Source organism: Ictalurus punctatus, chromosome 24 (assembly GCF_001660625.3).
Source record: "Ictalurus punctatus breed USDA103 chromosome 24, Coco_2.0, whole genome shotgun sequence".
In the NCBI taxonomy this organism is placed as follows: domain Eukaryota; kingdom Metazoa; phylum Chordata; class Actinopteri; order Siluriformes; family Ictaluridae; genus Ictalurus; species Ictalurus punctatus.
The window spans coordinates 17,409,844-17,477,136 of NC_030439.2; the positions used below are offsets into that span (position 1 = coordinate 17,409,844).

General features: G+C 37.4%; 6 protein-coding genes across 6 annotated transcripts; all 6 read right to left on the minus strand.

The window, feature by feature from the left end:
- Nucleotides 1-2,248: 2,248 nt before the first annotated feature.
- On the minus strand, nucleotides 2,249-3,540 carry LOC128629087 (P2Y purinoceptor 11-like). The gene has a single exon (XM_053675404.1). The coding sequence runs from the start codon at nucleotides 3,476-3,478 to the stop codon at nucleotides 2,684-2,686; it is 795 nt and encodes a 264-aa protein (XP_053531379.1). The 5' UTR covers nucleotides 3,479-3,540; the 3' UTR covers nucleotides 2,249-2,683.
- A 5,607-nt stretch (nucleotides 3,541-9,147) lies between these two features.
- LOC108257208 (P2Y purinoceptor 11-like) lies at nucleotides 9,148-12,698 on the minus strand. The gene is made up of 2 exons (XM_017454769.3): nucleotides 12,568-12,698; nucleotides 9,148-10,959 (listed from the first exon to the last, which is right to left on the minus strand). Exon 2 carries the CDS (start codon nucleotides 10,944-10,946, stop codon nucleotides 10,056-10,058), a length of 891 nt encoding a protein of 296 aa, XP_017310258.1. The 5' UTR covers nucleotides 10,947-10,959; nucleotides 12,568-12,698; the 3' UTR covers nucleotides 9,148-10,055.
- A 4,508-nt stretch (nucleotides 12,699-17,206) lies between these two features.
- Nucleotides 17,207-18,773, minus strand: LOC108257206 (P2Y purinoceptor 11). The gene has a single exon (XM_047150592.2). It carries the CDS (start codon nucleotides 18,771-18,773, stop codon nucleotides 17,817-17,819), a length of 957 nt encoding a protein of 318 aa, XP_047006548.2. The 3' UTR covers nucleotides 17,207-17,816.
- An 11,493-nt stretch (nucleotides 18,774-30,266) lies between these two features.
- Nucleotides 30,267-31,924, minus strand: LOC108257209 (P2Y purinoceptor 11-like). Its single transcript, XM_017454771.3, has one exon. The coding sequence runs from the start codon at nucleotides 31,629-31,631 to the stop codon at nucleotides 30,657-30,659; it is 975 nt and encodes a 324-aa protein (XP_017310260.3). The 5' UTR covers nucleotides 31,632-31,924; the 3' UTR covers nucleotides 30,267-30,656.
- Nucleotides 31,925-46,228: 14,304 nt separating this feature from the next.
- LOC108261620 (P2Y purinoceptor 11-like) lies at nucleotides 46,229-56,297 on the minus strand. Its single transcript, XM_053675407.1, has 2 exons — nucleotides 56,142-56,297; nucleotides 46,229-47,694 (listed from the first exon to the last, which is right to left on the minus strand). Exons 1-2 carry the CDS (start codon nucleotides 56,270-56,272, stop codon nucleotides 46,725-46,727), a joined length of 1,101 nt encoding a protein of 366 aa, XP_053531382.1. The 5' UTR covers nucleotides 56,273-56,297; the 3' UTR covers nucleotides 46,229-46,724.
- A 1,777-nt stretch (nucleotides 56,298-58,074) lies between these two features.
- LOC128629088 (P2Y purinoceptor 11-like) lies at nucleotides 58,075-59,468 on the minus strand. Its single transcript, XM_053675408.1, has one exon. The coding sequence runs from the start codon at nucleotides 59,377-59,379 to the stop codon at nucleotides 58,423-58,425; it is 957 nt and encodes a 318-aa protein (XP_053531383.1). The 5' UTR covers nucleotides 59,380-59,468; the 3' UTR covers nucleotides 58,075-58,422.
- Nucleotides 59,469-67,293: the final 7,825 nt, after the last annotated feature.

Genomic DNA, 67,293 nt, shown 5'->3' on the forward strand with positions numbered 1-67,293 from the left:
GCAGAATATCCAAGAAATATTTAAATGAACATGATTACAATGCACAAGTATATCTTTAGGCAGAATGCAGTCAGTAATGGAAGAATATTTCACTTATTCATCAAATTACACTGTTTGGTAACAATATAACCACGTGTGTGTGTGTTTAGTTAGTGCTGCTTCATATTTTATCTCAACAGTGATTGCACCTACAGCTTCTCTTCTTTATGTTGTAATTAGGTTAAGTCAGTGAAAATTCTATTAATGCAACATAATGCAGGCGAAGATAATAAATGGAAAAAAGAAACAAAAAGAAAGAAAAAAAGCATGCATGTTATAGTCAATGAATTTTATTCTATTATGTTCTTACATCCAATCGATCTTAGCAGATACATACTGTATGCCATAGCTGCAACACTTTTATGGATTTTATTTACAGTGCCCTCCACTAATATTGGCACCCTTGGTAAGTATGAGCAAAGAAGGCTGTGAAGATTTGTCTTTATTGTTTATCCGTTTGATCTTTTCTTAAAAACAATTCACAAAAATATTCTGCTCTCATGGATATCAGTCTATTGAAAACAAAACACAGGTCTATATAAACAATAATTGCAACAATATTTGGCACCCTTTTAGTCAATACTTTGTGCTATACCTCTCTTTGCCAAGATAACAGCTTTGAGTCTTCTCCTATAATGCCTGATGAGGTTGGAGAACACATGGCAAGGGATCAGAGACCATTCGTCCATACAGAATCTTTCCAGATCCATCACATTTCGAGGTCCACGCTGGTGGACTCTCTTCAGTTCACCCCACAGGTTTTCATTATGTTCCTATGGATCCCTGTCATTAATGTATTCAGTGTCATATTACCATTTCAAGGCTTACACTAAAGGTTTAAGTGTTTAGAATAATTTTACATTCTATATTCAGACGTTCTGGTGCGTTGGAATATTTTGATGCCCAAATATAATATATGGTCATGAGCGTCTCTAACATTTGAGACAATGAGACAAAATTTGAGACATTTAGTCTCTAGACATAGTCTTGGCCTGACCTAAATTGTAAAACTATTGTGTATTTTGAAACTCATAGCACACACCATCTAGTCTGTTATACATTTAATTTTGGTGTAATAGTGCTGCTACTGTCAAAGAATGCATGTGGAAGAAGGCTTAGAGTTGCACAACGGAAGTGAAGTCAAGAACAAATAACTACATGTTTGTATTATTATCACCAAGCCTTCCTGGAAATAAAGTTTAACTGTATATTGTCACATAAGTGAGCAGGGAAGTGTGTGTCTGTGTGTGTGTGTTCTGGGTAGTGAAGTCCACGGTAGCCATATTTGTAAGCTGCAGTGTTTGCTGCAAACTTGAACCCGTGGATGGTTACAACTACTGATACTGTACTGTACCAAGCTACTGATACTGTAGCTTTTCAAGCTATAAGATACGCATAGCTTGAAGTAGTTAAGCAACAGTCAAGCTACCCTTTTATAAAAGTAGTTAGCGACACTACAAGTTCCTAACAAAAAGTAGATAACTACAGTGAAGCTACTTAAATGGGCATCACTGTTAGTATGTCATGATTGTGAATCAGTTTAGGAATAACTGTGTATCATTTTGCATAAAGAAATTAAACACAACCTAAAAATAATTCAGAACAATTATGAATATATAATGTACACGTTAGGCTGCTTATCAATTTAACATGACAATCGTGTTCATCTCTATATAAGTCCTTAAATTTGTGCTTCAACTCTTGGGTATAACGTCCCCTTATAATCGAAGTACTGGATGAATTATTTTAATCTTTGGTTTGCAAAGATTACATACAAAAGGTGTTAGATTTATTATTTGATTCCTTAAGACACATGAACTTTTACAAATAAGGCCACGAATAATGGGGTTTCTCATTATCAAGACTCAGTCACCATCTCCCGCTTCATAATGGATAATAAGGATGAGTTTGTCATACTTGAATAATTGATACTTCCGATAGGTAAATAATAATACATAGAACTATTATTATTATTATTATTATTATTATTGTTGTTGTTGTTGTTGTTGTTGTTATTATTATTATTATTATTATTTTACCACTGATTATTGAATTAATAATTGAAATAATAATAAATAATAAATAAGTTAAAAGGAACTTTTTCTCTTGCTGCTCCCTTAAACTAGATGTTGAGAAATACAATCAGACTGTTGTATTTAGAACATAAAATAAATCCCTCAGAATGCACTAATAAACCTATTGAATTATTTTATTTTATGTCTAAGTAAAAAAAAAAAAAGGACTGGAATCAGTTTAGATTAGACCAAAATAAAGGCTTGGTGACAATAGCAACTGCTTACAAGCACAATCCCCCAAACCCACTGTAAAATAAAATAAGGAGTCGCATCATTAATCTTTTGGGGCTGTTTAACAACATGTGAGTGTTGAGTGTATTATCAGTTTTATTAACTACAGAAACATTATCAGCCCAAAACATGGTTGCCTCTTCCAGAAGGGTAAAATTTGGCCATAGATGAATTTTTCAATATGATAATGACCCCAAACGTACATCCAAATCAACACAAATGTTTGAAGGAAAAGAAAATAGTTTGCAATCTCAGTTTCTGGATTTCAATTCAAGGTTCTTTGACGAGTTTTCTCCAACTGTGATTTGTAAGTTTGATACATTTGAGCTCCTTCTACATCACACTGCCCTGATACTGTCAGACACAGCCATATACAGGATAGGATTGAGGCACATGTTCAGACAAGCTAATGCCTTTGACACTTGGTATCCATTACGCACATAACAATTAGTCTTGCCTTCTTCTCTCAGTTTAAAATTCACTATCTGTAGAATGTGATAGGGGACAAAAGACAGAGTGTACAAGACACAGACTAATCCAATAATCAGAGCCACTTTTTTCTTCTGGACTGAGGTGATATTTGCATTTTTAAAAACAGCCATTATTACACCAAAATATGATGCAAAAGTAACTACAAATGGGACAAAGCAGCCTATAACAACCATAAACACCCTGTAGGTAGACTTTAGGTTTGATTTATTATTTATATTTGCAAATAAGGAACATCTCTCCTTATTGAGACCTGAAAAGTAGAGAAGTGGAGATGAAATGCTTGCCACAAAGATCCAGACGAACACACTGATGATCTTGGCGTGTTTTGGGCGAATGTGTTTGCGCATGAAGATTGGTTGAACGATGGCCAGGTATCGATGAACACTGATGCACATGATGAAGTAAATGCTGACGTAGAGGTTACAGGAGAAGAGAAAGCGCTCTATTTTGCAGACAGCATCACCAAATATCCACTGCCGTTCTCTTGAATAATAGTCGATAAGAAGGGGCAGAGTGAGGGCGTAAAAGATGTCACTGATGACCAGGTTGCAGGAGAACACCACTCCCATGTGCCAGTTCTTCTTCTCCTTAGTCACAAGCAGCCACAGCACCAGTATGTTCCCCACCAGCGCCACACACATCTCCACACAGTAGATGGGAGGTAACAGGTCTTTTTGAAACGTACTGTTACAACTCCAGTTCCAGTTTCCTTTCATTTTACCGAGCCTCCTAAAAAAAGCAATACAAAGCATCTGTATTAGAATAAATCAGGAATAGTACAGGACAGTCATTTTCAGCTAGTCTTGCCTCCAGACCCATATGTGTTGTTTATCAAGTCACAACCCAAAACTAATTTCAAAATAAATGAAATGAATCAACTTTGGGGTGGTAAAGGTAACTTGTCCCAAACCGGTAGATTAGTCTTATATTACTATATATCACAAGAATAAGGACTTTTTGAAACATATCGTTACAGCTCCCGTTTCCTACCATTTTATCGAGCCTCCTAAAAACAGCAATGCAAAGCACCAGTATTAGAATAAATTAGGGGTAGTATAGAACAGTCATTTGCAGCTAGTCTTGCCTCCAGACCTATATTTGCGTTCAAACGTTAGATTAAATCTTGATACACAATTACAACTCAGTTTCACATGCTTAAGAAGTCATAATGAACTATTTTTAATGTGTTCTTTACACATTAATTGCTAAATGACATTGTAATATCCAGTCCTGGCCTGTCATCAATGTAGTCAGTTTCATATTTTCATTTCAAGGTTTACTCTAAACACTTAATTTAAAAAAAAAAACAAAACTTTACATTCTTTATTCAGATATGTTAGGGTAATTTGTAATATTTTGATGACCAAATTGAAATGTCGGTTAAGGAAAATGATGTTTTGAGAATCCAGCTCCATGATACTAATGGGTGGCCTTGAGCCTCTCTACTGTAAAAACTAAAATGTGAGGCACGGATGCTATTTAAAAAAAAATATTTATTTATTTATTTATTTTTTTATACGAAACTATTGTTTTAAGCATTGTCATGACCTAAGCTATTTATACAAAACTACTTTTGTGTTGTTTAACTACCTGAATTTGCCATCTGGTCTCTTATGTATTAACTGTAATTTTGCTGTAATAGTGCTTCTACTGTCAAAGAATGAATGCAGAAAGAGGCTTTGAACTTAGATAGGGAACTGGTATCTAATGAAAAGGAACTGGCAAAAAACAGATAACCACATGGTTAGATTATTTGAACCTAGAAATAAATGTCTTGGAAATAAAGTTTAACTGCATACCATATAAGGTAGTAATAGCTGTATTACAAGCATACTGAGTAGGAAGTAGGCTAATTTCAGCTGATGAGCATTCAACATGCTAAACCACATAAGGAGGCCCAACTGCAAAGGTTCAGGGCTGATCCTGGTCTGCTTGGATGAAGAGACTTGAGAGAGAGGTCATTTTCATATTGTACCTTTTTGCTTGTCAAAAAACGTTTGTTTTGAACGAACATGTTATCGGCTATAAGAAGCCTAATCTAATAACATTCAGAGTTGTTAGCTGTCACTCATCCACTCTGCCACCCCAACACACACACACACACACACACACACACACACACACACACACACACACACACACACACACACACACACACACACACACACACACACACACACACACACACACACACACACACACACAGAGCGCATCCTGTCAATTTACCAAGGAAATGAAGAGTGCTTACAACAGAGACTTCTTCCATAAATGTTTAATAAACATCTTAGAACAAAACCTCACCACACCAACAATTATAAGAATAACTTTGTTGAACCACAACCGCTTTTTAAACATTTTAGAATCCATTTATTATTAGTCTTAGATTATATGGCGTGTCCGTCACAAAAATCCCTGAGTATCAGCTGTTACTATAGATACAATAACATATTCGAATGGGTTTTTTAATATTAACTTTTATGTTACAGCCGGAACTACCTGTGCTGTTCTACGAAAATAGTGCACACCTTCTGACCAATCAGATTTGAGCATTCAACTATGCTACGGTATTTTATATATATATATATATATATATATATATATATATATATATATATATATCACATGAATTACACTAAAGATTTAAAGCAAAACAGTATTCTTTTTTCTTTTTTTTAAAAAAAAATTGTATCCTATTAATCAAAATCAGAATAATGTCTATTTATTTATTGAGGTATTGTTATTGAATGTAGAAGAAAGCTGAATTTGTGCAAAGGAAGTGAACTGGAAAAAAAACGAATACTCAGTAATACCACCTAGACATCCTATCAGCTTAATAGCTGACCATACTGTGAGGAAAAAGCTATAATATCATAGTATAAAGTAATACCTTACATACCTTGATTCTGTCTTGGTAAAATATTTTGTACTTGGAACTGAGTTTGTAGTCTGTTCACAGATTATGCTGAAAACCGTCTGTCACGGTGTCGTCTATGTGTAGGTGTTCATCAAGTCAGCACATCTACTCTTATCAATAGTGGCATTTCGTTTCCTGTTTTTTACTGTTGCAGCCACTACTATCTTATACTATATGTCTCTGTATGGTTAAGGTTTACGGAAATATTAATAAAGAAAACATGGGGCCATCAACAGCCTCCAGAACAGGTTCAATGTGCCTTCGCATGGCTTCCAAAAGTTTCTGGAAGTGTACTGGAGGGATGAAACACCATTCTTCCCTAAGATATTTCCTAAGTCAATTGATTTATTCATTCATTCATCTTCAGTAATTGCTTTATGCTGGTGAGGGTGCAGTGGACCCCGAGTCTATCCTGGGAACACTGTGTGTGGGAGTACATCCTGGATTGCAGACTGGAATCAATGAACACACCAACCAGAGTTACTACTATATATTTGCAAAGTGTATATGCTGTTTCTAAGGCTGTTTTTCAGGGTTTGGGCTAGGCCTCTTAGTTCCATCCATCCATTTTCTATACCACTTATCCTACAGGGTTGCCGATAACCTGGAGCCTATCCCAGGGCGCATGGGGCACAAGGCGGGTTACACCCTGGAAGATGTGCCAATCCATTACACGGCATAATCGCAGGGCACAGTGCACAACCCCCCCCCCCCCCCCCCCTTTAGGCAGTTCTATGTTTCTAATATTTTTGCAGAAACAATTTGAGGATGGCCCTTTCTCCTTCCAGCATGACAATGCCCCCTGTGCACAAAGCAAGGTTCAGTAGCCTGCACAGAGTCCTGACCTCAACCCCATTAAACACCTTTAAGATGAATTATAACGCTGATTGTAAGTCAGGCCTTCTTGTCAAATATCAGTGCCTGACCACACAAATGCTCTTTTGACTCATTGGGCACAAATTTCCACAGACATTCTCCAAAATCTTGTAGAAAATTTTCCTAGAAAAGTGGAGCTGCAAAGGAGATCAGCTGCCCACATACTTTTGGGCATGCAGTGTACTTGCATCGGCTTCACAACCATGAAATATTTCAGTCAAGATTTAGATAAGATAAGATAACATTTATTGATCCCACACTGGGGAAATTTCCTCGTTACAGCTGCTCAATTACACAAAAATAACAGATAGGAAAGAATACACATTAAATAGGAATAGAATTGAAATAAAGTATCATATATATATATATATATATATATATATATATATATATATATATATATATATATATATATATATATATATATATATAAACACAATAGGAATAGAAAAATAAGAATTAGAGTAATTAAAAATAATAATAATGGTAATATGTACACTATGGACACCTCAGTGTATGTACAGGTTAATACAAATTTGAATATATACAACAAATAATAATAATGTGTAGGTTGATGATGCAAAAAACAACAACCAGCTAGCAGTGCTACATTATGCTGTTGTTGCGTTAAAGAGTCTGACTGCTGTAGGGATGAAGGATCTGAGGTAGCGCTCTTTCAGCAGTCTGCTGCTGAAGGAGCTGCTCAGGGACCCCAGTATCTCATACAGGGGGTGAGAGGAATTGCTCATGATAGACACCATCTTAGCTAACATCCTCCTCTCCCCCACCACCTCTATGCTGTCCAGAGGGTAGACCAGGACAGAGCTAGCCCTCTTAACCAGTTTGTTGAGACATTTCCTGTCTCCTCTCTGTGCTCCCAACTCCCCAGGAAACTATTACATATAAGATAGCAGATGCTACCACAGTGTCATAGAAAGTTTTAAGCAGGGTCCTGCCCACACCAAAAAACCTCAGTCTCCTCAGCAGGTGGAGATGACTTTGGCCCTTTTTGTACAGGACATCTGTGTTTGTGGACCAGTCCAGTTTATTGTTGAGGAGAACACCCAGGAATTTATATGTCTCTACCCTGTCGATGTCAATACCCTAGATGCTCACCAGCGTAGACTGGGTTGGCCTACTATGGAGGTCGACTAGCATCTCCTTTGTACTGCTAGAATTGAGGCAGAGGTGGTTTAATTCACACCAGTTGACAAAGTCAGCGATGACCTCCTGGGAATTCCTGATCATTCTCCTCTGATACTCGTCCAACAATGATCATATCATCACAGAACTTCTGCATGTGGCAGCTGTTAGTGTTATGCCTGAAGTCCGCTTTGTACAGGGTGAAGAGAAATGGAGCAAACACTGTACCCTGCGGTGCTCCCGTGTTGCTGACCACCACTCCAGACATACAGTCCTGGAGCCTCAAATACTGTGGTCTGTCAGTGAGATAGTTGGTGGTCCATGCAGCCATGTGGCGGTCAACTCCAGCTCCCAAAAGCTTCGCCCTAATTAGTGATGGCTGAATTGTGTTGAAAGCACTGGAAAAATCAAAAAACATGATCCTCACAATGCTCCCAGTATTCTCCAGGTGTAGAAGTGATCTGTGCATCAGATAAATAATGGTGTCCTCAACCCACATGCCTGGTCGGTAAGCAAACTGTACGGGGTCTAGCTCTGAGTTCACTAGGGTCCACAGCTGTCACAGTACAATCCTCTCCATGGACTTAATCAGGTGTGAAGTTAAGGCTACAGGTCTGAAGTGGTTTGGCTCACTTGGATGCGCAATTTTGGGTACTGGAACCACACAGGAAGTCTTCCACAGTACTGGAACTCATGCTAGTCTAAGGCTCAGATTAAAGATGCGCAGGATGACCTCACTGAGCTAATCTGCACAATCTTTAAGCAGTCTGGAGCTGATTCCATCCGGACCTGGGGCCTTTCTTGCCTTGATCTTCTTTAGCTCCTTCTTCACCTGACTGAGTGTCAGAGAGAGGAAAAAAGCCAACTATTTCCATAGGGTGAACTTATGATTTCACATGACTGTATGTAAGGACTAAAATACAGCAGAATATCCAAGAAATATTTAAATGAACATGATTACATGGCACAAGTATATCTTTAGGCAGAATGCAGTCAGTAATGGAAGAATATTTCACTTATTCATCAAATTGCACGGTTTAGTAACATTGGCACCACATGTGTGTGTTTAGTTCATGTTTTATCTCAACAATGATTGCACCTACAGCTTCTTTTCTTTATGATGTAATTAGGTTAAGTCGGTGAAAATTCTATTAATGAAACATAATGCGGGCGAACATAATAAATGGAAAAAAGAAAGAAAAAGAAAGAAAAAAAGCATGCATGTTATAGTCAATGCATTTTATTCTAATGCAGGCGAACATAATAAATGAATGATGTGAATTTGTAAAAAAAAAAAAAAAAAAAAAGAACAAAAGAAAGAAAGAAAGAAAACACATGCATGTTATAGTCAATGCATTTTATTCTATTATGTTCTTACATCCAATCGATCTTAGCAGATACATACTGTATGCCATAGCTGCAACACTTATATGGATTTTATTTACAGTGCCCTCCACTAATATTGGCACCCTTGGTAAATATGAGCAAAGAAAGCTGTGAAGATTTGTCTTCATTGTTTAACCATTTGATCTTTTGTTAAAAAAAAAAAAAATCACAAAAATACTCTGCTCTCACAGATATCAATCTGTTGCAAACAAAACACAGGTTTCTCAAAAATATATCTTTGTTAAATATAGATGTGCAACAATTATTGGCACCCTTTTAGTCAATACTTTGTGTTACCTCGCTTTGCCAAGATAACAGCTCTGAGTCTTCACATATAATGCCTGATGAGGTTGGAGAATACATGGCAAGGAACTTTTTCTCTTGCTGCTCCCTTAAACTAGATGTTGAGAAATACAATCAGACTGTTGTATTCAGAACATAAAATAAATTCCTCAGCATGCACTAATAAACTTACTGAATTATTTTATTTTATTTCTATGTAAATCTAAAAATGTATAGAACTGAAATCAGTTTAGATTAGACCAAAATAAAGGTTTAGTGACAATATCAATTGCATACAAGCACAATCCCCCAAACCCACTGTAAAATAAAATATAGAGTCGCAACATCAATCTTTTGGGGCTGTTTAACAACTTGTCAATGTTGAGTGTATTATCAGTTTTACTTACTACAGTAACATTATTAGCCAAAAACATGGCTGCCCCTTTCAGAAGGGTAAAATTTGGCCATAGATGAATCTTTCAACATGACAATGACCCCAAACATACATCCAAATCAACACAAATGTTTGAAGGAAAAGAAAATGGTTTGCAATCTCAGTTTTTGGATTTCAATTCACGGTTCTTTGACGAGTGTTCTCCAACTGTGATTTGGAAGTTTTATTCATTTGAGCTTCTTCTACAGCACACTGCCCTGATACTGTCAGACACAGCCATATACAGGATGGGATGGAGGCACATGTTCAGACAAGCTGATGCCTTTGACACTTGGTATTCATTACACACATAACAATAAGTATTTTTGTCTTCATTCAGTTTAAAGTTCACTATCTGTAGAATGTGATAGGGGAGAAAAGACACAGTATACAGGATGCAGACTAATCCAATAATCAGACCCACTTTTTTCTTCTGGAGTGAGGTGATATTTGCATTTTTAAAAACAGCCATTATTACACCAAAATATGATGCAAAAGTAAGTACAAATGGGACAAAGCAGCCTATAACAATCATAAACACCCTGTAGGTAGACTTTAGGCTTGATTTTACATCTAGATTTGCATATAAGAAACATTTGTCACTATCGACACCTGAAAAGTAGAGAAGTGGAGATGAAATGCTTGCCACAAAAATCCAGACGAACACACTGATGATCTTGGCGTGTTTTGGGCGAATGTGTTTGCGCATGAAGATTGGTTGAACAATGGCCAGGTATCGATGAACACTGATGCACATGATGAAGTAAATGCTGACGTAGAGGTTACAGGTGAAGACAAAGAGCTCTATTTTTTCGACAGCATGAACAAATGTCCGCTGTCGACCTCTTGAATAGTTGTCGATAAGAATGGGCAGAGTGAGGGCGTAAAAGATGTCACTGATGACCAGGTTGCAGGAGAACACCACTCCCATGTGCCAGTTCTTCTTCTCCTTCGTCACAAGCAGCAACAGGGCCAGTATGTTCCCCACCAGCGCCACACACATCTCTATACCGTAGATGGGAGCTAACAGGTATTCAAATGTACTGCTACAGTTCCAGCTCCTGTTTCCTACCATTTTATCGAGACTCCTAAAAACAGCAATGCAAAGAACCAATATTAGAATAAATTAGGAATAGTATAGGACAATCATTTGCAGCTAGTCTTGCCTCCAAACCCATATTTGCATTCAAACGTTAGATTAAATATTGATACACAATTAAAACTCAGTTTTACATGCTTAAGAAGTCATAATGAACTATTTTAATGTGTTCTTTACATTTAACTTTAAGAAGCTTCATATACTGTTTTTAATGGCTAAAAGACATTGTAATATCCAGTCCTGGCCTGTCATCAATGTAGTCAGTTTCATATTTTCATTTCAAGGTTTACTCTAAACACTTAATTTTTTAAAAATAACTTTACATTCTTTATTCAGATATGTTAGGGTAATTTGTAATATTTTGATGACCAAATAGAAATGCTATGTCGGGTACTAACGGGTGGTCTTGAGCCTCTCTACTGTAAAAACTAAAATGTGAGGCACGCATGCTTTAAAAAAAAAAAATAAATAAATATTTTTTTATACGAAACTATTGTTTTAAGCATAGTCTTGACCTAAGCTATGTATACAAAACTACTTGTGTGTTGTTTAACGACCTGCATTTGCCATCTGGTCTGTTATGTATGTACAGTCATTTTGCTGTAATAGTGCTTCTACTGTCAAAGAATGAATGCAGAAAGAGGCTTTGAACATTGCAAAGGAACTGGCAAAAAACAAATAACCACATGGTTAGATTATTTGAACCTATTTGATCCTGGTCTGCTTGGATGAAGAGACTTGAGAGAAAGGTCATTTTCATATTGTACCTTTTTGCATGTCAGAAAACATTTGTTTTGAACGAACATGTTATCGGCTATAAGAAGCCTAATCTAATAACATTCAGAGTTGTTAGCTGTCACTCATGCACTCTGCCACCCCAACACACACACACACGCACACACACACACACACACACGCAGCGCATCCTGTCAATTTACCAAGGAAATGAAGAGTGCTTACAACAGAGACTTCTTCCATAAATGTTTAATAAACATTTAATAAATCTTAGAACAAAACCTCACCACACCAAGAATTATAAGAATGACTTTTCTGAACAACAACCCGTTTTTGAACATTTTAAAATCCATTTATTATTAGTCTTAGATCAGCTGTTATTATAGATACAATAACATATTCGAACGGGTTTTTTAATATTAACTTTTATGTTACAACCGGAACTACCTGTGCTGTTATACGAAAATAATGCACACCTTCTGACCAATCAGATTTGAGCATTCAACTATGCTGCGGTATTATAATATATATATATATATATATATATATATATATATATATATATATATATATATATATATATATATTATCACATGAATTACACTAAAGATTTAAAGCAAAACAGTATTCTTTTTTTTTTTTTTTAAATTTGTGTCCTATTAATCAAAATCAGAATAATGTCTATTTATTTATTGAGGTACTGTTATTGAATGTAGAAGAAAGCTGAATTTGTGCAAAGGATCTGAACTGGAAAAAAAACAAATACTCAATATTCCCACCTAGACGTCCTATAAGCTTAATAGCTGACCATACTGTGAGGAAAAAGCTATAATATCATAGTATAAAGTAATACCTTACGTACCTTGATTCTGTCTTGGTAAAATGTTTTATACTTGGTACTGAGTTTGTAGTCTGTTCACAGATTCTGCTGAGGACCGTCTGTCACGGTGTCGTCTATGTGTAGGTGTTCATCAAGTCAGCACATCTACTCTTGTCAGTCGTGTCTACTCTTGTCATTTCGTTTCCTGTTTATACTGTTGCAGCCACTACTATCTTATACTATATGTCTCTGTATGGTTAAGACTTATGTAAATATTAATAAAGAAAACATGGGGCCATCAACAGCCTCCAGAACAGGTTCAATGTGCCTTCGCATGGCTTCCAAAAGTCTCTGGAAGTGTACTGGAGGGATGAAACACCATTCTTCCCTAAGATATTCCCTAAGTCAATTGATTTATTCATTCATTCATCTTCAGTAATTGCTTTATGCTGGTGAGGTTGCAGTGGACCCCGAGTCTATCCTGGGAACACTGTGTGTGGGAGTACATCCTGGATTGCAGACTGGAATCAATGAACATACCAACATACCAGAGTTATTACTATTTATCTACAAAGTGTATATGTTGTTTCTAAGGCTGTTTTTCAGGGTTTGGGCTAGGCCTCTTAGTTCCACCCATCCATTTTCTATACCACTTATCCTACAGGGTTGCAGAGAACCTGGAGCCTATCCCAGGGCGCATGGGGCACAAGAAAAAGAAGAAGAGAAGTCTGTTTTACCAGAAACCTCTTTAACAGGAGTGTACAAATCAATGTGAGCTAGCCAGTTATAGCTGAAGTGCTATAAAGTGAGCGTAGCTTCTTCGGGACCTATTTCCACTTACAGAGCCAAAATGTACGAAACATTTGGTCATATTGTGTCTAAAAAAGCAGTATTTCACTTGCAATTTGTGATCAGCTACACTTCTCAGCCTGTGGCTTTGTGACTGCAGCTGAAATAGCTGATGTCGATATTCAGTTTAACCACAGTCAAGCTTGTGTCACATATGTGTTAGATTTTAAATTTTGTAACGTCCAAGAGTTACTTAGTTCCCAAGCATGGGCAGTAACGTGTTACATTTACTTCGTTATGTTTACTTGAGTAACCTTTTGAAATAAAATGTACTTTTAAGAGTAGGTTTAACTGGCCATGCTTATACTCTTAGTCAAGATCATTTTTAATTACAGAAATGTACTTTTACTTCGCGACATTCAGATGAGTTCCTCCAATACTGTTAAATGTTAATGAGTATGTGTAGTTTTTATAATTTGTTTATATCATGCATAATGAGGTCTCAAGTCTCGCGATATGCTCCAGTGGTCTGATTGTTGATGAAAAAACACACACACACACACAAACACACACGTGTGTATCTCATGAAGTTAGTTAGTTAGTTAATTGTACTTTAATATTCAAAAATTTTCAAATTGGCTGAAAAATTGGTCTTTGACTTCGGCATACTATCGCAATACAATTAACAATACACAACATCCACTTTAACATCAAAAGCAGGAATAACCTCTGATTTGCTTTCTTTCAAATATGATCCACATTATGAGAGAAATTAAATTTACAGTCAGTCATCACTAACGATAGCGAATAACACTGAAGATTTAAAGCAAAACAATATTCTTCTTTTGGTAGTTTGTGTGCTATTAATCAAAATCAGAATCAGGTCTGTTATTTATTTATTGAGGTACTGATATTGAAGCTAGAAGAAGGTTGAATTTGTGCAAAGGAAGTGAACAGGAACAAAACCAAATACTAAGTAATACAATCTATACACCCTATAATCTTAATAGCAGACCATACAGTGAGGAAAAAGCTACCGCATAGTGCATGATATTTTAGTATAAAGTGATACCTTACATACCATGAATCTGCCCTGGTAAGATGTTTTGTATTTGGTACTGAGTTTGTAGTCTGTTCACGGATTCTGCCCAGATAGCCCGTGACGTTTATATGTATGTGTTCAAGTCACCAAATCTACTCTGATCAATAGTGGCATTTCATTTCCTGTTTTTACTGTTGCAGCCACTATTGTCTTATACTGCATGTCTCTGTATGGTTAAGGTTTACTTAAAAATTATTAAAGAAAACATGGGGCCATCAACAGCCTCCAGAACAGGTTCAATGTGCCTTCACATGGGTTCCAAAAGTCTCTGGAAGTGTACTGGAGGGATGAAACAGCATTCTTCCAAAAGATATTCCCTTACTCTGGGAACAATGTGTGTGGGAACACATCATGGACTGGACACTGGAATCAATGATCACACCATCCAGAGTTACTACTATATATTTACAAAGCGTATATGCTGTTCCTGAGGCTGTTTTTCCAGGGCTTGGGCTAGGACTCTTAGTTCAAGTGAAGACTAATGTTACTGATACAACATACAAAGACATTTTAGACAATTGTATGTTTCTAACTTTGTCGCAACAATTTGGGGGATGGTGCGTTCCTGTTTCAGCATGACAATGACAAGGATTGGGTGCCAGTGATTAGAACTTGCTTAGGGAGTGCAGGTGGAATCTGTCTTATTTATAACCCTCTCATATCTAGTGTCATGGTAAATTGTAAATAGTCTGCACTTATATAGCGCTTTTATCCAAAGCACTTTACACTGTGTCTTATTCACCCATTCACACATACACTCACACACCAATGGTAATGCAATGCAAGGTGCTAACTTACCATCGGGAGCAACTTGGGGTTCAGTGTCTTGCCCAAGGACACTTTGGTATGTGGAGTCATGTGGGCTGGGAATCGAACCGCCAACCCTACGATTATTGGACAACCCGCTCTACCACCTAATCCACAGCCTCCCATTGCTATTGAGGTCTGTGGTGTCATTATGCCAAGAGCTAAAGAGTCCAGTAAGGCCTTCAGGAAAAAAAGGTTGTGGATGCCTATAATTCTGGCAAGTGATTGAAAAAGATCTCCAAATTATTTGAAATACATCATAGAATAATCTACAAGTGACACAGATTTGAAATGACTGCCAATTTGTCCAGAACTGGCCAACCCAACTAATTCAGCCCAAGAGCAGTCCATCTGATGCAAAAAGAAGTCTCCCAGATCCCCAAAATTTCATCACAGGATCTGCCAGTAAGCCTTGCAGCTGTTGGAGTCAAAATGCATGCTTCTACAATCAGAAAGAAATTACACAAATTTGACTTACATGGGAGATGTGCCAGGAAAAAGCCTTTTTCTTTCTAAAAAGAACATTATAGCAAGAGTATAATTTGCCAGTGAGCATATAAGCAAAGACCAGGCCTTTTGGAATAATCATAATAATAAAATTTTGGATCTTTTGTTAAAAACAATTCACAAAAATACTCTGCTCTCATGGATATCAGTCTATTGCAAACAAAACACAGGTCTATCTAAACAATAATTGCAACAATTATTGGCAAACTTTTAGTCGATACTTTGTGCTATACCTCCCTTTGCCAAGATAACAGCTTTGAGTCTTCTCCTATAATGCCTGATGAGGTTGAAGAACACATGGAAAGGGGTCAGAGACCATTCGTCCATACAGAATCTTTCCAGATCCATCACATTTCGAGGTCCACGCTGGTGGACTCTCTGCAATTCACCCCACAGGTTTTCATTATGTTCCTATGGATCCCTGTCATTAATGTATTCATTGTCACATTACCATTTCAAGGCTTACACTAAAGGTTTAAGTGTTTAGAATAATTTTACATTCTATATTCAGACGTTCTGTTGCGTTGGAATATTTTGATGCCCAAATATAATATATGGTCATGAGCGTTTCTAACATTTGAGGCAAAGAGACAAAATTTGAGACATTTTAAAAAATATATTCCATAAATAGGTCAGGCCAAGACTATGCCTAGGCCTGACCTATTTATGGAATATATTTTTTGTAAATGTCTTTTTGTCTCTTTTTTTTTAAATTGTAAAATTATTATGTATAGTTATATAGTATAGTATAACCAGGCAGACAATCTAAAGGGCAGTTAAAAATCACAAACAATAAACAGGAAAATGGTCAGGCGTTGAACAAACAGACTTAACTAGGCAACACAAGAAACTGTGCAGAAATGAGGTCAAAACAGAAAAAGCAAACATGATATTTTGAAGGATTGGTAATGACAGAACACAAGGTAACTGAGTGTATACATCCAAAGAGTACAGTGAGGGAAAGCCCTAATCCAGTGTGCTTGTGAAGTGTGAGACTGATTGAACCTAGGTGTGATGTGTTGGAATCTGGGTGATTGCGAGCAGGGAAGTGTGTGTCTGTGTGTGTGTGTTCTGAGTAGTGAAGTCTACGGTGGCCATATTTGTAAGCTGCAGTGTTTGCTGCAAACTTGAACTCGTGGATGGTTACAACTACTGATACTGTACTGTACCAAGCTACTGATACTGTAGCTTTTCAAGCTATAAGATACTCATAGCTTGAAGTAGTTAAGCAGCAGTCAAGCTACCCTTTTATAAAAGTAGTTAGCGACACTACAAGTTACTAACAAAAAGTAGATAACTACAGTGAAGCTGTAACTACACTTAACGTAACTAACTACACTTAAATGGGCATCACTGTTAGTATGTCATGATTGTGAATCAGTTTAGGAATAACTGTGTATCATTTTGCATAAAGAAATTAAACTCAACTTAAAAATAATTCAGAACAATTATGAATATATAATGTGCACGTTAGGCTGCTTATCAATTTAACATGACAATCGTGTTCATCTCTATATAAGTCCTTAAATTTGTGCTTCAACTCTTGGGTATAATGTGCCACTTATTTTTTACCACTGATAATTGAATTAATAATTGAAATAATAATAAATAATAAATAAGTTAGAAGAAACTTTTTCTCTTGCTGCTCCCTTAAACTAGATGTTGAGAAATACAATTAAACTGTTGTATTCAGAACATAAAATAAATCCCTCAGCATGCACTAATAAACCTTTTAAAAATTTTTATTTCTAAGTAAAAAATATATATAGGACAGGAATCAGTTTAGATTTGACCAAAATGAAGGTTTGGTGACAATAGCAACTGCATACAAGCACAATCCCCCAAACCCACTGTAAAATAAAATATGGAGTCACAACATTAATCTTTTGGGGCTGTTCAACAACATGTCAATGTTGAGTGTATTATCAGTTTTACTAACTACAGTAACATTATTAGCCCAAAACATGGTTGCCTCTTCCAGAAGGGTAAAATTTGGCCATAGATGAATTTTTCAATATGATAATGACCCCAAACATACATCCAAATCAACACAAATGTTTGAAGGAAAAGAAAATAGTTTGCAATCTCAGTTTCTGGATTTCAATTCAAGGTTCTTTGACGAGTGTTCTCCAACTGTGATTTGTAAGTTTGATACATTTGAGCTCCTTCTACAGCACACTGCCCTGATACTGTCAGACACAGCCATATACAGGATGGGATTGAGGCACATGTTCAGACAAGCTAATGCCTTTGACACTTGGTATCCATTACGCACATAACAATTAGGCTTGCCTTCTTCTCTCAGTTTAAAATTCACTATCTGTAAAATGTGATAGGGGACAAAAGACAGAGTGTACAAGACACAGACTAATCCAATAATCAGAGCCACTTTTTTCTTCTGGACTGAGGTGATATTTGCATTTTTAAAAACAGCCATTATTACACCAAAATATGATGCAAAAGTAAGTACAAATGGGACAAAGCAGCCTATAACAACCATAAACACCCTGTAGGTAGACTTTAGGTTTGATTTATTATTTATATTTGCAAATAAGGAACATCTCTCCTTATTGAGACCTGAAAAGTAGAGAAGTGGAGATGAAATGCTTGCCACAAAGATCCAGACAAACACACTGATGATCTTGGCGTGTTTTGGGCGAATGTGTTTGCGCATGAAGATTGGTTGAACGATGGCCAGGTATCGATGAACACTGATGCACATGATGAAGTAAATGCTGACGTAGAGGTTACAGGTGAAGACAAAGCGCTCTATTTTGCAGACAGTATGACCAAATATCCACTGCCGTTCTCTTGAATAATAGTCGATAAGAAGGGGCAGAGTGAGGGCGTAAAAGATGTCACTGATGACCAGGTTGCAAGAGAACACCACTCCCATGTGCCAGTTCTTCTTCTCCTTAGTCACAAGGAGCCACAGCGCCAGTATGTTCCCCACCAGCGCCACACACATCTCCACACCGTAGATGGGAGGTAACACTTCTTTTTGAAACGTACTGTTACAGCTCCTGTTCCAGTTTTCTTCCATTTTACCGAGCCTCCTAAAAAAAGCAATACAAAGCATCTGTATTAGAATAAATCAGGAATAGTATAGGACAGTCATTTTCAGCTAGTCTTGCCTCCAGACCCATATGTGTTGTTTATCAAGTCACAACCCAAAACTAATTTCAAAATAAATGAAATGAATCAACTTTGGGGTGGTAAAGGTAACTTGTCCCAAACCGGTAGATTAGTCTTATATTATTATATATCACAAGAATAAGGACTTTTTGAAACATATCGTTACAGCTCCCGTTTCCTACCATTTTATCGAGCCTCCTAAAAACAGCAATGCAAAGCACCAGTATTAGAATAAATTAGGGGTAGTATAGAACAGTCATTTGCAGCTAGTCTTGCCTCCAGACCTATATTTGCGTTCAAACGTTAGATTAATTCTTGATACACAATTACAACTTAGTTTCACATGCTTCAGAAGTCATAATGAACTATTTTTAATGTGTTCTTTACACATTAATTGCTAAATGACATTGTAATATCCAGTCCTGGCCTGTCATCATTGTAGTCAGTTTCATATTTTCATTTCAAGGTTGACTCTAAACACTTAAGCTTTTAAAATAAGTTTACATTCTTTATTCAGATATGTTAGGGTAATTTGTAATATTATGATGGACAAACAGAAATGCTATGTGAGTTAAGAAAATTTATGTTTTGTTCATCCAGTTCCATGATGCTAACATGTTGTCAGCAAAATGGCCTCAGACTGAGGTTCGCATTGCACCGCCCCCACGTGACTTCATGTCTGCACGCGGTTTGGACGCAGTAGAGAACAGTACATGCAGACAGACAGGTAGAGACGGAAGCCGTACATTAGATACTTTATTCTGCAAGTATTTAGTATTATTTGCGAATTTTATTTGCATGTTCAAAAAGTTAGCTAAACAAATTATAGCTAGCTATATGAGGTAACAGAACTTATGTTAGTTGCGTTTTTATGTCTTTATAAACATAAACACCTATTGTTATTTCTTTCAATAAATAAAGTTATATTTGTGAGAGAGTTTTCATTTTGAATGTTGTAGATTTCTGGAAGAAATGTGTGCTCACTCACATAACTGTCATTTTCCAGGCTAAATATTTGACTGTTCTCAAAATACGTCCAAGCCTACCGACCCGGTCGCCCCAGTACAGCCCACGCCCAAGTCTACCGACCCGGTCACCCGAGTTCAGCCCACGCCCAAGTCTACCGACCCGGTCGCCCAAGTTCAGCCCACACCTGAGTCTACCGACCCGGTCGCCCAAGTTCTGCTCACGCCCGAGTCTGCTGACACGCACAGCCAAGTTCTGCTCACGCCCGAGTCTGCTGACACGCACAGCCAAGTTCTGCTCACGCCCGAGTCTACCAACACAGCCGTCCAAGTTCTGCCCATGCCCAGGGTTCACCTGGTGACCTCAGAGCCCCAGTCTGAGATCTAAGAGGAGATCTCAACTCCAGAGCTGCAGCCTCCCTGCTCAGCGGTGGACGTCGCTCAGCCTCCCTGTTCAGCTGTGGATGTCGCTCAGTCTCCCTGCTCAGCTGAGGTCGTCACTCAGTCTTCCTGCTGCATGGCAAACATCGTTCCCCCCTCCTGCTTCACGGAGACCCACGCTCCTCTCCCTGGTCTCACGGAGACCCACGCTCCTCTCCCTGGCCTTACAGGGGACTGCACTCCTGAGTACAGCGCTCTGCTTCCCTGCTCTGCCGAGGACGTCGCTCTGCTTCCCTGCTCCGCCGAGGATGTTGCTCTGCTTTTCTGCTCTGCCGTGTACATCGCTCTGCTTTTTTGTTTCGCCAAGAACGCCATGCGGTCTCCAGGCTCTGCTTGGGACATTCTGCCCAGGGGGCCGGGGCCGCCAATGGAGATGGATGTTTCATGGCACTCCGGGAGGAGTGCCCTTGGGGGGGTTCTGCCACGAGTTCGCTTTTAAGCAGCGCGCTGTGTAGCATGTGAGCGCGCGTGCACGAGCAGGTGCACGAGCACCTGCTTTTCCCTTGTGGACAATCGTGACATTTCGACACGTGCATTTGTTTATGTTTCTGTTATGTATCCTCCCCGTTCTGTCATTGGCTATTGTTTCACGTGTGTCTGAATTGCCCTCAGCCGTCAGCTATTACAACGCTGAGTATGTTTGTATAAATACCGCACGCCTCCCAGCACACAGCGCGGAATATTGAATGAGTTATAGTCACTTAGTTTAGAGTCCTTACGATAGAGAACTATAGTCATAGTTCATGTCATGGTTCATGGTTCATGTTTAGGTTTGTTAGTTTTATTCACGCTGGTTTCTCCGCTACCAGTCCCGCGCTATAGTTCATGTTTCTTGTTTTGTTTCTCGACCCTGTATTTCCGTGACCGTGACCTTGATTCCTGCCTCGCCCCTTTATGCCTGTTTGCCGATCGCCTGAACTTTGCATGTTACTGGATTACGTTTGTGGATCACGTTTTGCATTTGTCAGCCTGTCTCTCCTTAAATAAACCTGTTCATACTGCGATTGCATCCTACCTTATCTCCGTTACATCACGAATGGTGACACTAGTGTTTTGCTGTTAATTTACATGTCAATCTTTTGCAGCATGATTGTGGTTTACTAGTTTACATTTTCTTAGACATAATAAATTAGGCTTCAGTCCACTTTTTTTCTTTTTTTCCATATTTTCTTTATTGGCTGAAAGTAAATAGTCCCCCTAAGTGGCAAGTGCTGAAGTTAAGATTTAAAAACAAAAACATACCCCCAAGCTAATATTGTTGAAGGAATTAACGTTGATGGTTACATTATAACACAATTTTTAAAAATGTTTTCACACTACAGATATTCTGCGATGACTGCGGAAGGTGGTCAGATGTGTGTTGGAAGGCCAAAGATACAGGACGGTGTGTGAACTATAGGCTACCATGGCTTTCGGTGGAGCTCACTTTCTTCATTGTTTGTGCTCAAAAATTACACACATCAATTATAAAGCACTTGACTTAGCTTTTATTTGGCCTATCATTATTCCTATTAATAAGAATATGAATAATAGGAATAAGAAAACAGTTCAAAAGTAGTTGCTGCTGCCTGCTGTCCATCTTTCAGCACCGTGGAGGCGTGGAGAGTGGCGTGGAGAGAGTAATATCAGTAGTAGTTTATTTTTTACTTTATTGCTGAGAGAGAGGGCGAGAGAACATTTTACTAATCTACTCTCCTCTTGTCCTGCAAGGCAAATGGCTCCTCCTGTGTGGAATCCATAAACCTACACCTTCCTGAGTAATCTGTATGAATATGCTAAGTCATCAGACGATAGCTCATGGGTTCCCACATTGCTTCCTGAGTGCTTTGGTTCATACATTAGTTAACTTTTATTTTCGGTTTTACAATGCCGAGAAAGAAAACCAAGTTGCTTACGCCTGCCTGACTGAATGTGATGCTTGGAGCAAAGAAACATATAGCTGCAAGCATGTAGGCTTATGTCACATCAAACCTCCAAACAGATATCAAAACCAGACATCACAGTATGAAATAGCATATTGTCAATATTTTAGAGAGCCACCAGAATTTCACAAATCGGGTTTTAAGAGGAGCTCATAGTTTATTAAGAGGAGCCAAGTTCCCCCTCACTCCCCTGTGATTCTCACCTTGACCATCTATAAATTGTGTGAAAAACATGTAGACAGCAAGGCAAGTTGCTACCATGTTGATTTCAACTGAAGAGAACTGTATTGTATAATCTAAAAGGTGAGTATAATTGATTTATTATTTATTATTATGTTATTAAAGTCTTCCATGGAATAATTTTGTTGTACTTTTGCTTAGTTTCTTATTGAACACAGGGGGGACAGTATCTAACAGTAACGTTCCCACCTGTCAGGATGTGTTCCCCCTGCTATGATGGACAAATATAGGACTAGCAGGCTGAAAATCACAAGACTTACCTGGTGTGGGTAAACAGGTCAGCAGTATGAATTTGGCACATGTATTAGCTTTCTTTCTTATTGAACAGTAACTGATAATACAAATATAATTTGCTAGGATGGAGGTGGTGTTAAGACAAAAAGATAAAAGCTAAAACTTGTAGGGGAAGATCTTTTTTTGTAAGATCTTGAATTTCTTTTGACCTTTTCTCAGTAAATTGCAGTGAAAGTGTACTTGTTGGCACAGAAAACCATCGTATTTAGTTCACTCTAAACAGCTGAACTTAAGTGGACACTAGCGCTCTCTTGTGGTCAAATTGCATTTCTTTAAAAAAAAAAAAAACTGTACTAAGCAGGAAAAAAGAGAAATATGATCAATATGTCCAGGTATTGTGCCTTTTGAGAACAGTCAAATATTTAGCCTGGAAAATCACAGTTATGTGAGTGAGCACACATTTCTTCCAGAAGTCTACAACATTCAAAATGAAAACTCTCTCACAAATATTACTTTATTTATTGAAAGAAATTACAGTAGGTGTTTGTGTTAATAAAGACATAAAAAATGCAACAAACATAAGTTCTGTTACATTAGACAGTCATCGTATATGCCTTTCACTTCTGGAATACAACATTCTACAGATAAAAGTCGTTAAAAACGTTAGTTTTGAGCCTTAGGGCTTTCCATGGTACCTCAGTGGCACGAGCACAGCATGTCGGGGGAGAGTTTTTCGTGCACGCGCGCTTTGGGGGACGCGCGATGGGGGAACTGAATCAGACACAAAACACTTGCAGGTAAATGATTCTCACCTGCGTGTGTGTGTGTGTGCGCGCGCGCTTATAAAATAAAACCACTGTATCCACCGTTCTGTATCGCATGCAGAGTTGACATCACGTGCGGGCTTCCGGTTGAGTCCGTTTTGATCGATGCCCAACTATACCTACACTAACGAGACCTGACACTCGATAGTTTTTCCTGAGGCCTGACGCATTAGGGCGCTTTCACACTTGGACGTTATTTTATTTATTTATTTATTTATATATTTTTATTCATTTATTTTTTTTGGTGTTCACATCCAGACATTAAATGCGGGCGATACGCTGAATAAAAGTGCAAATTCACTCCCTGACAGTAGATGGCGGGTTTTGAAAAGCGGAAATACTCCGGTACACAAGGTGGCGCTGCACAACTTTCCGTTTCTGACACCCACTTATCACTAGGAAGAAGAAGAGAGACGGTATTTAAGCCGTTCATACACTTTTTGCAAATTGATTTAAGAATATACGCACTTTTCTGAAATGTAATTAATTTGGTGATTTGGCCACTGCAGCAAATAGCCCCCTTCTTTAAATTTAAATCCTTAAAGTTCTACTTTTAAACAGTATACTCTTTGTAAATAAGTACTGATTTGAATTATATCAAAGTCACAGCAATAGCATTCACATACTTATGGGAAGACCCATTATTATGAGTATGTGTAGGGAAGAGACAAATAAAAAACAATGCTATTTAGTGTAGAAAACAACACTGAAAGTATTAAATCGATCACTTAGAATATATGCTTGCATTTCAGTGTCATCAAAAAATAGCCACAACATAAATACACTCATATATATATATATATATATATATATATATATATATATATATATATATATATATATATATATATAATGTATGTATGTATGTATTAGTATTTAGTGGGTAATTTTGAATCTTGTGCTGTAGGCAGAAGGATTTATTAGCAGTTAGCATTTTATTTCGGGTATGTCACTTATGCACACTCACTAAAATCTTCTTCGTCTTCTTTTTCGTCTTCTTCGTCTGTAAGACAGTTTTGTACTTGAGTGCCATCAAGTCATACTTTTATGTAACTTCAGCGGCTACAGGCACCTGAACAAAAGTGCGAATCTCATTGGTCGTGCAAGTTTTGACGCGGCGTGTCAAAAAATCCCCAAAAAAGAACAAACCCCTCGATGTTAAAAAAAAATTACGCTTTGACGCCACACGTTTTACACCTGGGTGTGAACACTCTCGACAGCCATTGGGGCATTAAATGGACCGTTTATCGCACTGCAAAATCGTCCTGGTGTGAACATGGCTTTAGGCATGATGCCGTTTTGGCTAGGAGCGGATGTTGAGGTCTGAGGATGTCCAATACGTACACCGTACAGCTGATGAGCAGTCACCATGCTAAACCACATAAGCAGGCCCAATTGCAAAGGTTCAGGGCACATACACATACAGACTTTCACAGACATGCACATTTTAATTTATTATTATACAACAGTTAGTTCCAGTCCACTAATAGAACCGCACTGGGACACTTCACTATGTGTATCACTCCACTCGTCTGTGTTCACCACTTATAAGTTTACTGTGAGCACGCCCCCTCTCTTTTTCCTGGCTCCTGTGTTGACATCTTTTCTCTTTGTTTCTCTGTTGACTCGGATGCGGATGGATGAAGCTCGTCACCATTTATGCAGTTCTTTGTCTCCTCACCATCTGCGCATTTACACACCTTCCACCTAGCCAATCAATAGTTAACCCATTGTCTCTGTTGTGTATCAAGCATGATATATACTTTGTTTTTCTTGGAATAAATGAGAGATCTTGCAATTTGAATTGTGTGTGTCTGTGTGTCATTTGGCAAACTCTTCCAAGGCCTTCGTTTTCTCTCTTCTTAAGAATTGTAACCCGGAGTTTCTCTAGTTTCAAATCCTAACAACCACAGAAAATTCCACTTCCTATTTTGAAACAGTTACTACTGTAGAGTTAGCAATATCATCAGCAGACATGGCAAACCATACATTTGTCATGAATATAATTTTTTATTTAAAATATGAAAGGTCATCAGATGAAGATGAAAAAGAAGAAGAGAAGTCTGTTTTACCAGAAACCTCTTTAACAGGAGTGTACAAATCAATGTGAGCTAGCCAGTTATAACTGAAGTGCTATAAAGTGAGCGTAGCTTCTTCCGGATCTATTTCCACTCGCGGAGCAAACATGTACGAAACATTTGGTCATATTGTGTCTAAAAAAGCAGTATTTCACTTGCAATTTGTGATCAGCTACACTTCTCAGCCTGTGGCTTTGTGGCTGTGGCTGAAATAGCTGATGTCGATATTCAGTTTAACCACAGTCTAGCTTGTGCCACATATGTGTTAGATTTTAAATTGTGGAACGTCCAAGAGTTACTTAGTTCCCAAGCATGGGCAGTAACATGTTACATTTACTTCGTTATGTTTACTTTAGTAACCTTTTGAAAAAAAATGTACTTTTAAGAGTAGGTTTAACTGGCCATGCTTATACTCTTAGTCAAGTTCATTTTTAATTACAGAAATGTACTTTTACTTCGCGACATTCGGCAGAGTTCCTCCGTTACTGTTAAATGTTAATGAGTATATGTAGTTTCAATAATTTGTTTATATAATGCATAATGAGGTCTTGAGTCTCGCGATACGCTTCAGTGGTCTGAATGTTGATGAGACAACACACACACACACACACACACACACACACACACACACACACACACATATATATATATATATATATATATATATATATATATATATATATATATATATATATATATATAATGTGTGTATCTCATGAAGTTAGTTAGTTAGTTAATTGTACTTTAATATTCAGCCTTGGCTGAAAAATTGGTCTTTGGCCTTGCTATACTATCACAATACATATAACAATACACAACATCCACTTTAACATCAAAAGCAGGAATAACCTGTAATTTGCTTTCTTACAAATATGATCCACATTATGAGAGAAATTAAATTTACAGTCAATCATCACTAACGATAACGAATAACACTGAAGATTTACATTGAAGATCAAAAGCTAAAAATATTCACATTTCTACCCCTTATTCAGAAGACCTATTGCATTTGATAAAAAGTTTGCTCATATATTGCTTTTGGTGTTCTATAACGATGAAGAGATGGTAATAATTGAAAAACGTGTTTCAAAGGGTGTGTTGTGTCTCTCATTATAGCTAAAGCTTTCCTCTGCACAGCAATTTCATATAATTAATCGACTGACTTTTGCTTGGATCCTATGATTTTACCTGCCACTCTTGTCACTCTGTTTAATTTTACTTTATTCACAAATGTAATTCTTCCAAACCACACAGTTATTTTATACCCTAAAACACTCTCAATTAAACTAGTATAGATGCTTTGTAAAACAACCTGACTTACAGTAAATTCTCTCAGTTTCCTTAGCAGGAATAACCTCTGATTTGCTTTCTTTCAAATATGATCCACATTATGAGAGAAATTAAATTTGCAGTCAATCATCACTAACGATAACGGATAACACTGAAGATTTAAAGCAAAACAATATTCTTCTTTTGGTAGTTTGTGTGCTATTAATCAAAATCAGAATCAGGTCTGTTATTTATTTATTGAGGTACTGATATTGAATCTAGAAGAAGGTTGAAATTTGTGCAAAGGAAGTGAACAGGAACAAAACCAAATACTAAGTAATACAATCTATACGTCCTATAATCTTAATAGCAGACCATACAGTGAGGAAAAAGCTACCACATAGTGCATAATATTTTAGTATAAAGTGATACCTTACTTACCTTGAATCTGCCCTGGTAAGATGTTTTGTACTTGGTACTGACTTTGTAGTCTGTTCACGGATTCTGCCCAGATAGCCCGTGTCGTCTATATGTATGTGTTCAAGCACATCTACTCTGATCAATAGTGGCATTTCATTTCCTGTTTTTACTGTTGCAGCCACTACTGTCTTATACTGTATGTCTCTGTATGTTAAGGTTAAGGTTTACTTAAAAATTATTAAAGAAAACATGGGGCCATCAACAGCCTCCAGAACAGGTTCAATGTGCCTTCACATGGCTTCCAAAAGTCTCTGGAAGTGTACTGGAGGGATGAAACACCATTCTTTCAAAAGATATTCCCTTACTCTGGGAACAATTTGTGTGGGAACACATCATGGACTGGACACTGGAATCAATGATCACACCATCCAGAGTTACTACTATATATTTACAAAGCGTATATGCTGTTCCTGAGGCTGTTTTTCCAGGGCTTGGGCTAGGACTCTTAGTTCCAGTGAAGAGTAATGTTAATGATACAACATACAAAGACATTTAAGACAATTGTATGTTTCTAACATTGTCACAACAATTTGGGGGATGGTGCTTTCCTGTTTCAGCATGACAATGACAAGGATTGGGTGCCAGTGATTAGAACTTGCTTAGGGAGTGCAGGTGGAATCTGTCTTATTTATAACCCTCTCATATCTAGTGTCTGGTGTTATGGTAAACGGTAAATAGTCTGCACTTATATAATTGAATATTTGAAAGAATATTGCATGGAAGAGTGGTCAGAAATTCCAGCAAGCCTGGTGTACAATTATGCAAAACAGCTTCATTAATACACACTGTTTCAAAGATGATCAAATGTTTGCTTGTCCAAATATGTCAAAACAGCCAGCAATTTCCATAGGGTGGAAGAATATTGAATATGGAAGAATATTTCACTTATTCATCAAATTGCACTGTTTAGTAACATTGGCATTTAGTCAATACTTTGTGCTATACCTCCCTTTGTCAAGATAACAGCTTTGAGTCTTCTCCTATAATGCCTGATGAGGTTGGAGAACACATGGAAAGGGATCAGAGACCATTCGTCCATACAGAATCTTTCCAGATCCATCACATTTCGAGGTCCACGCTGGTGGACTCTCTTCAATTCACCCCACAGGTTTTCATTATGTTCCTATGGATCCCTGTCATTAATGTATTCAGTGTCACATTACCATTTCAAGGCTTACACTAAAGGTTTAAGTGTTTAGAATAATGTTACATTCTATATTCAGACGTTTTGTTGCGTTGGAATATTTTGATGCCCAAATATAATATATGGTCATGAGCGTCTCTAACATTTGAGGCAAAGAGACAAAATTTGAGACATTTAAAAAAATATATTCCAAAAATAGGTCAGGCCTAGGCATAGTCTTGGCCTGACCTAAATTGTAAAACTATTGTGTATTTTGAAACTCATAGCACACACCATCTAGTCTGTTACACATTTAATTTTGGTGTAATAGTGCTGCTACTGTCAAAGAATGAATGTGGAAGAAGGCTTAGAGTTGCACAACGGAAGTGAAGTCAAGAACAAATAACTACATGTTTGTATTATTATCACGAAGCCTTCCTGGAAATAAAGTTTAACTGTATATTGTCACATAAGTGAGTTGATACGGATGCAATTGCAGGTACAGTTAGTAATTTATTAAATAACCAGGCAGACAATCTAAAGGGCAGTTAAAAATCACAAACAATAAACAGGAAAATGGTCAGGCGTTGAACAAACAGACTTAACTAGGCAACATAAGAAACTGGGCAGAAATGAGGTCAAAACAGAAAAAGCAAACATGATATTTTGAAGGATTGGTAATGACAGAACACAAGGTAACTGAGTGTATACATCCAAAGAGTACAGTGAGGGAAAGCCCTAATCCAGTGTGCTTGTGAAGTGTGAGACTGATTGAACCTAGGTGTGATGTGTTGGAATCTGAGTGATTGCGAGCAGGGAAGTGTGTGTCTGTGTGTGTGTGTTCTGAGTAGTGAAGTCCACGGTGGCCATATTTGTAAGCTGCAGTGTTTGCTGCAAACTTGAACCCGTGGATGGTTACAACTACTGATACTGTACTGTACCAAGCTTCTGATACTGTAGCTTTTCAAGCTATAAGATACACATATCTTGAAGTATTTAAGCAACAGTGAAGCTACCCTTTTATAAAAGTAGTTAGTGACACTACAAGTTACTAACAAAAAGTAGATAACTACAGTGAAGCTACTTAAATGGGCATCATTGTTAGTATGTCATGATTGTGAATCAGTTTAGGAATAACTGTGTATCATTTTGCATAAAGAAATTAAAGACAATTCAAAAATAATTCAGAACAATTATGAATATATAATGTGCACATTAGGCTGCTTATCAATTTAACATGACAATCGTGTTCATCTCTATATAAGTCCTTAAATTTGTGCTTCAACTCTTGGGTATAACGTCCCCTTATAATCGAAGTACTGGATGAATTATTTTAATCTTTGGTTTGCAAAGATTACATACAAAAGGTGTTAGATTTATTATTTGATTCCTTAAGACACATGAACTTTTACAAATAAGGCCACGAATAATGGGGTTTCTCATTATCTGACTCAGTCACCATCTCCCGCTTCATAATGGATAATAAGGATGAGTTTGTCATACTTGAATAATTGATACTTCAGATAGGTAAATAATAATACATAGAACTATTATTATTATTATTATTTTTATTATTATTATTATTATTATTGTTGTTGTTGTTATTATTTTTTACCACTGATTATTGAATTAATAATTGAAATAATAATAAATAATAAATAAGTTAGAAGGAACTTTTTCTCTTGCTGCTCCCTTAAACTAGATGTTGAGAAATACAATTAAACTGTTGTATTTAGAACATAAAATAAATCCTTCAGAATGCACTAATAAACTTATTGAATTATTTTATTTTATGCCTAAGTAAAAAATATATATAGGACTGGAATCAGTTTAGATTAGACCAAAATAAAGGTTTGGTGACAATAGCAACTGCATACAAGCACAATCCCCCAAACCCACTGTAAAATAAAATAAGGAGTCGCATCATTAATCTTTTGGGGCTGTTTAACAACATGTGAGTGTTGAGTGTATTATCAGTTTTATTAACTACAGAAACATTATCAGCCCAAAACATGGTTGCGTCTTCCAGAAGGGTAAAATTTGGCCATAGATTAATTTTTCAATATGATAATGACCCCAAACAGACATCCAAATCAACACAAATGTTTGAAGGAAAAGAAAATAGTTTGCAATCTCAGTTTCTGGATTTCAATTCACGGTTCTTTGACGAGTGTTCTCCAACTGTGATTTATAAGTTTGATACATTTGAGCTCCTTCAACAGCACACTGCTCTGATACTGTCAGACACAGCCATATACAGGATGGGATTGAGGCACATGTTCAGACAAACTAATGCCATTGACACTTGGTATCCATTACACACATAACAATTAGTCTTGCCTTCTTCTCTCAGTTTAAAATTCACTATCTGTAAAATGTGATAGGGGACAAAAGACAGAGTGTACAAGACACAGACTAATCCAATAATCAGAGCCACTTTTTTCTTCTGGAGTGAGGTGATATTTGCATTTTTATAAACAGCCATTATTACACCAAAATAGGATGCAAAAGTAACTACAGATGGGACAAAGCAGCCTATAACAACCATAAACACCCTGTAGGTAGACTTTAGGTTTGATTTATTATTTATATTTGCAAATAAGAAACATTTGTCACTATAGACACCTGAAAAGTAGAGAAGTGGAGATGAAATGCTTGCCACAAAGATCCAGACGAACACACTGATGATCTTGGCGTGTTTTGGGCGAATGTGTTTGCGCATGAAGATTGGTTGAACGATGGCCAGGTATCTATTAACACTGATGCACATGATGAAGTAAATGCTGACGTAGAGGTTACAGGTGAAGACAAAGCGCTCTATTTTGCAGACAGCATCACCAAACATCCACTGTCGACCTCTTGAATAATAGTCGATAAGAAGGGGCAGAGTGAGGGCGTAAAAGATGTCACTGATGACCAGGTTGCAGGAGAACACCACTCCCATGTGCCAGTTCTTCTCCTTAGTCACAAGCAGCCACAGCGCCAGTATGTTCCCCACCAGCGCCACACACATCTCCACACCGTAGATGGGAGGTAACAGTTCTTTTTGAAACGTACTGTTACAGCTCCTGTTCCAGTTTCCTACCATTTTACCGAGCCTCCTAAAAAAGCAATACAAAGCATCTGTATTAGAATAAATCAGGAATAGTATAGGACAGTCATTTTCAGCTAGTCTTGCCTCCAGACCCATATGTGTTGTTTATCAAGTCACAACCCAAAACTAATTTCAAAATAAATGAAATGAATCAACTTTGGGGTGGTAAAGGTAACTTGTCCCAAACCAGCAGATTAGTCTTATATTATTATATATCACAAGAATAAGGACTTTTTGAAACATATCGTTACAGCTCCCGTTTCCTACCATTTTATTGAGCCTCCTAAAAATAGCAATGCAAAGCACCAGTATTAGAATAAATTAGGGATAGTATAGAACAGTCATTTGCAGCTAGTCTTGCCTCCAGACCTATATTTGCATTCAAACGTTAGATTATTATAACGTTAGATGACATTGTAATATCCAGTCCTGCCCTGTCATCAATGTAGTCAGTTTCATATTTTCATTTCAAGGTTTACTCTAAACACTTAAGCTTTTAAAATAACTTTACATTCTTTATTCAGATATGTTAGGGTAATTTGTAATATTATGATGGAAAAACAGAAATGCTATGTGAGTTAAGAAAATTTATGTTTTGTGCATCCAGTTCCATGATGCTAACATGTTGTCAGCAAAACGGCCTCAGACTGAGGTTCGCATTGCACCGCCCCCACGTGACTTCATGTCTGCACGCGGTTTGGACGCAGTACAGGACAGTACATGCAGACAGACAGGTAGAGACGGAAGCCGTACATTAGATACTTTATTCTGCAATATTTAGTATTATTTGCGAATTTTATTTGCATGTTCAAAAAGTTAGCTAAACAAATTATAGCTAGCTATATGAGGTAACAGAACTTATGTTAGTTGCGTTTTTTTTATGTCTTTATAAACATAAACACCTACTGTTATTTCTTTCAATAAATAAAGTTATATTTGTGAGAGAGTTTTCATTTTGAATGTTGTAGACTTCTGGAAGAAATGTGTGCTCACTCACATAACTGTGATTTTCCAGGCTAAATATTTGACTGTTCTCAAAAGGCACAATACCTGCACATATTGATCATATTTCTCTTTTTTCTCCTTTATATAGTTTTTTCTTTCTTTTAGATATGCTCATACATGTGTCAAATTTATACTGCTGATTGGTTACTCACAACAGGTAAGAATTTTTTTAGCCTGCTATCCCTAAATTACTAAATGCCCTTCATGGAAGAGGGAACGCGTCCTGACAACTGAGAATGGTACTGTCATATACTGTTCCTCCTGTGTTCAATAAGTAACAAAATTAACAAAAGGTTTACATAGAAAACTTTAATTAGAATTTTAAAAATTGTGCAAACTGAGGTGGTCTGGTCTGATGAATTACGTTTTCTTTTACATCACGTGGACAGCCGGGTGCGTGTGCGTCACTTACCTGGGGAAGAGATGGCACCAGGATGCATTTTGGGAAGAAGGCAAGCCGGCAGAAGCAGTGTGATGCTCTGAGCAATGTTCTGTTTGGAAATCTTGGGTCCTGGCATTCATGTGGAGGCTCATTTTGACATGTACCACCTTCCTAAACATTGTTGCACACCAAGTACACTCCACCATGGCAACAATAATGCCTAACAGTAGTGGCCTCTTTCAGCAGGATAATGTGCCCTGACACACTGCAAAAATTGTTCAGGATGGTTTGAGGAACATGACATTTTATCAGTTGCTTTATAATGTAAACATCAATGTTAATTCATGTTTAGGGTTCAAGACTGATATCCCCAAGTCATGTGCTGTAAAAAAAACAACAAAGGTGAATGAAGCTGTCAGTACGGAAACTGCTGTGTCAGTAGCAGATACAGTGTACATACAGTAAGTACAGTACATGCACTCTTGTTAGTTGTAACTGGCATTTCAAACCTCACACAAAAGAATAAATTCCTGACTTCAGGAAGGCAGTGCTTAATTTATAGTAATTGGCTGTCATCCATACTGACAGTAATATGCTTTATTTAAAAAACAAACAAATAAACAAACAAAAAAAAAACAACTACACTTTATGTAGGATTATGGAGAAATTCCATGGTGAAAAAACAATAACAATATTGTACTGGCTACCCTGCTGCCACCTATATGTAAATTCAATAAAATACAGCACTATACTATGTTTTAATACATGGCAATTAACAGTAATAAATGGTAAATTAAGTTTACAGTAAGTAAATTGTACAAAAATGGTAATATAGTAGCAACCCTGTTGTCTACTGTAAAATCAAGAATATACAACAATGTTCTGTGATTCAGTACATGGTATTATTACAATAACATACTATAAAAGAGATCACTGTAGAACTGTAAAATTTACAGTAAACTACTGGCAACCCTGCTGCTAGTGTTTTACTGTTAATTTACATGTCAATCTTTTGCAGCGCATGATTGTGATGTACTAGTTTACATTTTCTTAGACATAATAAATTAGGCTTCAGTCCTTTTTTTTTCTTTTCCATATTTTCTTTATTGGCTGAAAGTAAATAGTCCCCCTAAGTGGCAAGCGCTGAAGTTTAGATTAAAAAAAACCAAAAAACATACCCCCAAGCTAATATTGTTGAAGGAATTAACATTGATGGTTACATTATAACACAATTTTTAAAAATGTTTTCACACTACAGATATTCTGCGATGACTGCGGAAGGTGGTCATATGTGTGTTGGAAGGCCAAAGATACAGGACGGTGTGTGAACTATAGGCTACCATGGCTTTCGGTGGAGCTCACTTTCTTCATTGTTTGTGCTCAAAAATGACACACATCAATTTTAAAGCACTTGATTTAGCTTTTATTTGGCCTATCATTATTCCTATTAATAAGAATATGAATAATAGGTATAAGAAAACAGTTCAAAAGTAGTTGCTGCTGCCTGCTGTCCATCTTTCAGCACCGTGGAGGCGTGGAGAGTGGCGTGGAGAGAGTAATATCAGTAGTAGTTTATTTTTTACTTTATTGCTGAGAGAGAGGGCGAGAGAACATTTTACTAATCTACCCTCCTCTTGTCCTGCAAGGCAAATGGCTCGTCCTGTGTGGAATCCATAAACCTACACCTTCCTGAGTAATCTGTATGAATATGCTAAGTCATCAGACGATAGCTGATGGGTTCCCACATTGCTTCCTGAGTGCTTTGGTTCACACAGTATGAAATAGCATATTGTCAATATTTTAGAGAGCCCCCAGAATTTCACAAATCGGGCTTTAAGAGGAGCTCATAGTTTATTCAGAGGAGCCAAGTTCCCCTCTCTCCCCTGTGATTCTCACCTTGACCATCTATAAATTGTGTGAAAAACATGTAGACAGCAAGGCAAGTTGCTACCATGCTGGTTTCAACTGAAGAGAACTGTACTGTATATTCTAAAAGGTGAGTATACATGATTTATTATTTATTATTATTATGTTATTAAAGTCTTCCATGGAATAATTTTGTTGTACTTTTGCTTAGTTTCTTATTGAACACAGGGGGGACAGTATCTAACAGTAACGTTCCCACCTGTCAGGATGTGTTCCCCCTCCTATGATGGACAAATATAGGACTAGCAGGCTGAAAATCACAAGACTTACCTGGTGTGGGTAAACAGGTCAGCAGTATGAATTTGGCACATGTATTAGCTTTCTTTCTTATTGAACAGTATCTGACAATAGAAATATAATTTGCTAGGATGGAGGTGGTGTTAAGACAAAAAGATAAAAGATAAAACTTGTAGGGGAAGATCTTTTTTTGTAAGATCTTGAATTTCTTTTGACCTTTTCTCAATAAATTGCAGTGAAAGTGTACTTGTTGGGACAGAAAACCATCGTATTTAGTTCACTCTAAACAGCTGAACTAAAGTGGACACTAGCGCTCTCTTGTGGTCAAATCACACAATTGCATTTCTTAAAAATAAAAACTGTACTAAGGGGGAAAAAAGTGAAATATGATCAATATATCCAGGTATTGTGCCTTTTGAGAACAGTCAAATATTTAGCCTGGAAAATCACAGTTATGTGAGTGAGCACACATTTCTTCCAGAAGTCTACAACATTCAAAATGAAAACTCTCTCACAAATATAACTTTATTTATTGAAAGAAATAACGGTAGGTGTTTGTGTTAATAAAGACATAAAAAATGCAACAAACATAAGTTCTGTTACATTAGACAGTCATCGAATATGCCTTTCACTTCTGGAATACAACATTCTACATATAAAAGTCGTTAAAAATGTTAGTTTTGAGCCTTAGGGTTTTCCATGGTACCTCAGTGACACGAGCACAGCATCTCGGGGGAGTTTTTCGTGCACGCGCGCTTTGGGGGACGCGCAATGGGGGAACTGAATCAGACACAAAACACTTGCAGGTAAATGATTCTCACCTGCGTATGTGTGTGTGTGTGTGTGTGTGTGTATGTGTGTGTGTGTTTGTGCGCGCGCGCTCTTATAAAATAAAACCACTGCATCCACCGTTCTGTATCGCATGCAGAGTTGACATCACGTGCGGGCTTCCGGTTGAGTCCGTTTTGCTCGATGCCCAACTATACCTACACTAACGAGACCTGACACTCGATAGTTTTTCCTGAGGCCTGACGCATTAGGGCGCTTTCACACTGGGACGTTATTTTATTTATTTATTTATTTATATTTTTTTATTCATTTATTTTTTTTGGTGTTCACTTCCAGACATTAAATGCGGGCGATGCGCAGAATGAAAGTGCAAATTCACTCCCTGACAGTAGATGGCGCGTTTTGAAAAGCAGAAATACTCCGGTACACAAGGTGGCGCTGCACAACTTTCCGTTTCTGACACCCACTTATCACTAGGAAGAAGAAGAGAGACAGTATTTAAGCCGTTCATACACTTTTTGCAAATTGATTGAAGAATATACGCACTTTTCTGAAATGTAATTAATTTGGTCATTTGGCCACTGCAGCAAATAGCCCCCTTCTTTAAATTTAAATCCTTAAAGTTCTACTTTTAAACAGTATACTCTTTACAAATAAGTACTGATTTGAATTATATCAAAGTCACAGCAATAGCATTCACATACTTATGGGAAGACCCATTATTATTATTATTATTATTATTATTATTATTAGTAGTAGTAGTAGTAGTAGTAGTAGTAGTATCTGTTTATTGATTTATTTTTTGTCAATTTTTTTTTTGGGTGAGCAGGTGGGTGGGTATAAGACAACTATTGTTGTGCCCAAAAATGTTAATGTTCCTGCATATTGGTGAAGTGTTGACTATGAATAGTCTTTTTCGTGGTCAGTATGATAATACAATAATGGGGCACTTAGCTATTTTGAATAAGAGGTTAAAAATAAGAGATGAAAAATACTTATATACATATGTATCCCAAGTGCAAAATAAATATAGTGGACTATCAATCAGCGGATTATCATTTGCATATTTTCAGGGAAGAGACAAATAAAAAACAATGCTATTTAGTGTAGAAAACAACACTGAAAGTATTAAATCGATCACTTAGAATATATGCTTGCATTTCAGTGTCATCAAAAAATAGCCACAACATAAATACACTCTAATATATATATATATATATATATATATATATATATATATATATATATATATATATATATATATATATATATATATTAGTATTTAGTGTGTAATTTTGAATCTTGTGCTGTAGGCAGAAGGATTTATTAGCAGTTAGCATTTTATTTCGGGTATGTCACTTATGCACACTCACTAAAATCTTCTTTGTCTTCTTTTTCGTCTTCTTCGTCTGTAAGACAGTTTTGTACTTGAGTGCCATCAAGTCATACTTTTATGTAACTTCAGCGGCTACAGGCACCTGAACAAAAGTGCGAATCTCATTGGTCGTGCAAGTTTTGACGCAGCGTGTCAAAAAATCCCCAAAAAAGAACAAACCCCTCGATGTTAAAAAAAAATTACGCTTTGACGCCACACGTTTTACACCTGGGTGTGAACACTCTGGACAGCCATTGGGGCATTAAATGGACCGTTTATCGCACTGCAAAATCATCCTGGTGTGAACATGGCTTTAGGCATGATGCCGTTTTGGCTGAGAGCTGATGTTGAGGTCTGAGGATGTCCAATACGTACACCGTACAGCTGATGAGCAGTCACCATGCTAAACCACATAAGCAGGCCCAATTGCAAAGGTTCAGGGCATATACACATACAGACTTTCACAGACATGCACATTTTAATTTATTATTATACAACAGTTAGTTCCAGTCCACTAATAGAACCGTACTGGGACACTTCACTATGTGTATCACTCCACTCGTCTGTGTTCACCACTTATAAGTTTACTGTGAGCACGCCCCCCTCTCTTTTTCCTGGCTCCTGTGTTGACATCTTTTCTCTTTGTTTCTCTGTTGACTCGGGTGCGGATGGATGAAGCCCGTCACCATTTATGCAGTTCTTTGTCTCCTCACCATTTACGCATTTACACACCTTCCACCTAGCCAATCAATAGTTAACCCATTGTCTCTGTTGTGTATCAAGCATGATATATACTTTGCTTTTCTTGGAATAAATGAGAGATCTTGCAATTTGAATTGTGTGTGTCTGTGTGTCATTTGGTAAACTCTTCCAAGGCCTTTGTTTTCTCTCTTCTTAAAAATTGTAACCCGGAGTTTCTCTAGTTTCAAATCCTAACAACCACAGAAAATTCCACTTCCTATTTTGAAACAGTTACTACTGTAGAGTTAGCGATATCATCAGCGGACATGGCAAACCATACATTTGTCATGAATATAATTTTTTATTTAAAATATGAAAGGTCATCAGATGAAGATGAAAAAGAAGAAGAGAAGTCTGTTTTACCAGAAACCTCTTTAACAGGAGTGTACAAATCAATGTGAGCTAGCCAGTTATAACTGAAGTGCTATAAAGTGAGCGTAGCTTCTTCCGGATCTATTTCCACTCGCGGAGCAAAAATGTACGAAACATTTGGTCATATTGTGTCTAAAAAAGCAGTATTTCACTTGCAATTTGTGATCAGCTACACTTCTCAGCCTGTGGCTTTGTGCCTGCAGCTGAAATAGCTGATGTCGATATTCAGTTTAACCACAGTCTAGCTTGTGCCACATATGTGTTAGATTTTAAATTGTGGAATGTCCAAGAGTTACTTAGTTCCCAGGCATGGGCAGTAACGTGTTACATTTACTTCGTTATGTTTACTTTAGTAACCTTTTGAAAAAAAAAGTACTTTTAAGAGTAGGTTTAACTGGCCATGCTTATACTCTTAGTCAAGTTCATTTTTAATTACAGAAATGTACTTTTACTTCGCGACATTCGGCGGAGTTCCTCCGTTACTGTTAAATGTTAATGAGTATGTGTAGTTTCAATAATTTGTTTATATCATGCATAATGAGGTCTCGAGTCTCGCGATACGCTTCAGTGGTCTGAATGTTGATGAAACAACATTAGTTATTAATTAATTAATTAATTAATATAATTGATATATTATATAATATATCATTAATTATTAATATTAATTAATTAATCGACTGACTTTTGCTTGGATCCTATGATTTTACCTGCCACTCTTGTCACTCTGTTTAATTTTACTTTATTCACAAATGTAATTCTTCCAAACCACACAGTTATTTTATACCCTAAAACACTTTCAATTAAACTAGTATAGATGCTTTGTAAAACAACCTGACTTACAGTAAATTCTCTCAGTTTCCTTAGCAGGAATAACCTCTGATTTGCTTTCTTTCAAATATGATCCACATTATGAGAGAAGTTAAATTTACAGTCAATCATCACTAACGATAACGGATAACACTGAAGATTTAAAGCAAAACAATATTCTTCTTTTGGTAGTTTGTGTGCTATTAATCAAAATCAGAATCAAGTCTGTTATTTATTTATTGAGGTACTGTTATTGAAGCTAGAAGAAGGTTGAAATTTGTGCAAAGGAAGTGAACAGGAACAAAACCAAATACTAAGTAATACAATCTATACGTCCTATAATCTTAATAGCAGACCATACAGTGAGGAAAAAGCTACCGCGTAGTCCATAATATTGTAGTATAAAGTGATACCTTACATACCTTGAATCTGCCCTGGTAAGATGTTTTGTACTTGGCACTGAGTTTGTAGTCTGTTCACGGATTCTGCCCAGATAGCCCGTGACGTTTATATGTATGTGTTCAGGTCACCACATCTACTCTGATCAAAAGTGGCATTTCATTTCCTGTTTTTACTGTTGCAGCCACTACTGTCTTATACTGTATGTCTCTGTATGGTTAAGGTTTAATTAAAAATTATTAAAGAAAACATGGGGCCATCAACAGCCTCCAGAACAGGTTCAATGTGCCTTCACATGGCTTCCAAAAGTCTTTTTCCCTTACTCTGGGAACACTGTGTGGGGGAACACATCATGGACTGGACGCTGGAATCAATGATCACACCATCCAGAGTTACTACTATATATTTACAAATCGTATATGCTGTTCCTGAGGCTGTTTTTCCAGCCTTGGGCTAGGACTCTTAGTTCCAGTGAAGAGTAATGTTACTGATACAACATACAAAGACATTTAAGACAATTGTATGTTTCTAACTTTGTGGCAACAATTTGGGGGGTGGTGCTTTCCTGTTTCAGCATGCCAATGCCCCTGTGCACAAAGCAAGGACCTTAACGATATGCATTGGTGAGTTTGGTGTGGATGTACCCCAGTGGCCTGCACAGACCCCTGACTTCAACCCTATTAAACAACACAAAAAAGGGGACACAATGCTGTACACAATGTACACAATGAGAAAACTCCAGCAGCAGGTCGTTTAGACTAATACTTTACTTAATGGTGTCTCAGAAATGTTATTAGTCCTAAATTCTGATGGAAATATTTAATGGATGTGAATCCTATGCAAATACACTGTATGCCCTGACCACCACACCTATATGAGCTTGTTGGACATACCATTCCAAAACCATGGACATGTACATACTTTAAGTAAAAAAAACAACAACAAAGGTGTATTGTTGTGGATAAAAAATGTCATAAAATAAACATGAGGGAGACCTAGTATCCAGTAAAGGGGAGAAGAAGAAAAGACGGGCACCAAGACACACAGAAGTAGTGTGAGGCGGATATTGACTGATATTGAATATTGAATTGGAATTACACTTTAAAGATCTTTAAGAGCAGTAGTAGTCAAAAAATTCAAAAAGAGGTATATGAGCTGAGCTGAGGAGTGCTAATATACACACACACACGCACACACACACGCTCGTACAGTCAAGGGCGGGCAAGTAGACATAACACACACACACACTCTCCCTCTCACACACATACTACAATAACTTTATAAGAATAATAAAAAGGAATATTAAGATATTTTAAGGGTAATATAATAATAATATATATACTCTTTATAAAAACCAGAATAATAGGATATGTGGGACAGTAGAAGGGTAATATAATGATATTATGAAGTAGGAAGTACAGTAAACCGTGTTTTCAAGCAGTATAACTATATATAAAATAGAGATATAAAGCTAATATGAAAATAAATTATAAACTAGAAATGCAGGCTCGCAAGGAAGGCCTTAATTTTAAGAAAGAACCATGAGGAGCCATTTATAAGGGTGGCTGGGTCAAGCTGCCCCCCCTCGAGATAACGATAAGACCAAGGTCCCTCTAGGTTGTTTAGTCTTGTCCACGTTCTATCCTCTGGGTAACTGAAAACTGAAGTTTCTGATGCCCTGGGTAACTGAAAACTCTGGTTTCTGATCCTCTGAGTAACTAAAAACTCTGGGTTTTATTTTCTGTGTTATTAGAAATGCCTGGGTTCTGATTTTATGTGTAAATTAAAACCCCTGGTTTCAATTCTATGTGTAAGTGAAATAGCCCTTTTCTGGAACATAAGAGTAAGGTAAATGAGCTCTTTTTTAACCCTATTGGTAGTGAGATCATAGTCTTCTTGAAACATATGGGTTATTTAGTGTGTAAATACAGTATAAATACGGGAGCTTAAGCTCAGGGTATTGGGATCACTTTTGAGAATTCTCATCGGTGTGGATCTCGTGTGGTGGAATGGAACAATAAAGCTGGACCCTTGCTTCTTCTCATTCACGGCTGGTGTATTTTTTCTATCTCCAACTGGGCTCAGAGGTAGATGTGAGTATTGGCTTCTAAGTTGAATTTTAAATGTTTTTGGGTAATAGGCTAAATTTGAGCCAACATTTGGCGACCCAGATGGGACTGGGCTAAGATCTATATGTCTGGAATCTCTCCAGTGGGACTTCGCTCTCTAAGCAACAGATAGGCCATGTAGGAAAAAGGCATTGCAGACGCCTGTTATTTCAAAGCTCTGTTTTAGTGGTCTGTTGTTACAATTGGGAAGCCCCGGGGTGGGAAGAAAGACTAAGTGGGTCTCCAAAAGAACCTTGAGTGAGTGAGAAGAGGTAAGAGAAGTGTAGATTGTAGAAGATTGTACATTTTGTAATTGTATAAGGTTCATAAGACTGTGTAATGAAATTGTATATGTGTTGTGTGAGTGAAAGTCCTGCAATACCGCTGGAGGAGGGGAAACAAAGTAGAAAAAAGGTAGAAAAAAAGAGAAGAGAAATAGAGAAATACTCCAGGGCTGGGATAGAAAGCAGGTGGAAAATGAGGCCTCAGACCCCAGATACCGGCTACTAGGCTAGACTAGCAGACTAGTGGCGGCTGCATTGGTGGGGACCCCTAATACCGCTGGAAAAAGATTAGATAAAAGATAGATAGATTAGATTCCAGGTCTGAGATAGAGAGGGGAATAAATCCTGGGGCCCAGGTCCGGGTCGTGCAATACAGCATGCCCGGTGTATGAATGGAATGTGTACTAACAAATGTGTGTGCTTATAATATATGTGCTTATATTATGAGTGCGGTGTGAGAGCGTGTAAGTTTTGGAGACAGGGAAAAATGTATTTATTAGTGCTCTGAACATGAGCTCCATACATAAAGAGATATGTGTGTTGGATAAGTTGGATAAGATTTAGAGAAAAGCAAAACAAATAAATAAATAAATAAATAAATAATAATAATAATAATAATATTTTTTTGAAAAAGTTGTATTTAATTTATGTGACTGTAAGCTTCATACATACGGAGCTGGTGTGAAGGCGCTTTATACTGTGAGACCACAATAGTGTGTATGTAATAACTAAATATGTGTAAGAGTGTGTGACATAATATGTGTATGTGAGCTTGCCGGCGTTGTTGATAGAAAGGGGTGTATGTGCGTGTTCCTATCTGTTCTTATCTGCGCAAGCAGGCCTGCCGTCTGTGTGGAAAGAAAAAAAGGAAAAGAAGAAATGGGTGAGCAGTCAAGAACATTGTAAATATTTTAGACATCTGCCTGATTGCCCGTTGTGTAAATCAGAACTTCTAGACCTGTAATATATAAAAACATATTCCCAGATTGTGTGATCCAGGGAAAAAGGAAGACTGAAGGCGGAAAAAAAGTGTGCATTTTCAGGCCCCAGAAGCCATTGTTGAGAAATGAATGAGTCAGACGCTCCAAATGTGGAGGAGAAAGTCCATTTGGACCTTTCATTTATATTCCATAAATTAAGTTATAATAAAGGATTTCTCTTTTATGATGTGTGAGCAGAGAGATAAAAATAATAATAATAATAATAATTTGTCTATATTGCTCGTTTCGTTCAGTGCCTTGTCTATAAATCCCTGCAAAGATGTTAGGTATAATATCTGTAGCATTTTAGTAACTATTGTTATACAACTTGAAGTTAGTAAATTATAAAAAAAAAAAATTGTGTTTACAATTATGGTAATTAAGTACATAACACTTAAATTCCTTTTAAATAATGTGGAAAAACTAGTTGGAAGTTATATATAGATTGTGGCTGGTCAGAATCATGCGCGCCGGAGCTCCAAATCATTCTTTTCATTTTAATTTGAATTCCCTGTTTGTGTTTCCCTGTTTATAAACTGAATGAAAGTGTTTTGAGTTCTATGGTGACGGTTATCTAAACCACCGAGCACGCGAGAGAGGGAGAGAGCGCGTGCGAGAGATTTGTTTTTCTTCCCCTTTTAGTTATCTCACGCCCTACATTAAAGTCAAAGTGATTCAATGTATACGTGGATATATTCCTGTAAAAAATTAAAATCAATCAGTATGTCTTGATGTTATCAGTCCGGAGAGAACTTTAATAATAGTTTATGTGGTGTGCATTGTGTCACATAGATTCTTATGCACAGGCATAGTCATTTGCCTGACTAATGATAAAATTGACATGTGAACCTGTTCGTTTTGAGTGATATTAATAAAAAATACTGAAAAGTAAAACCGACCCGCGGTAACAGTCTCTGGCTGATCACAATGTGGTCCGTATCAGGCTAGGTCACATCCTCCCTGTTGAGATAATGTTGAGCCTAAACATTTGGTTTTATAGAGCAGTCTACCTTCATGAACTGACTCGCTAACAAGAGCTGGAGTAACCATAACTAATTTGTGTATTGGTGATTCCTATACGGTTACATGTCTATACAATATCTTAAGCAGTGTAAGTGCGAATTCTTCTGGCGTGTGGTATTCATGTCGCATAATGCTGAATAATTTCTGCATGTTTTCTCTTTAAATGCTGGTTATGTCCAGTGATGAGTAATTAGTAAGATCAGATGGCAGTAGTAGTCTGCACATTTTAAATTCTCTGTAAGGTGTTGTACGCCTGTTACAGATGTGATATCTGAATCCGTAACATTAGGAATAAGGTGATGATTTGATTACTTAATGTGGAATTCGAGTTTTGCAGGGAGTACGAGTATCTGGATTAGGCAGCCTTGCATAATGGTTCCTTTTGCCGACATGTTGTGCTGATATGAGTTTGGGAGTTAGTTTAATTACGGTCCCTTTACAACAGTGTAGTTTGAAGTGATTTGTTTTTTTCCTGAACCGTAGATTGGTGAATAGAATAGAGTAGTTATGCAAATATATATGTGTGGGTGTGTATATGTATGTGTGTATATATATACATATGTGCTATACGGTGTGCTATGGATATGTCATACAAAGTATACGAGTTACACTATTTAAATGATACAAAGCAGTGGTCACAAACTCGAGGAAGGGAGGATATACTGCACAATCTGTGAAGTGAATTGAATTGATAAGACGTTATATGGCAGCTGAGAACTGATAAAAACTGAGAGCTGAGAACTGGATGCAGGTGTGTGTGATCTGGGAATTGCAGTCCATGGCAGCCAGCCATGTTTGTGAACCGCAGTGCAGGATGGGAAATGTGGTTTGTGACATGAGTAGATTTAACACTACCTTAATATGGTCAAAAACAGTTTAAATGAAATGGATACATTTATAGGACAAATTTTATGCCTCTCACAATTGGGCGCTCAGCCAAGGTAACAACTTGGTGGTAAGTTGAAACAAAGCTCATGGGTGATAAATCTTATTTTGGACTAAGTTAAATACATATTCACATTCCTCCAAAGTGAGCGTTTAAATTACATTTAAATGTCATGTATGAAGGATCTGAGTGATATTTTGAGTGTGGTACAGTTATAAGTTAATAAGAGACAACATGCATGTACATGCATGTTATACCATTTAGACTCAACGCTATTGTTGTACATATAAAACCAAATTCACTAGGGTGTTTTGAATGGAAATTAGGGGGATAAAAGTGACTAGAGGACTGTAAATACATATCTAGATCTCAACCTCGTTTACACTATTTTAGTTCTATCTTATTGGGATTATCACTCGTTAGCACAGATGGGATATTAATATGTTCGGTTAGTGTACACCACACATTTTTAGACTAAAGGAATTTTGTTTTCCTTTCTCAATATCTTTCTGGTGAATAAAAATCAGGAAGGGGTAAGAATGTATCTTTGCCAATTGGTTTTGTATTTTTAAAGTCAACAGACTTGAACTATTTTACAGGTTAACTATACATGAGAGTGGAAGACCCCATTAAGAAAGGTGTTATTCGTTTGATTAGAGCAGTAGAGATTACTTTAGTAAATTTTTAAAATGATTTGATAGACCAACATTATTTAATCTCTGCAGCAATATTTCCTGATCCACTGTGTCGAGAGCCTTTTATAAATCGGCAGACAGGGAAGTGCAGAGGGTACCGTGACATTGTCTTAAGACTTTCAAAACAACAGTTGTGCTGATATGTTTATATGACCTTAGACTTCTTGCAGACTGATAACACTGCCACCACCATGCTTGACTGCAGGTATGATGATTTTTTTTTGTGGAATTCTGTGTTTGGATTACGCCAGATGTAACAGGACCACTGTCTTCCAAACATTTCCACTCATCAACTTTCAACTCATCAATCCACAGAACATTCTCCTCAAGCTTTGGGGATCATCAAGTTTTTCCTATTTGTAGCTAACGGCTCTCACTGTGGTTCTCTGGAGTGCCAGAGCCTTTGAAATAGCTTTGTGACCCTTCCCAGACTGATGTATTTCAATTATCTTCTGGAATTTCTTTCAATTTTCACATTATGTGTTACTGGGTAAGACCTTTTAACCAACTACATGCTGTTGAAAAACTTCTATTTATGTCTTGATTTGATTGAACAGGATTTGCAGTAATCAGGTCTGGTTGTGTCTAGTCCAGCTGAACCCCATTATGAACGTAGTTTCAAAGATTTGGGGAATTAGTAACTACAAGGGCAAATAAATTTTACACACAGGCCCAGATGGTATTGGAAAAAACTTTAGCTTCAATAAATAACATTATCATTTAAAAAGTATATTTTGTGTTTATTCAGGTTGCCTTTATTTTATCTTAGATTTAGTTTTAATTTCTGAAACAAGAGAGTTGTCGAGTTTCAAACAAACCTATTAAACACGAGAAACTGCTTGGATGAGTTGCACAAAAAAAGCTTTTCCTGAGAGCTTCTCATTCCTGGATCCACAACTGGAATCAGTTTAGATTAGACCAAAATAAAGGTTTGTTGACAATAGCAAACGCATACAAGCACAATCCCCCAAACCCACTGTAAAATAAAATATGGAGTTGCAACATTGACTTTTGGGGCTGTTTAACAGATCGTGCATACTGAGTTTATTATCAATTTTACTAAATACAGAAACTTTTAGCCCAAAACTTAGATCCCTTTTCCTCTGAAACTCTACATGATAATGGCCCAAAACATACATCCAAATCAACACAAATGTTTGCAGAAAAATAATTTGTAATCTCAGTCTCTGGATTTCAATTCAAAGTTCTTTGAAAAGTTTTCTCCAACTGTGATCTGTAAGTTTGATACATTAGAGCTCCTTCTACAGCACACTGCCCTGATACTGTCAAACACAGCCATATACAGGATGGGATGGAGGCAAATGTTCAGACAAGCTAATACCTTTGACACTTGGAATCCATTACGCACATAACAATTAGGCTTGCCTTCTTCTCTCAGTTTAAAGTTCACTATCTGTAGAATGTGATAGGGGACAAAAGACACAGTGTACAAGACACAGACTAATCCAATAATCAGAGCCACTTTTTTCTTCTCCAATGAGGTGATATTTGCATTTTTAAAAACCACCCACAAAACACCAAAATAGGATGCAAAAGTAACTACAAATGGGACAAAGCAGCCTATAACAACCATAAACACCCTGTAGGTAGACTTTAGGTTTGATTTATTATTTATATTTGCAAATAAGAAACATTTGTCACTATAGACACCTGAAAAGTAGAGAAGTGGAGATGAAATGCTTGCCACAAAGATCCAGACGAACACACTGATGATCTTGGCGTGTTTTGGGCGAATGTGTTTGCGTGTGAAAAACGGATGAACGATGGCCAGGTATCTATTAACACTGATGCACATGATGAAGTAAATGCTGACGTAAAGGTTACAGGTGAACAGAAAGCGGTCTATTTTGCAGACAGTATGACCAAATATCCACTTCCGTTCTCTTGAATAATAGTCGATAAGAAGGGGCAGACTGAGGGCGTAAAAGATGTCACTGATGACCAGGTTGCAGGAGAACACCACTCCCGTGTGCCAGTTCTTCTTCTCCTTAGTCACAAGCAGCCACAGCGCCAGTATGTTCCCCACCAGCGCCACACACATCTCCACACCGTAGATGGGAGGTAACAGGTCTTTTTGAAACGTACTGTTACAGCTCCTGTTCCAATTTCCTACCATTTTACCGAGCCTCCTAAAAAAGCAATACAAAGCATCTGTATTAGAATAAATCAGGAATAGTATAGGACAGTCATTTTCAGCTAGTCTTGCCTCCAGACCCATATGTGTTGTTTATCAAGTCACAACCCAAAACTAATTTCAAAATAAATGAAATGAACCAACTTTGGGGTGGTAAAGGTAACTTGTCCCAAACTGGTAGATTAGTCTTATATTATTATATATCACAAGAATAAGGACTTTTTGAAACATATCGTTACAGCTCCCGTTTCCTACCATTTCGAGCCTTCTAAAAACAGCAATGCAAAGCACCAGTATTAGAATAAATTAGGGATAGTATAGAACAGTCATTTGCAGCTAGTCTTGCCTCCAGACCTATATTTGCGTTCAAACGTTAGATTAAATCTTGATACACAATTACAACTCAGTTTCACATGCTTAAGAAGTCATAATGAACTATTTTTAATGTGTTCTTTACACATTAATTGCTAAATGACATTGTAATATCCAGTCCTGGCCTGTCATCAATGTAGTCAGTTTCATATTTTCATTTCAAGGTTTACTCTAAACACTTAAGCTTTTAAAATAAGTTTACATTCTTTATTCAGATATGTTAGGGTAATTTGTAATATTATGATGGACAAACAGAAATGCTATGTGAGTTAAGAAAATTTATGTTTTGTGCATCCAGTTCCATGATGCTAACATGTTGTCAGCAAAATGGCCTCAGACTGAGGTTCGCATTGCACCGCCCCCACGTGACTTCATGTCTGCACGCGGTTCAGACGCAGTACAGGACAGTACATGCAGACAGACAGGTAGAGACGTACATTAGCCGTACATTAGATACTTTATTCTGCAATATTTAGTATTATTTGCGAATTTTATTTGCATGTTTAAAAAGTTGGCTAAACAAATTATAGCTAGCTATATGAGGTAACAGAACTTAAGTTAGATGCGTTTTTTATGTCTTTATTAACATAAACACCTACTGTTATTTCTTTCAATAAATAAAGTTATATTTGTGAGAGAGTTTTCATTTTGAATGTTGTAGACTTCTGGAAGAAATGTGTGCTCACTCACATAACTGTCATTTTCCAGGCTAAATATTTGACTATTCTCAAAACACGTCCAAGCCTACCGACCCGGTCGCCCCAGTACAGCCCACACCCAAGTCTACCGACCTGGTTGCCCGGGTTCAGCCCACGCCCAAGTCTACCGACCCAGTCGCCCAAGTTCAGCCCACACCTGAGTCTACCGACCCGGCCGCCCAAGTTCAGCCCACGCCTGAGTCTACCGACCCGGTCGCCCAAGTTCAGCCCACACCTGAGTCTACCGACCCGGTCGCCCAAGTTCAGCCCACGCCTGAGTCTACCGACCCAGTCGCCCAAGTTCAGCCCACGCCCAAGTCTACCGACCCAGTCGCCCAAGTTCAGCCCACGCCCAAGTCTACTGACCCGGTCGCCCAAGTTCAGCCCACACCTGAGTCTACCGATCCGGTCGCCCAAGTTCTGCTCACGCCCGAGTCTGATGACACGCACAGGACGTCGCTATGCTTTCCTGCTCCACCGAGGACGTTGCTCTGCCTTCATGCTCCACTGAGGACATCGCTCAGCCTGCCTGCCCTGCTGTGAATGTCGCTCCGCTTTCCTGCTCTGCTGAGGACGTCACTCTGCTTCCCTGCTCTGCCGAGGACGTCGCTCTGCTTCCCTGCTCCGCCGAGGATGTTGTTCTGCTTTTCTGCTCTGCCGTGTATGTCGCTCTGCTTTTTTGTTTCGCCAAGAACGAAATGCGGTCTCCAGGCTCTGCTTGGGACATTCTGCCCAGGGGGCCGGGGCCGCCAATGGAGATGGATGTTTCATGGCACTCCGGGAGGAGTGCCCTTGGGGGGGGTTCTGCCACGAGTTCGCTTTTAAGCAGCGCGCTGTGGAGCATGTGAGCGCGCGTGCACGAGCAGGTGCACGAGCACCTGCTTTTCCCTTGTGGACAATCGTGACATTTCGACACGTGCATTTGTTTATGTTTCTGTTATGCCTCCTCCCCGTTCTGTCATTGGCTATTGTTTCACGTGTGTCTGAATTGCCCTCAGCCGTCAACTATTACAACGCTGAGTATGTTTGTATAAATACCGCACGCCTCCCAGCACACAGCACGGAATATTGAATGAGTTATAGTCACTTAGTTTAGAGTCCTTACGATAAAGAACTATAGTCATAGTTCATGTCATGGTTCATGGTTCATGTTTAGGTTTGTTAGTTTTATTCACGCTGGTTTCTCCGCTACCAGTCCCGCGCTATAGTTCATGTTTCTTGTTTTGTTTCTCGACCCTGTATTTCCGTGACCGTGACCTTGATTCCTGCCTCGCCCCTTTATGCCTGTTTGCCGATCGCCTGAACTTTGCATGTTACTGGATTACGTTTGTGGATCACGTTTTGCATTTGTCAGCCTGTCTCTCCTTAAATAAACCTGTTCATACTGCGATTGCATCCTACCTTATCTCCGTTACATCACGAATTGTGACACTAGTGTTTTGTTGTTAATTTACATGTCAATCTTTTGCAGCATGATTGTGGTGTACTAGTTTACATTTTCTTAGACATAATAAATTAGGCTTCAGTCCACTTTTTTTCTTTTTTTCCATATTTTCTTTATTGGCTGAAAGTAAATAGTCCCCCTAAGTGGCAAGTGCTGAAGTTAAGATTTAAAAACAAAAACATACCCCCAAGTCAATATTGTTGAAGGAATTAACACTGATGGTTACATTATAACACAAATTTTAAAAATGTTTTCACACTACAGATATTCTGCGATGACTGCGGAAGGTGGTCAAATGTGTGTTGGAAGGCCAAAGATACAGGACGGTGTGTGAACTATAGGCTACCATGGCTTTCGGTGGAGCTCACTTTCTTCATTGTTTGTGCTCAAAAATTACACACATCAATTTTAAAGCACTTGATTTAGCTTTTATTTGGCCTATCATTATTCCTATTAATAAGAATATGAATAATAGGAATAAGAAAACAGTTCAAAAGTAGTTGCTGCTGCCTGCTGTCCATCTTTCAGCACCGTGGAGGCGTGGAGAGTGGCGTGGAGAGAGTAATATCAGTAGTAGTTTATTTTTTACTTTATTGCTGAGAGAGAGGGCGAGAGAACATTTTATTAATCTACCCTCCTCTTGTCCTGCAAGGCAAATGGATCCTCTTGTGTGGAATCCATAAGCCTACACCTTCCTGAGTAATCTGAATGAATATGCTAAGTCATCAGACGATAGCTCATGGGTTCCCACATTGCTTCCTGAGTGCTTTGGTTCATACATTAGTTAACTTTTATTTTTGTTTTACAATGCCGAGAAAGAAAACTAAGCTGCTTACACCTGCCTGACTGAATGTGATGCTTGTTGCAAAGAAACATATAGCTGCAAGCATGTAGGCTTATGTCACATCAAACCTCCAAACAGATATCAAAACCAGACATCACAGTATGAAATAGCATATTGTCAATATTTTAGAGAGCCCCCAGAATTTCACAAATCGGGTTTTAAGAGGAGCTCATAGTTTATTAAGAGGAGCCATGTTCCCCTCTCTCCCCTGTGATTCTCACCTTGACCATCTATAAATTGTGTGAAAAACATGTAGACAGCAAGGCAAGTTGCTACCATGCTGGTTTCAACTGAAGAGAACTGTATTGTATATTCTAAAAGGTGAGTATACATGATTTATTATTTATTATTATGTTATTAAAGTCTTCCATGGAATAATTTTGTTGTACTTTTGCTTAGTTTCTTATTGAACACAGGGGGGACAGTATCTAACAGTAACGTTCCCACCTGTCAGGATGTGTTCCCCCTGCTATGATGGACAAATATAGGACTAGCAGGCTGAAAATCACAAGACTTACCTGGTGTGGGTAAACAGGTCAGCAGTATGAATTTGGCACATGTATTAGCTTTCTTTCTTATTGAACAGTATCTGATAATACAAATATAATTTGCTAGGATGGAGGTGGTGTTAAGACAAAAAAGATAAAAGCTAAAACTTGTAGGGGAAGATCTTTTTTTGTAAGATCTTGAATTTCTTTTGACCTTTTCTCAGTAAATTGCAGTGAAAGTGTACTTGTTGGGACAGAAAACCATCGTATTTAGTTCACACTAAACAGCTGAACTAAAGTGGACACTAGCGCTCTCTTGTGGTCAAATTGCATTTCTTTAAAAAAAAAAACAAAACTGTACTAAGCAGGAAAAAAAGAGAAATATGATCAATATGTCCAGGTATTGTGCCTTTTGAGAACAGTCAAATATTTAGCCTGGAAAATGACAGTTATGTGAGAGAGCACACATTTCTTCCAGAAGTCTACAACATTCAAAATGAAAACTCTCTCACAAATATCACTTTATTTATTGAAAGAAATAACAGTAGGTGTTTGTGTTAATAAAGACATAAAAAATGCAACAAACATAAGTTCTGTTACATTAGACAGTCATCGAATATGCCTTTTACTTCTGGAATACAACATTCTACATATAAAAGTCGTTAAAAATGTTAGTTTTGAGCCTTAGGGTTTTCCATGGTACCTCAGTGGCACGAGCACAGCATGTCGGGGGAGAGTTTTTCGTGCACGCGCGCTTTGGGGGACGCGCGAATGGGGGAACTGAATCAGACACAAAACACTTGCAGGTAAATGATTCTCACCTGCGTGTGTGTGTGTGTGTGTGTGTGTGTGTGCGCGCGCGCGCTTATAAAATAAAACCACTGTATCCACCGTTCTGTATCGCATGCAGAGTTGACATCACGTGCGGGCTTCCGGTTGAGTCCGTTTTGCTCGATGCCCAACTATACCTACACTAACGAGACCTGACACTCGATAGTTTTTCCTGAGGCCTGACGCATTAGGGCGCTTTCACACTGGGACGTTATTTTATTTATTTATTTATTTATTTATTTATTTATTTATTTATTTATTTATTTATTTTTATTCATTTTTTTTTGGTGTTCACATCCAGACATTAAATGCGGGCGATACGCTGAATGAAAGTGCAAATTCACTCCCTGACAGTAGATGGCGCGTTTTGAAAAGCGGAAATACTCCGGTACACAAGGTGGCGCTGCACAACTTTCCGTTTCTGACACCCACTTATCACTAGGAAGAAGAAGAGAGACAGTATTTAAGCCGTTCATACACTTTTTGCAAATTGATTTAAGAATATACGCACTTTTCTGAAATGTAATTAATTTGGTGATTTGGCCACTGCAGCAAATAGCCCCCTTCTTTAAATTTAAACCCTTAAAGTTCTACTTTTAAACAGTATACTCTTTGTAAATAAGTACTGATTTGAATTATATCAAAGTCACAGCAATAGCATTCACATACTTATGGGAAGACCCATTATTATGAGTATGTGTAGGGAAGAGACAAATAAAAAACAATGCTATTTAGTGTAGAAAACCACTGAAAGTATTAAATCGATCACTTAGAATATATGCTTGCATTTCAGTGTCATCAAAAAATAGCCACAACATAAATACATATATATATATATATATGTATGTATTAGTATTTAGTGGGTAATTTTGAATCTTGTGCTGTAGGCAGAAGGATTTAATAGCAGTTAGCATTTTATTTCGGGTATGTCACTTATGCACACTCACTAAAATCTTCTTCGTCTTCTTTTTCGTCTTCTTCGTCTGTAAGACAGTTTTGTACTTGAGTGCCATCAAGTCATACTTTTATGTAACTTCAGCGGCTACAGGCACCTGAACAAAAGTGCGAATCTCATTGGTCGTGCAAGTTTTGACGCGGCGTGTCAAAAAATCCCCAAAAAAGAACAAACCCCTCGACGTTAAAAAAAAATTACGCTTTGACGCCACACGTTTTACACCTGGGTGTGAACACTCTGGACAGCCATTGGGGCATTAAATGGACCGTTTATCGCACTGCAAAATCGTCCTGGTGTGAACATGGCTTTAGGCATGATGCCGTTTTGGCTGAGAGCTGATGTTGAGGTCTGAGGATGTCCAATACGTACACCGTACAGCTGATGAGCAGTCACCATGCTAAACCACATAAGCAGGCCCAATTGCAAAGGTTCAGGGCACATACACATACAGACTTTCACAGACATGCACATTTTAATTTATTATTATACAACAGTTAGTTCCAGTCCACTAATAGAACCGCACTGGGACACTTCACTATGTGTATCACTCCACTCGTCTGTGTTCACCACTTATAAGTTTACTGTGAGCACGCCCCCCTCTCTTTTTCCTGGCTCCTGTGTTGACATCTTTTCTCTTTGTTTCTCTGTTGACTCGGGTGTGGATGAATGAAGCCCGTCACCATTTATGCAGTTCTTTGTCTCCTCACCATCTGCGCATTTACACACCTTCCACCTAGCCAATCAATAGTTAACCCATTGTCTCTGTTGTGTATCAAGCATGATATATACTTTGCTTTTCTTGGAATAAATGAGAGATCTTGCAATTTGAATCGTGTGTGTGTCTGTGTGTCATTTGGTAAACTCTTCCAAGGCCTTTGTTTTCTCTCTTCTTAAAAATTGTAACCCGGAGTTTCTCTAGTTTCAAATCCTAACAACCACAGAAAATTCCACTTCCTATTTTGAAACAGTTACTACTGTAGAGTTAGCGATATCATCAACGGACATGGCAAACCATACATTTGTCATGAATATAATTTTTTATTTAAAATATGAAAGGTTATCAGATGAAGATGAAAAAGAAGAAGAGAAGTCTGTTTTACCAGAAACCTCTGTAACAGGAGTGTACAAATCAATGTGAGCTAGCCAGTTATAACTGAAGTGCTATAAAGTGAGCGTAGCTTCTTCCGGATCTATTTCCACTCGCGGAGCAAAAATGTACGAAACATTTGGTCATATTGTGTCTAAAAAAGCAGTATTTCACTTGCAATTTGTGATCAGCTACACTTCTCAGCCTGTGGCTTTGTGCCTGCAGCTGAAATAGCTGATGTCGATATTCAGTTTAACCACAGTCAAGCTTGTGGCACATATGTGTTAGATTTTAAATTGTGGAACGTCCAAGAGTTACTTAGTTCCCAGGCATGGACAGTAACGTGTTACATTTACTTCGTTATGTTTACTTTAGTAACCTTTTGAAAAAAAATGTACTTTTAAGAGTAGGTTTAACTGGCCATGCTTATATTCTTACTCAAGTTCATTTTTAATTAGAGAAATGTACTTTTACTTCGCGACATTCGGCAGAGTTCCTCCGTTACTGTTAAATGTTAATGAGTATATGTAGTTTCAATAATTTGTTTATATCATGCATAAAGAGGTCTCGAGTCTCGCGATACGCTTCAGTGGTCTGAATGTTGATGAAACAACACACACACATATACACACACACACACACACACACACACACATATATATATATATATATATATATATATATATATATATATATATATATATATATATATATATAATGTGTGTATCTCATGAAGTTAGTTAGTTAGTTAATTGTACTTTAATATTCAGCCTTGGCTGAAAAATTGGTCTTTGGCCTCGCTATACTATCACAATACATATAACAATACACAACATCCACTTTAACATCAAAAGCAGGAATAACCTGTAATTTGCTTTCTTACAAATATGATCCACATTATGAGAGAAATTAAATTTACAGTCAATCATCACTAACGATAACGAATAACACTGAAGATTTACATTGAAGATCAAAAGCTAAAAATATTCACATTTCTACCCCTTATTCAGAAGACCTATTGCATTTGATAAAAAGTTTGCTCATATATTGCTTTTGGTGTTCTATAACGATGAAGAGATGGTAATAATTGAAAAACGTGTTTCAAAGGGTGTGTTGTGTCTCTAATTATAGCTAAAGCTTTCCTCTGCACAGCAATTTCATATAATTAATCGACTGACTTTTGCTTGGATCCTATGATTTTACCTGACACTCTTGTCACTCTGTTTAATTTTACTTTATTCACAAATGTAATTCTTCCAAACCACACAGTTATTTTATACCCTAAAACACTCTCAATTAAACTAGTATAGATGCTTTGTAAAACAACCTGACTTACAGTAAATTCTCTCAGTTTCCTTAGCAGGAATAACCTCTGATTTGCTTTCTTTCAAATATGATCCACATTATGAGAGAAATTAAATTTACAGTCAATCATCACTAACGATAACGGATAACACTGAAGATTTAAAGCAAAACAATATTCTTCTTTTGGTAGTGTGTGTGCTATTAATCAAAATCAGAATCAAGTCTGTTATTTATTTATTGAGGTACTGTTATTGAAGCTAGAAGACGGTTGAATTTGTGCAAAGGAAGTGAACAGGAACAAACCAAATACTAAGTAATACAATCTATACACCCTATAATCTTAATAGCAGACCATACAGTGAGGAAAAAGCTACCACATAGTGCATGATATTTTAGTATAAAGTGATACCTTACATACCTTGAATCTGCCCTGGTAAGATGTTTTCTACTTGGTACTGAGTTTGTAGTCTGTTCACGGATTCTGCCCAGATAGCCCGTGTCGTCTATATGTATGTGTTCAAGCACATCTACTCTGATCAATAGTGGCATTTCATTTCCTGTTTTTACTGTTGCAGCCACTACTGTCTTATACTGTATGTCTCTGTATGGTTAAGGTTTACTGAAAAATTATTAAAGAAAACATGGGGCCATCAACAGCCTCCAGAACAGGTTCAATGTGCCTTCACATGGCTTCCAAAAGTCTCTGGAAGTGTACTGGAGGGATGAAACACCATTCTTCCAAAAGATATTCCCTTACTCTGGGAACAATGTGTGTGGGAACACATCATGGACTGGACGCTGGAATCAATGATCACACCATCCAGAGTTACTACTATATATTTACAAATCGTATATGCTGTTCCTGAGGCTGTTTTTCCAGGGCTTGGACTCTTAGTTCAAGTGAAGACTAATGTTACTGATACAACATACAAAGACATTTAAGACAATTGTATGTTTCTAACTTTGTCGCAACAATTTGGGGGATGGTGCGTTCCTGTTTCAGCATGACAATGACAAGGATTGGGTGCCAGTGATTAGAACTTGCTTAGGAAGTGCAGGTGGAATCTGTCTTATTTATAACCCTCTCATATCTAGTGTCTGGTGTTATGGTAAATAGTTTGCACTTATATAGCGCTTTTATACAAAGCACTTTACACTGTGTCTCATTCACCCATTCACACATACACTCACACACTAATGGTAGCAGAGGTGCCATGCAAGGCGCTAACTTGCCATCAGGAGCAACTTGGGGTTCAGGGTCTTGCCCAAGGACACTTTGGCATGTGGAGTCATGTGGGCCGAGAATCGAACCACCAACCCTACGATTAGTGGACAACCCGCTCTACCACCTGACCCACAGCCTCCCTTTGATGTTGAGGTCTGTGGTTTCATTATGCCAAGAGCTAAAGAGTTCAGTAAGGCCTTCAGGAAAAAAGGTTGTGGATGCCTATGATTCTGGCAAGGGATTTAAAAAGATCTCTAAATGATTTGAAATACATCATACAATAATCTACGTGACACCAATTTCAAATGACTGCCAATTTGTCCAGAACTGGCCAACCCAACTAATTCAGCCCAAGAGCAGTCCATCTGATGCAAAAAGAAGTCTCCAAGATCCCCAAAATTTCATGACAGGATCTGCTAGTAAGCCTTGCAGCTGTTGGAGTCAAAGTGCATGCTTCTACAATCAGAAAGAGATTACACAAATTTGACTTACATGGGAGATGTGCCAGGAAAAAGCCTTTTTCTTTCTAAAAAGAACATTATAGCAAGAGTATGATTTGCCAGTGAGCATATAAACAAAGACCAGGCCTTTTGGAATAATGTGCTTCGGACAGACGAATCAAAAATAGAGTTGTTTGGCCACAGTAAAAGCAGATATGTTTGGTGCAGAGTAAAGACAGCTTTCAGGAGAAGCACCTCATACCAACTGTGATGCACAGTGGTGGAAATGTTATGGTCTGGGGTTGCTTCACTTCCTCAGGGACTGGACAGCTTGCATTCATTGATTCAACTATGAATTCTGCATCATACCAAAGAGTGTTTGAAGATAATGTGAGTCCATCTGTCCGAAAGTTGTAGTTGAACCGGATAATGAACAGGATAATGATCCTAAACACACTAGCAAATCCACCAAGGAATGGCTCAAGAAGAAGAAATGGAGGGTTATGATATGGCCTAGTCAAAGCCCAGATGTGAATCCCAGTGAAATGTTGTGGAGTGATTTGAAACAGACAGTACATGCAAGAAATCCCTCAAACATCTTACAGCTGAAAGAATATTGCATGGAAGAGTGGTCAGAAATTCCAGCAAGCCTGGTGGACAATTATGCAAAACAGCTTTATTAATACACACTGTTTCAAAGATGATCAAATGTTTGCTTGTCCAAATATGTCAAAACAGCCAGCAATTTCCATAGGGTGTACTTATGTTTTACAATACAAGCACAATCCCCCAAACCCACTGTAAAATAAAATATGGAGTCGCAACATTAATCTTTTAGGGCTGTTTAACAACTTGTGAGTGTTGAGTGTATTATCAGTTTTATTAACTACAGTAACATTATTAGCCCAAAACATGGTTGCCTCTTCCAGAAGGGTAAAATTTGGCCATAGATGAATTTTTCAATATGATAATGACCTCAGACATACATCCAAATCAACACAAATGTTTGAAGGAAAAGAAAATAGTTTGCAATCTCAGTTTCTGGATTTCAATTCACGGTTCTTTGACGAGTGTTCTCCAACTGTGATTTGTAAGTTTGATACATTTGAGCTCCTTCTACAGCACACTGCCCTGATACTGTCAGACACAGCCATATACAGGATGGGATTGAGGCACATGTTCAGACAAGCTAATACCTTTGACACTTGGTATCCATTATGCACATAACAATTAGTCTTGCCTTCTTCCCTCAGTTTAAAGTTCACTATTTGTAGAATGTGATAGGGGACAAAAGACAGAGTGTACAAGACACAGACTAATCCAATAATCAGAGCCACTTTTTTCTTCTGGAGTGAGGTGATATTTGCATTTTTATAAACAGCCATTATTACACCAAAATATGATGAAAAAGTAATTACAAATGGGACAAAGCAGCCTATAACAACCATAAACACCCTGTAGGTAGACTTTAGGCTTGATTTTTTATCTAGATTTGCATATATGAAACATTTGGCATTATAGACACCTGAAAAGTAGAGAAGTGGAGATGAAATGCTTGCCACAAAGATCCAGACGAACACACTGATGATCTTGGCGTGTTTTGGGCGAATGTGTTTGCGCATGAAGATTGGTTGAACGATGGCCAGGTATCGATGAACACTGATGCACATGATGAAGTAAATGCTGACGTAGAGGTTACAGGTGAAGAGAAAGCGCTCTGTTTTGCAGACAGCATCACCAAATATCCACTGCCGTTCTCTTGAATAGTAGTCGATAAGAAGGGGCAGAGTAAGGGTGTAAAAGATGTCACTGATGACCAGGTTGCAGGAGAACACCACTCCCATGTGCCAGTTCTTCTTCTCCTTAGTCACAAGCAGCCACAGCGCCAGTATGTTCCCCACCAGCGCCACACACATCTCCACACCGTAGATGGGAGGTAACACTTCTTTTTGAAACGTACTGTTACAGCTCCTGTTCCAGTTTCCTACCATTTTACCGAGCCTCCTAAAAAAGCAATACAAAGCATCTGTATTAGAATAAATCAGGAATAGTATCGGACAGTCATTTTCAGCTAGTCTTGCCTCCAGACCCATATGTGTTGTTTAGCAAGTCACAACCCAAAACTAATTTCAAAATAAATGAAATGAACCAACTTTGGGGTGGTAATAGTAACTTGTCCCAAACCGGCAGATTAGTCTTATATTATTATATATCACAAGAATAAGGACTTTTTGAAACATATCGTTACAGCTCCCGTTTCCTACCATTTTGAACCTCCTAAAAACAGCAATGCAAAGCACCAGTATTAGAATAAATTAGGGGTAGTATAGAACAGTCATTTGCAGCTAGTCTTGCCTCCAGACCTATATTTGCATTCAAACGTTAGATTAAATCTTGATACACAATTACAACTTAGTTTCACATGCTTCAGAAGTCATAATGAACTATTTTTAATGTGTTCTTTACACATTAATTGCTAAATGACATTGTAATATCCAGTCCTGGCCTGTCATCAATGTAGTCAGTTTCATATTTTCATTTCAAGGTTTACTCTAAACACTTAAGCTTTTAAAATAAGTTTACATTCTTTATTCAGATGTGTTAGGGTAATTTGTAATATTATGATGGACAAACAGAAATGCTATGTGAGTTAAGAAAATTTATGTTTTGTGCATCCAGTTCCATGATGCTAACATGTTGTCAGCAAAACAGCCTCAGACTGAGGTTCGCATTGCACCGCCCCCATGTGACTTCATGTCTGCACGCGGTTTGGACGCAGTACTGAACAGTACATGCAGACAGACAGGTAGAGACGGAAGCCGTACATTAGATACTTTATTCTGCAAGTATTTAGTATTATTTGCGAATTTTATTTGCATGTTCAAAAAGTTAGCTAAACAAATTATAGCTAGCTATATGAGGTAACAGAACTTATGTTAGTTTCGTTTTTTTATGTCTTTATAAACATAAACACCTACTGTTATTTCTTTCAATAAATAAAGTTATATTTGTGAGAGAGTTTTCATTTTGAATGTTGTAGACTTCTGGAAGAAATGTGTGCTCACTCACATAACTGTGACTTTCCAGGCTAAATATTTGACTGTTCTCAAAAGGCACAATACCTGGACATATTGATCATATTTCTCTTTTTTCTCCTTTATATAGTTTTTTTTTCTTTTAGATATGCTCATACATGTGTCAGATTTATACTGCTGATTGGTTACTCACAACAGGTAAGAATTTTTTTAGCCTGCTATCCCTAAATTACTAAATGCCCTTCATGGAAGAGGGAACGCGTCCTGACAACTGAGAATGGTACTGTCATATACTGTTCCTCCTGTGTTCAATAAGTAACAAAATTAACAAAAGGTTTACATAGAAAACTTTAATTAGAATTTTAAAAATTGTGCAAACTGAGGTGGTCTGGTCTGATGAATTACGTTTTCTTTTACATCACGTGGACAGCCGGGTGCGTGTGCGTCACTTACCTGGGGAAGAGATGGCACCAGGATGCATTTTGGGAAGAAGGCAAGCCGGCAGAAGCAGTGTGATGCTCTGAGCAATGTTCTGTTGGGAAATCTTGGGTCCTGGCATTCATGTGGAGGCTCATTTTGACATGTACCACCTTCCTAAACATTGTTGCAGACCAAGTACACTCCACCATGGCAACAATAATGCCTCAGTAGTGGCCTCTTTCAGCAGGATAATGTGCCCTGACACACTGCAAAAATTGTTTAGGATGGTTTGAGGAACATGACATTTTATCAATTGCTTTATAATGTAAACATGTTACAATGTTAATTCATGTTTAGGGTTCAAGACTGATATCCCCAAGTCATGTGCTGTAAAAAAACAAACAAAAAAAAAACAAAGGTGAATGAAGCTGTCAGTACGGAAACTGCTGTGTCAGTAGCAGATACAGTGTACATACAGTAAGTACAGTACATGCACTCTTGTTAGTTGTAACTGGCATTTCAAACCTCACACAAAAGAATAAATTCCTGACTTCAGGAAGGCAGTGCTTAATTTATAGTAATTGGCTGTCATCCATACTGCCAGTAATATGCTTTATTTAAAAAACAAACAAATAAACAAAAAAAACAACAACTACACTTTATGTAGGATTATGGAGAAATTCCATGGAGAAAAAACAATAACAATATTGTACTGGCTACCCTGCTGCCACCTATATGTAAATTCAATAAAATACAGCACTATACTATGTTTTAATACATGGTAATTAACAGTAATAAATGGTAAATTAAGTTTACAGTAAGTAAATTGCACAAAAATGGTAATATACTAGCAACCCTGTTGTCTACTGTAAAATCAAGAATATACAACAATGTTCTGTGATTCAGTGCATGGTATTATTACATATACTATAAAACTATATACTATAAAAGAGATCACTGTAGAACTGTAAAATTTACAGTAAACTACTGGCAACCCTGCTGCTAGTGTTTTACTGTTAATTTACATGTCAATCTTTTGCAGCGCATGATTGTGATGTACTAGTTTACATTTTCTTAGACATAATAAATTAGGCTTCAGTCCTTTTTTTTTCTTTTCCATATTTTCTTTATTGGCTGAAAGTAAATAGTCCCCCTAAGTGGCAAGCGCTGAAGTTTAGATTAAAAAAAAAAAAAAACATACCCCCAAGCTAATATTGTTGAAGGAATTAACATTGATGGTTACATTACAACACAATTTTTAAAAATGTTTTCACACTACAGATATTCTGCGATGACTGCGGAAGGTGGTCAAATGTGTGTTGGAAGGCCAAAGATACAGGACGGTGTGTGAACTATAGGCTACCATGGCTTTCGGTGGAGCTCACTTTCTTCATTGTTTGTGCTCAAAAATGACACACATCAATTATAAAGCACTTGATTTAGCTTTTATTTGGCCTATCATTATTCCTATTAATAAGAATATGAATAATAGGAATAAGAAAACAGTTCAAAAGTAGTTGCTGCTGTCTGCTGTCCATCTTTCAGCACCGTGGAGGCTTGGAGAGTGGCGTGGAGAGAGTAATATCAGTAGTAGTTTATTTTTTACTTTATTGCTGAGAGAGAGGGCGAGAGAACATTTTACTAATCTACCCTCTTCTTGTCGTGCAAGGCAAATGGCTCCTCCTGTGTGGAATCCATAAACCTACACCTTCCTGAGTAATCTGTATGAATATGCTAAGTCATCAGACAATAGCTGATGGGTTCCTACATTGCTTCCTGAGTGCTTTGGTTCATACTATTAGTTAACTTTTATTTTCGGTTTTACAATGCCGAGAAAGAAAACCAAGTTGCTTACGCCTGCCTGACTGAATGTGATGCTTGGAGCAAAGAAACATATAGCTGCAAGCATGTAGGCTTATGTCACATCAAACCTCCAAACAGATATCAAAACCAGACATCACAGTATGAAATAGCATATTGTCAATATTTTAGAGAGCCCCCAGAATTTCACAAATCGGGTTTTAAGAGGAGCTCATAGTTTATTAAGAGGAGCCATGTTCCCCTCACTCCCCTGTGATTCTCACCTTGACCATCTATAAATTGTGTGAAAAACATGTAGACAGCAAGGCAAGTTGCTACCATGCTGGTTTCAACTAAAGAGAACTGTATTGTATATTCTAAAAGGTGAGTATACATGATTTATTATTTATTATTATTATGTTATTAAAGTCTTCCATGGAATAATTTTGTTGTACTTTTGCTTTGTTTCTTATTGAACACAGGGGGGACAGTATCTAACAGTAACGTTCCCACCTGTCAGGATGTGTTCCCCCTGCTATGATGGACAAATATAGGACTAGCAGGCTGAAAATCACAAGACTTACCTGGTGTGGGTAAACAGGTCAGCAGTATGAATTTGGCACATGTATTAGCTTTATTTCTTATGGAACAGTATCTGATAATACAAATATAATTTGCTAGGATGGAGGTGGTGTTAAGACAAAAAGATAAAAGCTAAAACTTGTAGGGGAAGATCTTTTTTTTTGTAAGATCTTGAATTTCTTTTGACCTTTTCTCAGTAAATTGCAGTGAAAGTGTACTTGTTGGGACAAAACCATCGTATTTAGTTCACTCTAAACAGCTGAACTAAAGTGGACAATAGCGCTCTCTTGTGGTCAAATCACACAATTGCATTTCTTTAAAAAAAAAAAAAAAACTGTACTAAGCAAGAAAAAAAGAGAAATATGATCAATATGTCCAGGCATTGTGCCTTTTGAGAACAGTCAAATATTTAGCCTGGGAAATCACAGTTATGTGAGTGAGCACACATTTCTTCCAGAAGTCTACAACATTCAAAATGAAAACTCTCTCACAAATATCACTTTATTTATTGAAAGAAATAACAGTAGGTGTTTGTGTTAATAAAGACATAAAAAATGCAACAAACATAAGTTCTGTTACATTAGACAGTCATCGAATATGCCTTTTACTTCTGGAATACAACATTCTACATATAAAAGTCGTTAAAAATGTTAGTTTTGAGCCTTAGGGCTTTCCATGGTACGTCAGTGGCACGAGCACAGCATGTCGGGGGAGAGTTTTTCGTGCACGCGCGCTTTGGGGGACGCGCGATGGGGGAACTGAATCAGACACAAAACACTTGCAGGTAAATGATTCTCACCTGCGCGTGTGTGTGTGTGTGTGCGCGCGCGCGCGCGCTTATAAAATAAGACCACTGTATCCACCGTTCTGTATCGCATGCAGAGTTGACATCACGTGCGGGCTTCCGGTTGAGTCCGTTTTGCTCGATACCCAACTATACCTACACTAACGAGACCTGACACTCGAAAGTTTTTCCTGAGGCCTGACGCATTAGGGCGTTTTCACACTGGGCTGTTATTTTATATATATATATATATATATATATATATATATATATATATATATATATATATATATATATATATATATATAATTATTATTATTATTATTATTATTATTATTATTATTATTATTGGGACGTCATTTTATTTATTTATTTATTTTTATTCATTTATTTTTTTTTGGTGTTCACATCCACACATCCAGACATTAAATGCGGGCGATACACTTAATGAAAGTGCAAATTCACTCCCTGACAGTAGATGGCGCGTTTTGAAAAGCAGAAATACTCCGGTACACAAGGTGGCGCTGCACAACTTTCCGTTTCTGACACCCACTTATTACTGGGAAGAAGAAGAGAGACAATATTTAAGCCGTTCGTACACTTTTTGCAAACATGTTAAAGAACATACGCACATTTCTGAAATGTCATTAATTTGGTGATTTGGCCACTGCAGCAAATAGCCCCCTTCTTTAAATTTAAATCCTTAAAGTTCTACTTTTAAACAGCATACTCTTTGTAAATAAGTACTGATTTGAATTATATCAAAGTCACAGCATTCACATACTTATGGGAAGACCTATTATTATTATTAGTAGTAGTAGTAGTAGTAGTAGTAGTAGTAGTATTTGTTTATTTATTGATTTATTTTTTGTCAAAAAAAAATTTGGGAGCGGGTGGGTGGGTATAAGACAACTATTGTTGTGCCTAAAAATGTTAATGTTCCTGCATATTGGTGAAGTGTTGACTATGAATAGTCTTTTTCGTGGTCAGTATGATAATACAATAATGGGGCACTTAGCAATTTTGAATAAGAGGTTAAAAATAAGAGATGAAAAATAGTTATATACATATGTATCCCAAGTGCAAAATAAATATAGTGGACTATCAATCAGTGGATTATCATTTGCATATTTTCAGGGAAGAGACAAATAAAAAACAATGCTATTTAGTGTAGAAAACAACACTGAAAGTATTAAATCGATCACTTAGAATATATGCTTGCATTTCAGTGTCATCAAAAAATAGCCACAACATAAACACTCTATTATATAGATTATTATATTGAAAATTACACACTAAATACTATATATATATATATATATATATATATATATATATATATATATATATATATATATATAGTTCCTCCTTTACTGTTAAATATTAATGAGTATATGTAGTTTTAATAATTTGTTTATATCATACATAATGATGTCTCGAGTCTTGCGATACGCTTCAGTGGTCTGAATGTTGATGAAACGACACACACACACACACACACACACACATATATATATATATATATATATATATATAATGTGTGTATCTCATGAAGTTAGTTAGTTAGTTAATTGTACTTTAATATTCAGCCTTGGCTGAAAAATTGGTCTTTGGCCTCGCTATACTATCACAATACATATAACAATACCCAAAATCCACTTTAACATCAAAAGCAGGAATAACCTGTAATTTGCTTTCTTACAAATATGATCCACATTATGAGAGAAATTAAATTTACAGTCAATCATCACTAACGATAACGAATAACACTGAAGATTTACATTGAAGATCAAAAGCTAAAAATATTCACATTTCCTACCCCTTATTCAGAAGACCTATTGCATTTGACACAAAAGTTTGCTTATATATTGCTTTTGGTGTTCTATAACGATGAAGAGATGGGTGTGTTGTATCTCTCGTTATAGCTAAAGCTTTCCTCTGCACAGCAATTTCATATAATTAATCGACTGACTTTTGCTTGGATCCTATGATTTTACTTGCCACTCTTGTCACTCTGTTTAATTTTACTTTATTCACAAATGTAATTCTTCCAAACCACACAGTTATTTTATACCCTAAAACAGTCTCAATTAAACTAGTATAGATGCTTTGTAAAACAACCTGACTTACAGTAAATTCTCTCAGTTTCCTTAGCAGGAATAACCTCTGATTTGCTTTCTTTCAAATATGATCCACATTATGGAGAAGTTAAATTTACAGTCAATCATCACTAACGATAACGGATAACACTGAAGATTTAAAGCAAAACAATATTCTTTTGGTAGTTTGTGTGCTATTAATCAAAATCAAGTCTGTTATTTATTTATTGAGGTACTGTTATTGAAGCTAGAAGAAGGTTGAAATTTGTGCAAAGGAAGTGAACAAGAACAAAACCAAATACTAAGTATTACAATCTATACGTCCTATAATCTTAATAGCAGACCATACAGTGAGGAAAAAGCTACCGCGTAGTCCATAATATTGTAGTATAAAGTGATACCTTACATACCTTGAATCTGCCCTGGTAAGATGTTTTGTACTTGGTACTGAGTTTGTAGTCTGTTCACGGATTCTGCCCAGATAGCCCGTGTCATCTATATGTATGTGTTCAAGCACATCTACTCTGATCAATAGTGGCATTTCATTTCCTGTTTTTACTGTTGCAGCCACTACTGTCTTATACTGTATGTCTCTGTATGGTTAAGGTTTACTGAAAAATTATTAAAGAAAACATGGGGCCATCAACAGCATCCAGAACAGGTTCAATGTGCCTTCACATGGGTTCCAAAAGTCTCTGGAAGTGTACTGGAGGGATGAAACACCATTCTTCCAAAAGATATTCCTTTACTCTGGGAACACTGTGTGTGGGAACACATCATGGACTGGACGCTGGAATCAATGATCACACCATCCAGAGTTACTACTATATATTTACAAAGCGTATATGCTGTTCCTGAGGCTGTTTTTCCAGCCTTGGGCTAGGACTCTTAGTTCCAGTGAAGAGTAATGTTACTGATACAACATACAAAGACATTTAAGACAATTGTATGTTTCTAACTTTGTGGCAACAATTTGGGGGATGGTGCGTTCCTGTTTCAGCATGCCAATGCCCCTGTGCACAAAGCAAGGACCTTAACGATATGCATTGGTGAGTTTGGTGTGGATGTACCCCAGTGGCCTGCACAGACCCCTGACCTCAACCCTATTAAACAACACAAAAAAGGGGACACAATGCTGTACACAATGTACACAATGAGAAAACTCCAGCAGCAGGTCGTTTAGAC

Excerpts from the sequence above, each read along its gene's own strand:
- LOC128629087 (XM_053675404.1), bottom strand. The coding sequence starts at position 3,478 with ATGTGTGTGGCGCTGGTGGGGAACATACTGGTGCTGTGGCTGCTTGTG.
- LOC108257208 (XM_017454769.3), bottom strand. The coding sequence starts at position 10,946 with ATGGTAGGAAACAGGAGCTGGAACTGTAGCAGTACATTTGAATACCTG.
- LOC108257206 (XM_047150592.2), bottom strand. The coding sequence starts at position 18,773 with ATGGAAGAAAACTGGAACAGGAGCTGTAACAGTACGTTTCAAAAAGAA.
- LOC108257209 (XM_017454771.3), bottom strand. The coding sequence starts at position 31,631 with ATGGGTCTGGAGGCAAGACTAGCTGAAAATGACTGTCCTATACTATTC.
- LOC108261620 (XM_053675407.1), bottom strand. The coding sequence starts at position 56,272 with ATGCCACTATTGATCAGAGTAGATGTGCTTGAACACATACATATAGAC. Across the intron at positions 47,695-56,141 it reads CTTACCAGGGCAGATTCAAG|GAGGCTCGGTAAAATGGTAG; the intron begins GTATGTAAGGTA and ends TTGCTTTTTTAG.
- LOC128629088 (XM_053675408.1), bottom strand. The coding sequence starts at position 59,379 with ATGGTAGGAAACTGGAACAGGAGCTGTAACAGTACGTTTCAAAAAGAA.